Here is a 71,622-nt window from a genome sequence, read left to right as displayed (position 1 = left end):
AATTTCGTGTGTGAGGAGGACTCTGCACATTTCTGGGTTTTTGTCTTGACCTTCGTAAATGATCGCCTTAAAAAAGAATAAAAATCATTCTAAAGTGAGACAGGGGTGAAGTTATAAGCATCGCAACTCATAATAGGTTCATTAGTGTTGACTGGAACTGTACAGAAAACTGTAGCCATGCTCCTAACTCCTCAGAGAAATATAAACAGTCGTTTAGATTTGAACCGGAAGTGAAGCGTTTGCGTTTTACATTTTGCACATTCCACCATTTTGAACATTTTAAATAACAGTGGCACTGACGCGTGTTTAAATAAAGATATTCATGCTGCGTTTGCATTTATAACAACAACAGTATTCTTAATAATAATAATAATATTTTTGATAATTATTGCTGTAATTAATATAAGTGTTTAATCAATAAATAAAATGCAGCGGTGCATTGTACGTTGCGGTTAAAACTATACGTTTTCTACAACAACAGGAAATGTCCATGCGTTTGAAAACAGTGGAGGGGACCGTATTTCCGAGACTGCGCGAGGAGGATGCAGTGTGTGAGGTGAGCGCGAGCGCTTTGGCAGGTTGGTGTTGCTGATAAGTGGCATTAATAAGAGTTAGTGAATGAGAAGCCGCATATGCTGCAGTCTGTGTGTGTGTGTGTATGTGTGTGTGTGTGCATGGGGGGGTGTAGATGGCCTGCATGCAGATGGCCGCGCTGCACAAGACCCGAGAGCTCTAATGTGCACATATTTGAGGGGAAAGTGCTAATGGGCAATCTGCTGTTTATTTTAGAGCCGCTAACAATGATTTCTCTCTCTCTCTCTCTCTCTCTCTCTCTCTCTCTCTCTCTCTCTCTCTCTCTCTTTCTTCTTCCTCAGATAAAAAGCTGCACGCGCTGTACGGTTCACTAACTTTTGAGCATTGGCTTTAACAGATGGCGCAGAGCTGGAGGTGCGCTTCTCTCTCTCTCTCTCTCTCTCTCTCTCTCTCTCTCTCTCTGTTTATCTCTCTAGCGCGCGTGCACGAATGCACGTGGTTGTATGTGTTCTTATTAATCTAACCATAAAGGGGATTGATTTAAAACACAAAACAAAACAAACAAACAAAAAAAAAAACGCGCCAGTGGGTGCTTGGAGGAAAAAAAGATAAAAGTCCCAAAATTTAAAAAAATTATAATATTAAAGTAAATTATATTCAATAAAATGTAAATAAAATATTCATAAAATATTTGGGTTAAAAATAATAACAGTAATAATAAATTAAATTAATAGGCTAATGTGTATTATTATTATTATTATTATCATTAATTATCTAACAGTAATAATAATAATAATAATAATAATAATAATAATAATAATAATAATAATAATTCATAGCATTAATTTTAAAAATTAAAGCACACGTGACGGCCTTAAAAGTCCCTCTCAGATGTTTAAAGGCTTTAAATCAGAGCGTGAGCCGTGGGTGTGTATGCGCGAGCGCGCCTGCTCTTATCTGATCTGACTTCCTGTGCTTTTTACTCTGATTTATTTCCGCTCAAAAATAAATAAATAAATAAATAAATAAATATAATAAAAACCCCATAAAGCCAGTGATCGGCTTAATTGGCTGTTTGATCAGTTTCTCACTAATCACCCCGCGGCCCACACTCAACCCGCCCCTTGCTGGGACTTTTAATAAACATTATTATTTCACTCTTGTTCCTGTCGCCAACAAAATCCGAACAGAGTTCAAACTGGAACTGATCTGCTCTGGGTTCCTGAGCGAGACTTTTATTTTACACGATGTGGTTATTGTCTAAAGTACAGGACACGTCATATTCACTGACACTGAATGGAGGCCTAAAGCGATAAATCTGTCGTTTATCGTTAAACGCGACGTTTTAGAGGGGGACATTAATTATATAAAATTTCCCGGTTGTTAGCTCTGATGAGGAGACTATACACCTTCCTCTAAACAACAGCTAAATGCTCGCCCTGCTGTGGCCCACTGTGGATTATTCTACAATTATTAAATCACAAAAGTCAGGACAAATATGGACGTGGTAGTTCCTTGCACGCTTTTATTTTTTACATTTTTTATTTTCTTTTTTTGACGCTTGTGCTCTGGACTGATTAAGTCCATCCAGGATCACATCAGATAAATGACAGAGAGTGAGTGATAAAATGACACAGAGAGAGAGAGAGAGAGAGAGAGAGAGAGAGAGAGATGGTAATATGGAAGGAAGGCCACCGCTAATTTTCGCCCTCTACATCAAAGCTCCGGGTAATTTATTTCCGGGTCATTTTTCGAAAAGGCGCCATCGCGTTATTTTTCTCTTTCTCTTTTTCACGTGTCAAGTTCAAGTGGATACGAAATGAATTATCCAGCGTTAACACGCACTCAGTCAAAGCTGCCAGACCCCAACACACACATCTACACCTCACCACCAGCAGAACCACGCAGCGACACCACAGCCGAGCTGTTTCAGGAAGATGATACTGTAATCAACAATGTAATTAACCAAAGGGTTCTTACCTGTTTGGTCATGGAGTCGATTAACCGCACGTAAAGATCCTGTTCTGTTCGCACTCCTGAAATAAGAGAAGAAAAAAAAAACACATAAACATAGTTTGAACGGTTATAACAATATAATAACAACATTCTATAAAAATAACGTTCACTAATAAAAATGACTCGATTCCAAAATATTTTATTTCTAAACTACATTCATTAAAAGTAATAACCAAAAAACGCAAAGTTAATAACAACTTTATGATTTCATATTTCAACTTTTTAAATAACAGCGTCTAAAAATTCGAATCTGATTTTCAGTCCGCTTTTATTTAATCGCGTGTGAACGGAGCCGTGACTCACCGTTGCTGTATAAAAGTTGAAGTTTGTAGTGAATGCCATTGTTGGTTTTTTCACTGTTTGGTTCCTGGAAATGAGCAAGAATTAAAATCAGAATCCGGCTGATAACATTTTACAACTCGTAAAAAAATTAAACTGCTAATTTTATCTGTGATTTTTACATTTTATACGTTTAAGAATAATGGCGATTAAAAACACTACAACAAAAATAAAACAAACTAACGATTGAAGGTGCAGGCTGTGCTTTTGCACATTTGAGATTTTAATGTTCTTTATTTATAAACACGAGACAATAAAGCACTAAATATCACGTAAGAGAAGAAAGTGCTCATTTTTAACGCATAATATCGCGGGTTGGATTTTTTATTATTTTTTTGTCCCCCGCACATTTAATCACTTTCCAATTCATTATTCTGTATTTTCCAACGTGTACCACGTGCTCTAATGTTAAGAGACCTTAGCTTGTATGATCTGGGTGCACCGCACGAGCGGCAGAAAACCCCCGAACCCTGACTCACTTTCTCCTTCTCCACAAAGTCCACGAAGGCTGTCCGCTCGATCTCCACCGGCTGCCCCTGTCTGTCATACAGCGCGAGCACGAAGTGGAAGAAATTGGACTTTCTCAGGTTGGACGGAGGCTGTTTCTCATAGTGCGCTCGCGCCAGACCCACGCCACTAGAATTACACACACACATCAAAATATAATTTCAAAGATGTAAAAAATAATAGAGTAATCGAGGGAAAATAAGTGGGAATGAATGCCCTTGAAATTGAGGGAGAAATTCTCAGTGTATTTTTTTTTTTTTTTGTAATTTATTTTTTACGTATTCCTCATTTTACGTATTTTTTTTTCAGTGGGATTCTTTGGAGAATTCCTAAATTGCTCCTAAATGAAACGGTGGAGGTCCGTGCAGAGATGCATGTGGGAAACTGGAACTGCTACAAATATCCCTCCGCTAAAACGGTTCTTAAAAAAGATGCTCCTCGTATTGTTCTTTAGAACATTTTTTTTTGTCTTTTATTCTAAAGTGGTATTTTTCTGAAGTGAAGTTTATTTCAGAATATTTTAGAATCCTCAGGGCTCTGATGCAGCGCATACACTCAGTACACACTGTTTACAGTCATTTGTTCATTGGTTATTTTAAATAAAGCTGTACAAAAAATTTACTTTTAACTTATAAACAAAAGAGGCTCCCCTTTAACTGACACTTCCTTTAACTCTTCAGAAAAAGATTTACTTATATTTTGTAATATTTTTAAAAGTGTAGAAAGAGCATCTAAAAAATGACATGATTCTCTGAAGAACGTTTGGAATTTTTTATAAAACTTTCAGGTAAATTTTAAGGTGGATTTGAAGTCCATCGCCTTCGTTAAAGGCACCTTAAATAAAGGGTGTGTTGTGGGATTTGAGTAAAGCATTTCACTGGAGAAATAAACAAACAAACAAATAAAAGAGAACTGCAGAGGAGTCAAAGGCCGTGCGAGTGGAGGTACCTCTGAGCGGCCGTGTTCGCGTCCACCACGCCGGCCGTGTGCATCCAGGAGCGGACCGGGTTCATCCCGCTTCCCAGCGGCTCCTCCTTCATACTCGTCCCTCCTCTCGGGATGTTGTCCTGAATCCCGAACATGAGTGCAGTCGGTGCGCGGAGAATCGCGACAAAAACACACACTCGCACAAAAAAATTATAAAACCCCCCACACACACACACTCAAGCCGAGGATCCTCCGCACTCTGGAGGCGAGAGGGAAAAGAAGGAGCGAGGTGTGGAGAAAGTTTGGGTTCTGTTTTGTTCACAACGGACGTCAAGAAAGTAAAAAAAAAAAAAAAGAAAAAGAAAAGAAAAAAATAACCAGAAATAAAAAATACAAACAAATTCAATCACAGAATTAAAAGCCCAGCGCGTGAAGAGTCAGATCCTGGTTTCTGCGCAGCATCAACAAAACGATCCTCGTGCACACGCAGGAAAGTGGAGACTCGAGATCTCGCCGTTGTTGCTCGGTTGTTGTCGTTTGTTTGTAGGTGGGTTCCTTCTCTTTCCGCCTTCTTTCTCGTCTGGTCTCGACACTCAGCTCAACATCTCTCGCAACTTTTGCGCCGTGGCGATGCTCCCGCTCTCAGGCTCGCTCCATCACGCGCAAAACGCGACAGCGACAGCAGCATCCCCGTGCAGAAGAACGGCGTGGAGAAACAATCACGCGGAAGAAGAGACACAATTCAAAAGTAAAGTAAAAAAAAAGCTGTCGAAGCGAAAGAAAGCGGCGGATGGAGCTGCGGAGCTCGTGCAGGAACGGAGCACTTCTGGCTCCCCCCAGAAAACAAAAAAAAAAGACCAACAAGGGGCGCGTTGGAGGGATTTTTTTCGCCGCCGCTCGCGTTTTTTCGCCGGCTCACGCGGGGACAGAGAGAAGAGAGGATGAGGATGAGGATGATGATGATGAGGGGCCTTCAGCGTCTCGCGGACTGGATGGAGGCACACTAAACTCAGCCCTCTTTCCCTCAGGACTGCAACCTTTCCCGGGAGCCAAAACTCCAGACCCGCGGGAGCCTCGCTGTCAGAGGATGACGCGCAAAATAGGCGGGGCCTTTACCGTATAAGGGAAAGGGGAGGGGGGCCAAGAGGAGGGGGTGTGGGGGGTAGGTAGAGGAGTTTGAGGAAGGGGTGGGGGGAGGGAGGTGGAGGGGGGACAGAGAGAGAGAGAGAGAGAACAACTGTGATTGTAGCGTTCCTCTATAAACTGATAAAACCACACGTGGAGTTCAGAGATTATAATTATTATTACTATTATAATTATTATTATTATTTATAGCTGTAGTAATAGCACACATTAATATCAACAATAATAGTACTAATATTTCTTAGGTAGAAGAAAATGAAGAACACAAAACTTGGTAATAATCCGTATTATCTTTTGTTGTTGTTGTTGTTGTTGTTGTTTATTTGTTTGTTTTGTTTATCTGTTTTTTTAAAAGCTAAACTAAAACCTAAAATCAGAAAAATACCGGAGAGAGAGAGAGAGAGAGAGAGTGGATGATGGTGATAATGGTGATAATAGGTATATTATTTATGATAGAGACAATGATAATAATATTATTAATAATAATAAAGACAGTAGGAGCGAGCAGGCCTTAATGTAGTTTTTAATACGTGCAAATAACCGGAAAGGCGCCAAAACAAAAGCCAAATAAACAACAACTAAGTTTTCAAGGTGGTGCAGATTTTCGGGGCTAAATGTTTTAAGGTGGTACAACTTTTAAGGTGGTCCAGTGATCAGAGTATGGCAGTTGACCTAGTCTTTATTTTCCAAAACTATAAAGGAGGGCTCTAAAGTCACATTCTCGCGCGAGTCTCACGGTAAAAGTCAGAGTCAGATAATCACCGTCTCCGCCTCGCGCTGAGAGACGGAGCAGCGCGCGGCGGCGGCGGCAGCGGTGAACATGTGGATCAGCGTCTCACAGACCGTGCCTCACGTCTCCAAAAAACGCACGCTCCAGACTCCACCGCTGCACGCGCAAAGTTGAGAGTGTGGGGAGCGCGCTTACACTCTCTCACACACACACACAGACACATTGGCGCGCGGTCACTCACTAACTCACTCACACAAGCGCGCGAATCGTGATCTGAACACTGTATCTGGAGGAAAAAAAAAAGACAGAAAAGAAAACGGGAAAGAAAGGAAGAGAGAGAAAGTAGAAAAGGCTCGTGGGATGCAGTGCGTCCAGCTCAAAGCAAAGCAGTGTCTGATAATAAACAACAGCAGCTTTCTTAGAAAGGAGAGTGGCTATTTTATTTTGACATGGGGTAAGCTCTCTCTCTCTCTCTCTCTCTCTCTCTCTCTCTCTCTCTCTCTCTCTCTTTCGCCAGTTGTCAGGGTGTGTGTTCATGTTAATCTTTGAATTAATGGGCGAAAATTGAACTCCGGTGTGGGTTATCCAGGGACCCGGATGGAGGGATGGAGGATTGGAGGGATGGAAGGATGGAGGGAGGAGGAGGAGGTGGTGAGGGGTGGTGGGGGGGGGGGGGGGGGGACGGAGAAGATGTGAGAAGAGAGATGTGTTTTAGAGAGCAATCTGTTTGGCTGGTGTTGGGGGTTAATGACTATTGCCAAAGATAAAGTGAATTAGCAAAGCTGTTGCTCCTGCCTCGCCTCCTGAAAGCCATTACTCTGCCGCCTGGCCGCCTAATTAAATACGTAAGTAATAAAATTATTACGTTTTATGACCATTTCAATCGGAATCGGGTTATTGATCTTTGACGCGAATTTGACGCAACTTTAGAAACGCTCTCATTTTTTATTTATTTATTTTTTAATTTTAAAAAATAGGGTATTTTTCAGGCTCGTGCCTCTGATGGCGGTGATTTTGTTTGGTGACTTTTCGGGGTTGTGATTTATCGCTTTCAAAAAAAAATATTTAGAATCAGCCGCGGATTATTAACCGGAAAACGAGCGAATTATAATCTGTAACCGGAAATGTACAAATTCACTTTTTTTTTATTGAGAAATTAAACTCGTATTAAAATGTAACTTCAAGAAGGAAAAAAGAGTGTCGGTTTAGCGCGCGCTGAGTGTAATCTACAGTATCTTTAATACAGATTACACACACCAAAGCGATTTCAATCTGATTCCCAAATTAGGGTTTTAGCGTAAATCCCTTTAAAGCTGATACTGTTGACTAGAGATGGAGAGATGGAGGGATGGAGGGATGGATCACGGAAGCAGGAAAGAGGGTGGGAGGGAGGGAGGGATGGATGGATGGAGGGAGGGAGGGAAGAGGGGGGTACGGAGAGAAAGAGAGAGAGAGTGAGAGAGAAACACACAGAGAGAAAAAGTTCAACAATCCCATCGCGTAGGTAACGATCCCCGTCCTAAAAGGGGGGACTTTTAAACCTTATTTGACAACAAATGCAGCTGCCCCTCTATTTTGGAAGATATTAGGCGAAAATGAATGCAAATCTGTGCTGAGGAGCCATCTGGCCGCGGAGAGAGAATCAGCTGCTGCCGCTGCGCCTGAATCCATCTCAGCTCATTTTGCAGCCTCATCTGGCCCCGCAGCCAAAGCGGCGCAAACAAAACGCGACGGATTTTTTTTTGTTTTTGTTTTTTTTTTAATTCGACAACTTTCACCTTTTATTTTAAATAAATAAATAAATAAATAAATAAATAAATGGACATTTTGGGAAAGATATAAAAACATTACATTTGCGTTGTGTCTGTGTTGAATTATTTTGATTTCTGTAAAAATAAATAACGTTGTGTTTTTTTATTTGCGTTTTTTTTAATATAAATATTTGTCAAATATTGAGAGTTTATTAAATTTGATTTGAATGTATTTATTGAATGTTATTGTGGATTAGAATAAAAACAAATAAGAGAGAGATAAAGCTCTTGAGCCCATATTGATCACGACTCTAATAATAATAATAATAATAATAATAATAATAATAATAATAATAAAACCGTGCAACAACGAGCATATTAAAGTTCAAATTAATACGTGGTAATATTTACCATTATCAGATTAGTAATGCTACAGTTACTAACCGTTAATAACGATAATAATAACAATGGTAATAACACTAATGGCGTCTGCTACTGGTGGCAGTTGTGGCCTGGTTCTGGAGGCTGTGGATTTTCGTGTCCAGTGTTAGATCCTCTGTGTAAAGTGTGCTAACAGCGAGCAGTGGACAAAGGCGAAGTTAGTCATGCAGAAGGTGTGTGTTACTGTGTGTGTGTGTTGCTATGTGTGTGTGTGGCTTTGAATAAGATTTGCTTGGTGTTTGTCCGAGACCTCCCGAAGAAGCTCGCGCCTCCTCCTCCTCCTCCTCCTCCTCCTTCATTGTGCACGAAGTGTTTCCTTTTGTGTGAATGTATACGGGCCGAGGCTCCAATGATCCCCTGGAAAAAAAAAAAAAAAAAAACATTTGCATTTAAATAGCGACATCAGCTCATTCGCGTGCCGCACACCGGCGGCTTTCCCACATGTCAGAGGCGAGGTCAGTGAGATGGCCAGTGCCCAGCTGTCCTCCTCCTTCTTCTTCTCCTCCTCCTCCTCCTTCTCCTCTTCTTCTTTTCCTCCTTCTTCTTCTTTTTCTTCGACCTCGTGCATGGTTTACCCGCGTTACAAAAAAGACACAAGGTCCTCCCCAGCTCCTTTTCTACTCACGAGCCTCGGGTCTCCCTCAGCGGACCCAGAGCGAGCGGCACCGAGGGAGAGAAAACTCCTCAGAACGGAGCTTTAACTTCCTACCGTTCACGACCAACAACGTCTTCCTTCCCTGGTCTCATCTGCACGGTCCCCTCTCAGAACAAGGGCTTCTTTGGTAAATAACTATGAAAATGCGGTGTGTATCAGTAAATACTGCTTCCACCAATGTTGCAAACCGCAGAGCCACTAACTCAGGATGTAACCCCTGAAATCCCGCGTGCACCAACCATCTTAGATCATTACCATATACCCAAAAAGGCTTAAGCTGTAAGTACAGGTCAGTTTCGAGAAAATAAAAAAAAAAACCCTGGTTTGGTCAAAAGTCAGTTTCGTAATTATGGATTTCCACTTAAATATTTCCCCTGGAGGAAATGTGATCAGTGCCATTTGAAAGCACCAAAAAACCTCGGAAAGACAACCGCTCCTTCAGCTTCAATCAGTGAACCTCCTCCATTTGGGGGTTTCGAGGGTCTCCATCTTTAAAAAGAGATATAACTAGAACCGCCATGACACGGTTTCTCCGTCCTTTTTGTCTCAGTGTGGGTCTGTGACAGACAAGAGTCCAACACGAAACAGGGACTCGGCCGCCCTTGGACTAATGATGTTTTGTTGATTTTCTGAGTGAGAATAAAGGAAGCCCACCTCTGTTAGTCTGCGCTTTTTCATTCACAAAGACGCTTATCGTAGAAAAGTGTGCAAAGTGTCTGGGGTGTTTTACACACTTTACACCGTGGCCTCTATTTTTTTTTTAGTAGAAATTAAAAGATATTTTTTTCTCATGTTGAATGTTTCTTGAACCGAAACAGCGTGCACTTCCCACAGAAAATCTACGTGGAATTTGAGCTGAACTTCTGCTCAAACGGTTGGATGCGGAGTTTTAGCTCGTGGGCAAACACACTTGAGACACCCCCCCCCTCCCCCCAACACCACCCCACTGTGGAAGAAAATGGTGAGGGACGTAAATGCAGGGCGTTCAAGTTTGGGTTCAGGTTTGTTTGAGGGTGGATGGATGGACCAGCCTCCTGACCCCGTGTGGACGCACATTCATCAGCCGCACGAGCTGCCAAACATCAAAGGCTGGGAGGGGAAAAAGACACAGTGGAAATAACACCAGAATTTGAAGATTGCGCTGGACATTAAAATACAACTGTAGAGGAAATATGCGTTTTTTAAAGCGAAATTTTGGCGCCGACCGCGTGTGTGTGAGAAAAAGAGAGCGTGCGTGTGCTTCTACTGAGTGTGTAGAGCGGTTATTAAGGGCGCTGTGAAGCGCGCGGTGTCTCTGACAGATAAAGATCAGATGCTGAGCTCCAGCACATGCAGGGGATCAATCAATCACTCAACACTGCGTTTGGAAACTGTTGCATGTTGCATTCAGTCTGTCTACCGCCGGATAATGGATAATGACACCTAATATATATATATGTGTGTGTGTGTGTGTGTGTGTGAGCAATGTAGCTTGGGTTTAAAATATGTTTTAAAAAAAATAATACATGCAATAAAGAAAATATTATGTGCAAAATTAGAGCGTTATATATTTTACCTTATTTTGATCCATTTGGGAATTTATAAAATATCTATAACAAAAAATATATAGCTAAATAAAACAAATAAAATAAAATAAAAAAACTAACCAAAGGAAGTGAAAACAGAAACGCCGCCAAAAATTCACAAGCAAAAGGAAATTAATATTGTATGTTATAACTATGTTATAACCATGTTACAAACCCGTTTTAATGTATACAATAATTAAGACGTTGTGTGTCGCGTTTATGCGCGTGTCTGCGAGTGAAAAGAGGGCAAAAACTACAAGGGCATATATCCGCGTGCTTTTCTTTTTACCCCCCAAACTCTCCACCCCAACGGTCCCTCTCTGAAGTTTGTTAAACAGCGCCTCCTGTTGCTCAGCTTTGGAAGTGCACCTTGAGAATCACAGCGCTTTTCTTCACTCGTCATTGTGATTACGGGAGGACTAAGATGTTTGTCTTTATTCATGGACAACTTGTGTTCAACCGATTTGCGTCTGTGGCGTACTTCACGATGTAGGCCGTTTTTACCGAGCGTTGGACGTGCGAAATAAAGAAAGAAATACACGTATTTACAAGTAACAGCGCGATAAAACCAATAGAAAGTTGAGGAGAGGAAAAATATAATGGTGATCCGTGTGCTCACGCTTCCCTTTCAGAGTCCAGCGGATAAACACGGAGTCTGTTTAAGTCCTGCAGTGGAAACAGAACAAATTACAGCCAACGATAAACATGAATGAATAAGAACAGAGTGAATACTGGATGAATACAGTAGCCTATGGCGCTGAGACGTGGATCAAATATCGCACGTTAAATCGAGCTAAATAAACGCCGCGTGGAGCCTGAAAACCTGAAAAGAATATCAAATATCAGACTGTGTCTTAAGTACTGTATCCATTGCACTTAGCCCCCACTGAACAGCAGGAGCCGAGGGCACCTTCACTGAAAAAAAAAAACAGGTTTCGATTAGGTCATTTCAGATATTGTAATTGGCTTTAATTAAACATGCATCGCGCTAATTAACTCCGATTTTTCCCCCCAGCCACTGGGACTCCAGCATTGCCATCTCTGATACTCTCAGTCCAGATGTCCCAACACAATTCAGGAGGCAATAAGTTCAGCTACACAGTCGCTGGAAATAAGTTCGAGGTCTTCAGCGGTGTAGTGTGAACAGATGTTACTTTCAATGTCGAAATTACATCTGGAGAAAAAAGAAGTGTCTGGGCTTCTCACTAAACTACAGCCTGATGTAAACTGACAGTCCAGTAATAAGACTAAACAAAAACACGACCCTTATAAAGGACAGAAACACAGGGACAAGGTCCAGTAATAGCTTTGTGTCAATTATTATTATTATTATTATTATTATTATTATTAATATTGCTGTGGTATCACTGTTAAAGAAGCATATTAATTTGTATTTTATTGTTTGTTATTGAGTAATCATAGTTCAGTGTTTATTAAACCTTTGATACTAATACTGCTATTAATAATAACAATAATAACAGCTATAACAACTATAATAACACTAAGAATAAAGAAGAAGAAGAAGAAGCAACGACAAAAACCCAAACAACGACAACAATGACGTATTATGTGACAGTACTGTTATTTTTGTTGTTTTTTGTTTGTTTTTTGTTGTTAATTAGAACATGCATCACAATAATTACGCTAAAGTGTTTGTTGCCATGGAGAAAAAATATTTATATAAATGTAATAACAGATGTAATCACTCATTATCTTTAAACGTAAAATAACTGTTATTTTACAGTTAATTTTACTACGACTACTACAACAAGTAATAATAGTAATAATAATAATAATAATAATAACAGCTATAACAACTGTAATAACACTAAGAATAAAGAAGAAGAAGAAGAAGCAACAACAAAAACCCAAACAACGACAACAATGATGTATTTTGTGACATAGTACTGTTATTTTTGTTGTTTTTTTTATTTGTTTGTTTGTTTTTCTTGTTAATTAGAACATGCATCAAAACAATTATGCTAAAGTGTTTGTTGCCATGGAGAAAAAAATATTTATATAATTGTAATGACAGATGTTATCACTCATTATCTTTAAACGTAAATAACTGTTATTTTACGTTTAATTTTACTACGACTACAACAACAAGTAATAATAGTAATAACAATTATTATAATACATTATTATTATTATTGTTAATTACACTACCACAGTTATCAAGTTAAGCTCTTGATCGTATATAATACTCAGGTTATTGTCGTAATCAAAGTGTGTTAAAGCCCTAATCTATTGGAGAGAGTTGAGGAGTGTGAGGAGTGAGGTGTGAAGAGTGCTGTGGAGTGAGAGTGGGAGAACATGTGAGAGTGGAGAGTTGTGTGTGAAGGGCCTCTGCTGCCGTGTAATTAGCATTTTCATTCTGCTGCTTAAATGAAGAGAGGAGCCGAGGCCCGAGGGCCAGCCCGGGGCTACAGCACACAGAGAAAGAGGAGGAGAGAGAGAGGAAAAAAAACATGAATAAAGAAACCGAGAGCCATTCCAGACAATTAACATGTAAAATATCCGCTGGAAATGGAGAGTGAACGGAGAGCGGTGGGGTCAGCTCCACCTCACTGCGGATATGTGGAATAAAGACTGGGATTAGGAAGTTTTTAGCCCTGTAATTACAGGATCGCACACACAAACGGACATAATCTGGTCTCACTGCACTTATGAGGACTTCCAAAGACTCCTGTGTTACACTGAGTAACTCTACACCTCCCCTTAAAGCTTGACCCAGCATTAATCTCAGAAAAGTAGCGGCCGTCCTTCTGCTCTCTGCAATATCATATACATGTAGTGGTCAAGACCACTATCCTATCATTGTGAGGACATTTAGTGCTCACAGAGATAGCAAAACAAGTACACACACTCAAACTGGTCTCTCTGTATTTGTGAGGACACCTATTGATCTTTATAATAATGTAACCAAGTAATATTACACTTAACCTCAGTAGCCAAGGAGCCACCTCCTTCACCTTCAAGAAGACACTACACACACACACACACACACACACACACACACACACACACCTCAGAGTCTGATAAGTTTGGTCACCATCCTGTCCTTGATGAGATGCTGTTGACCCACTTTCCCTCGGCTTGATTCACTAATCACACACAGAAGCCACGACTAACAAGAAGTGCCTTTACTGTGTGTGTGTGTGTGTGTGTGTCTCCTGGCCTGTAGGTGAGCAGTGTGAGAGCCTTGTGTGGTGACAGTGCCCCACCTACAGGCAACAAGGGGAGAAAGAGCCTGAGTTAAATCGCACACACACACACACACACACACACACACACACACACACACACACACACACACACACACACTCTTTCTTTATCCCTATCTAATACTGCCCTAATCTAAGTTTAAACCTAATCTTTAAACTTAAACCTAACCCTACACTTACACTAACTTTAAAATGTCTTCAAAATATTGATATATTCTCCATGTGAGTGTGTACGAGGCTTCACACCCCCCCCCCCACACACATACATATACCTATCAGATTATATTAGTAATCATTAAGTTCATATTATTAATTAATAATAATATAATCATATGATTTAACATCAATCTAAAAGTGCTCACATAAAATTCATAAGCATTATTTAACAGTTATTAAACAGTTATAAACAATTACAAACTCCAAACATCTTTTTTAAAGCAAATGTATTTGCATATGTTTACATTTTCCAAACATTTAATTGAAACAATTATAAGAGTCTTAGAGATTTGACAGAAATACACAGTCCTTTAATTCAAATTAAATTTTACTAAATGTTTCACTTCCAAAGTGTGAATGTCCATTGTGGAAGGAGAAGCATGCTCCGTTACAGTGGGCTGGATTCTCTCTTAGAACACCCCCCCCCCCCCCTCAAAGAAATCTACACCTCAACACACAGTGAGAAACTGTGAAAGGCACAAAGACGTTTAGGTTCAGAGCAGTGTTGATGTGTCTAGTTCTGGACCGAAAACGTAAGAGAAGCCCCGATATCATTTAAAAGAATAGGAATGTATTAAAAGGTCTTTACGTTTCTGAATAGCCTCCCACTGTACAGCAGAACACTGCAGGAGACAACGGCGTAGTGCATCGCGGAGCACTGCTCAGGACGGTAAAGAAGAATACCAGCTTACAGAAGCGTCAAGTCAGTACCGTGGTAAACTTGTACAACACACAGTAGTTCCCCATTAAATACAAAACAAACCTCAACCATAGACACCACTCTAACCTTAACTCTATATCATACGGCTAGGGTTAGCAGCAACATGTGCAGGTCACATTTTAAGTGACCGAAAAAATGACATGTGTGTATTCCACAGTTTAGATGTAATACAATCAGCATGTTACACAGTCCTATATTTTATAACTAACAGCGAATCACTGTAGTTTAGACTGTAATTCTCACAACAGCCTTAAAACCAGGACACACAGTGTCATTAATGTGATGCACTGACGATCACACCCTGTGAAATACATTGTTAAATGTGAGTGAGTATACGAGTGAGGTACGAGTCAGTTCCTTGAGGTGAAATCAGGTCAAACGATGTGTAATGAGTTTAAAACCAGCGAATCTGAGTATCTCAGACACCTGGCTCATTTCATACCGAACACCAGCTCAGAGGCACGTTAGACCATTTATACTTTGTAAGAAACACACATCATGGTCAACGTAACACAGCTAGTTTCAGCAAACATTAAACTTTTCACTGTGTATTAAACACACGTTGACTCTTTGTACAGGTCCCTCGTAGTCACTCTCAGTAACGGTGTGTAAACCTTACGAATTCTGCTCACAGATCACTTCTGTTTTTGAGTCTGACGAGGCTTGTCCAGACCAACTTCTGTTAGCCCTTAGGTGCGGCACTAACCGTTTACCTCTAGAGTTGCTAACTCGGCAAATCAGGCACAAGATACGGAGTCTGAATTCAGAGCTGAACCTAATGAGTCAGGGTATCCTCACATAGCTAAACACACTAGACAATCATTCCCACGTCAAAAAGAAACAATGTGGATGTCTGTCATTGGATGAGGAATAAAGACACTGAGCTCCCTGTATGATGTCTTCTTAGTCTTTGTTCTGACGAACCGTACAGTGGAAGTCTTCATTGAAATGAATCAAGGACATGTTAAAGTCATCGTTGTAAAAGAGTGAATTCCTATAAATTTGCTCAAGCACAGACAAGAAGCTCAGACATCTGCGGCAATAAGGAAAGATTATTATTATTTTTCTTCCACAGATTTTATTGAATTTGCCTCATAGCTGCAAAATTAAAACAGAAACCTAAGACATCAAACATCATATATATATTGGAATGGTCTACTTCATAGGATTTGAGTAAGAATATAAAGAAATGTAATCATTCAGTCAACCGTTCCTTAAAATAAGTTAATTCTGTTAAAAATATGAGGTTAATGCTATTTCCTGACATTCGATATTCCTCGTGACTAAGCCTCACATCACAGTTTCAGTGTATCACGCCGTATTCTGTGTCCATTTCTCTTTTCTTCCTCCAGGACGCTCAGACTTTCCTGAAGGTGCCAAAAAAGAAAAAAGGTCAAAATGAAAATATACGGAAGCGAGATTGGAATTGTGAGAAATGACAATTACGAAGGAGGTGTGATAGCGTCTGTCCTTCTGCATCTGAATGAAATTCCCAGGCTGCACTATGGGGAGTGTTTGGGGGGGAATTGGGGTTAAAGTTCACCCATCCCTCTATTGCAATATTATGTCGGAGTTCATATCCCACCGGCTCCGACACGGGGGCAAAGGGGCTGAAATCACTTAGAGACCTGTATTACATGACCATTATATCACGGGCTGGACGTAATGGCGTAGGTTACAGAGCTATAAACGATTCGTTCGTTTACCTTAACGCATGCATCATGTCATTATAATCACAGTAATTATTTAGTGAATGCATTAATTGCATGGTGTGCCTCGATTGGTTGGGCAGAGTTGCTTTGATTTACATCATTCCCCAATCAAAAGGGTTTGACGTTGGTCTTCATTTTCACAAGTGGATTACAGTGGGCTTTTAGAGTCTATCAGAGGGGAGTGGAGTGAATGGCTTGTGGAATGGGCTGCTGGGGTGGAGACTGGCTGGGAAATGCCTGCTGGACTGCCAGGTCCCTTAGCTGTAGTAAAGAAGGAGGTTTGCTGATGGAGGTGAGGGTTACACCATGCGTGTGCTCTCATAGGGGGATTCCTCTGTGTTCGGACCGGTACGGCTCCGACAGCACGACAACAAAAATGCATTAAAGGATGCGCAGCATGTGAGTATCGGGTTCTGACGGTGGTTGGTGCGGTCGTGTTCAGGGGTTTCCTTTTGTTTTAAGCTTTGAAAGGTATCAAAACAGTTAAAGTTTTTTAAAAAAAATGAAATAAAACCTTGGTTTGTTCTTAGATTTGAAACATTCGATTTTATTCACATACTTCTTTTTATTTCCTCATTTACTCACTCCATCATTTATTCACTCACATTCACTCGCTCATTTACACGTTCACTTATTTCTCAATCTTGTGCTCACTCATTCACCCATCCACTGACTGGCTAATGGCCTTTTCCCTGGAGTGGCGCTACACCTCGGTGAAACTGTGTGGTCCAGTGGCGCATAAACACTTTGGAATTCAAAGTATCATTTTCAAATGTGTACTTTCGAATAAAACCGAATTCTAAAAGCTTCACGTGTCGTTGGACTGATTAAATACATGCTTATCTTTGCAGAATTGTTTCCTGTGTGTAACCCGAGGCTGTTGAATTCTCTCTGACACGTACAGGTGTATTTATTGTGTATCTTTTTTTGAGACGCGCCCCTCGTCTGTCGCCTGAGCATCTTCCTCAGTTCAAGGCAAACCTCCACTTGAGTATTTGAACAATGGAAAACTAATTCTGATGTGTGAATCCTACATTATTAACACACAGAGAGGGGAAGAGAGTTTGCTGTGAAAAAAAAGCCAAGCAAAAGCTAAAAATAATCACTGCCAGCTTTGCACAGCGGCGTGGAGAGTGGCTTGGGACCTCGGAGGTGGCAAAGCAGTGAGGAAGAGGGGGAAAAAAGCTGGGAGAATGTTTAAATTAAACAGTGAAATTCAACATCTGCGTTCCAAAGCCTTTACCCTCAATTTCGCATCTATTGTTGTCTTGGGCGTGTGTGTGAATGTGTATGTGTGTGTGTGTGTGTGAGAGAGTGTTTGTGAGCATGTGTTATCTGAGAGATTTTAGGCACTCATTCGCACTAATCTCCATTTACTCTGATTTCAGCGTCACAGAGATGAACTGCGGTAGGAGATCGGTGCTGAACGCTTCACCCGTGCACCGTGCCGTCCCACTTTCAGACTTGGAGGGAGGTAGTGTGTTGGAAAAAAACATATGGACGGCATATTCATTAGTGCGCTGCTGATAAATAGATTAATTGGCTAGATTAGGCAACCAAAGCTTTGATCACAGGGGCCGAGCCAAGAATGTGTTTGTTGTTTATTGTGATTTTGTTCGTTCAGAGGAGAGAAACACGGCGTGGAAAAAAAACAAAAAAAAACACTCACTGCGCAGGCGTTTATGGGATTTATTTCCAGTTTGTGTTAAAGGGAGACCATAAACACATAAACAACAGAACAGCAATGTATGTGTCTAATGAGAGTGGGTGAGTACATACGTAAATAAAAACAACAACAACAACAACAACAACAAAAGCTAATGAGTTATAAACTGAGTCGACTGATTTTGACTAAACCCTCCCAATGACTGTTCTACACAGGATGCAGTTTCACTGGATTTCATCATCTGTGTCCTTCTGTCACAATGTCACTCCATTAGAGTGTAGTAAAAAACAATGGATAAATAAATAATAAATAAAATCTCTCTACATCCGACAGGTCACTTTTGTTGAGGCTACAACCACACTTTCAAATGACAACAATTCCAGTCGTCGTCCTCATCCTCAAGTTTTCATTAGTTCATAATGAGCTCTGAACATTGCTTTCGTCTGATAACGATCAGAAAATGTCCCTGTCCCTGTAATTATTGCTATCTCATGTAATAACAATGTAATAACAACATTACAGTGTTTATAGAGACCTTTGTTCTTAAAACTCGGTACAGCAACATGTAGCGTATATACCACATATAAATAAATGCAAATACACATCAATTAAGTGAAATCCTTTGGGTTTGTTTGTTTTAAAATGTTGTTTATATGTTTTATATTCATTCAATTTAGTGAAGGAATGAAAAAATGAACTGCATTGAAGAGTGTCTGTAAATGCTCAGTCTAACCTACTCACTTACGTTAAATAAGAATGCACTGTGTAACTGGAACCATTTGTATTTATTCATGAATTCATAGAAGCTCAGAATCACATTCACAAAACTCTAATGTTTAAACCGTAAATAAATAAATTAATAAATAAATAACTAATATACTTCAGATTTTCAAGATAGCACTTTTTTTGCAGTGTTGGTTATATATATTTATATTTAAATGTTTTGTAAACCTGCTGTGGCTCTGAAGCTCTCGTGGACACCACAAGTGAGTCGCGTGGTTGAGCAGCCTTCTCTAAACGAAGCCGATAAAGTGGGAGACGCCTTTATAAAATGACAGCTGCATTGAAGTTTCCTCTGCGTCTGGAAGAGGACACGTCTTAATTCTCTTTGTCCTTAGCCCTTTCCCTGGAGACCCCCCTTTAACTGGGGTTTGATTTAACCTTTAAAAAAAAGCAAGGTGTGCCCCGTCTTCTTGGTAAACACATCCAAACACCTTGTACAGCGGGGAGAAAAAAAAAGAAAGACAGTCTGCCAGATACAAACAAGTCACAAGATCACGCGTGAAGGCTGGCAGCATTATTAATTCATAATATGCTTAGTGTTCTTTAAGGTGGAAGTTGGGGATGGTGGTGGATGTGTGGGGAGGGGGGGGGGGTGAAAGGAGATGAAACATGTGGAAGAGCTTTCTTTAAACCTGGCTGTTCCTCTGACACACACCCTGCCATTAAACAGTTTCAGGAGACGGCCTTGTGTGTGTGTGTGTGTGTGTTTGTACATTTCCAGGCTTTTGTAAATGGAGGAAGCGTGCATACATAAACATTTAATTGCATACATTATTACATAGTTATTACATTGTAATAACAGAATAATAACTGATACTTAAAATTTATATTATATGATAACAATTCAATACACTTGTTTTAATACGTTTCTATTCAAAAAGTAATAAATACAAATCTTCCCCTATTTTCTTATGATAATAAAGTGCATTAAACATATATTAGGAAAATAATGGAAATTACACGTGTAATATTGACATATAAAAAAAAAAAACTGTGTGTGTGTGTGCCCCAACACTTTCAACAGTGCAGCCATTAGCGCAGGCCTGCTGCTGACTGACAGTTGCAGACGGCAGGGCTGCTTTCATGGCTTCATGTATGTTGCTCAGGTCTGTGGGGATTGCTTTGAGCGTCAGGAGAGCTCGGAGCACTGTCAGGGCTCAGGGAGAGAGCCAGAGAGGTGATCCCGCTAAGTAAATAACCTTAAAATATACCAGCACCAGGCCTCGCTCCTGCCATTGTCTCCCAGAGAGGAATACAATAAAATAAACTATGGGAAAAAAAGAGAAAAGGTCTCGCTGAAGTCTCGCTGAGCTCCCAGGAGAAAGAGGGATACAGAGAAGAACTGGTGTTAGAAAATACAGGGCGTGATTTGATGTCTGCTTCACTTTCAAATGTAGAACAAAGATGTTCTCAGACAGGGCCTTGGACTGTGATTTGTTTGCGTTGATGAATAATGCGCTGCAACTTAAACATGAAAACGTGAGGTTCACTTGGACACAAATGAGCACTGGAGGAGGTAATGCAACACCACATGCTGAAAAATGTATCGATTCAAGTGTGGATGTCATTTCCACATGAATAAAACACACTGGAACAACACTGTAAAAACACTAGTGGCAGCTCAGTTAGCTGTAAATATACAGAAGTGTACTGTAACACATTTCACACTCGCGTACTGCAATTCTATACCATTAAAATCACAGTATGTGTCAGCAGTGATGTTTATCAAAGACCAGGACCCAGTTGAACCCAGCCAGAGTGACCCAGCGTGTCTATACTGTAGCTATAGCTCAACTCGACAACAATCACACTGAAATACTGCCTCCACCTCTTATCTACACACTATCAGAGACACACTCATCTCTGTGGGGACTTTAACTAGAACACCACACCATCTTACTGCTTCACACATTCCCCCTCTTATTTAAACAACATCAGAGATATGTTCATCTACCTCCTGGTCACGCTCTCACTTTCTATCCATTCATCTCCAGTTTGTTTTGGTGAAATCCTGCATGTCGACTTTAAAACAGTGCTCTTAGTTTCTCCACATTTGATTACTGCATTAAACTACAGATCGTTTTCAGTCCAAACTGCATTTAGGTACAAACTACTCATCACTCATTCGGACAATGACGGAAGCCTCCACAAATGAATCTAATATTAAATGTGTCCACACTTTCCCTTCATTTCAGAGAAGAGTGAATGAAATTTGAGTTCATGTGCTTTTTCCTCCTTCTCCACGTAGTTCCACACACATTCAGCGATGTTGAAATCTGGGATCTGGAGTGTGGCCGGTCCATTTTTGGAGAACTTGAGTTGCATGCTCAGAGTAAAAGGAAGGACAGATCGGTTCAGACGTGAAGAGACAGTGGAGACAGACTGAAAGCTCGAAGTTGTTAGGAGCCCTGTTTTTCTAGGTTATTTTTGATAGTAATTTTGGAATCACCTGTTATTTTCATTCAGAAAACAATAATAAATACATAAATTACACTTAATGCTCAGTATGAACAGAAACTAAATGAATATGATTGTTTTTATTAAAATAAATCATAACACTGCGTTAATATTTATTTGTAAACCCTGCTACCAATGTCATGAAAAACTGATGAAATAAACAAAGAGCTGTTTGACACAGTTGCGAGTTATGTCTACCTTGTCTTTATTGTCTGTGTATTACATTAATTCATGTTTTAAATATTTGCTCAAAACGTGGCAGTGTATTCTTCTGTAAATAAATTTTTAACTCCAGCACGGTGCGGTTTACAGGCTCCGCTTTCGGCCATTTACAAACCCAACTTCAGAGGATCCTTAATGAAGTGGCACACACTTAATATCAAAGAGCTACAGCACTGAAAATAGGTCAAAGGGCTTTGAACACGACCGACTGAGCATAACGTATCACTAAATCACTTTCAGGACTTCTCTTTAACAAACACAAAGCCTACACACCTCTGGTCACAATACAAAGACACTCGGGTGGATGAGACATCCTATGGTGTGTGGGGTGATACATGGTAAAGGGTCACTCACAATAGACACCCATTCATAACGAAGAGAGCGGAGAATAACACGGACGACGGCGGTTTTGTCGAGTACATCAGCAGCTCTCGTGGGATCCATAGGAAGGTTTGTGGGGAATGATCGGGAATCAATCGATTGCTCGGATTTGGGAGGATTCCGCCAGCCCTTGGTCACAAGGTGAAATCTGCTAATGTAACTTTAAGTGAGCGCAGGGGCCAGGTCTGAAAGGGAGAGCAAATTTGACTCATTAAAGGAGCATAAAATTGTGTCTTTGTGCGTGACCTTTTGTTCAGCATCTTTGGAGAATTCTGTTACTAAAGAGACTAGTTTTTTTGAGTGGAGAGAGGGAAGGCTCCACGGGTATTGGGTTCCTATAGGGAACAATGCCGATAGGTTCACCTTGCAGAGCATGGGTGTAACTTAGCCTGGAATATTGTGGATCAAAGCCTCATAAACAAAGTAGGTGGAAACGCTGTAAGAGTATATGGGACCCGGCAAAGGACACAGGCATGAAAGAAGCAGGCCGGACTTTAGGAATCGGACGAGGCAAAAACTGATTTTGTCACTCTGCCGTGTTTTCTTCTCTCTCTTTCTCTCTTTGTCTCTCTCTCTCTCTTTCACTGAGAACTTTTAAACCTGTAAGAGAGGGTTCACCAAACTGAGCGGAGCGTAGCGAGCTGCAGCGGGAGCTATAGGAGAATTATGAATGTGTATAGGCATGGCAAAAGTCAAAAGGTTGGGCACACCCGGTCGATTAAAGGTGTTCCCTGTTCTCGCTGCTTACCAACGTTATCAGCTTTAATTTCTTAATTCATTCATTATCCGTAACCACTTCGTCCTGTTCAGGTTACAGTGAGTCTGGACCCTGAGTCGTTGAGCGCAGGGCCAGAACACACCCAGTCCAGGACAGAGTTACAGGCAGTTATGCATAAACTTTAAAAGGAAAAACACTTTAAGGCTGTGATCTGTGATTATTTTTTAATGTATGGGTAAATGTAAGTACGCCGTAATAATGTAGAGATTAAAGCAAAAAGTAGGACATGGCAAATGGGAAATTCTGAATTCAAAGAAGGAATACAAACTGAAATGACAATGTTGAAACGCTCCTGATTTTTCTGCGTGATTACGTAATGGGGTGAGCTCTGAACTCTTGTCAAGTTGATTACGACTGGTGGAAAAACACAAGAGTGGAAATGTTGCCTTTGTGTGTGCCTCGCGCTCTGTGACCTGCTGATCTTCACAATATAGCCATAATAGCCCCTCACCTCCCTGAGGAGGACCCCGGCAACCTGGCGCTCTTATGGAAGCAGCAGGTCACAGAGAGGAAGAGAGGGAGAGAAAATGCTGATGCGTCTTCATGAGGCCAAAGACCTACAAGAAAATAAACAGATGTGCACCTGTCATAAAGCTTCAGAGGGGATTGACGCCAAGCCCCTCATTCATATCCAGCGTGTCAAATGGCGATTGTCAGGCTTGACCAGTGCGAGAATCTCCGGCTCTGCCTCGGGAACCCACTCAACATCTCATCACTGTCCTTATGAAGTGTTCTTGTGGGCCGCAGCCGAGCCTGATCTCCAAATATGAGTTTGGAAGATGAGGTTTTTTTTTTGCCTCCTCGTGCTCACTGGCTCCTTTATTAGTAGCTAAGCTCTTTACACTTGTAGCATATTGCAGCAGGTTAGGGGCCTAAGCCTTATTGTCCCACATTATTGAAAATCTAGGCTGTGAGAGCCGGCCCCTGGAGGTCAAGCTTTGTCTGAGCGCTCTCTCGCTCTCATTTCTCAGGCGACGAGAGGCAACACTGGGGGAGGACAGACAAGATTGAGCTGGTAATACACTTAAATCCATCTTGGTTGACTTGCCACAAACTTCTACCTATCCCCACGGCTTCTCGCCAGCCCGAAATAATTCCTTTATAACTTACAAGACCAGAAACTATGACTTATGAATTCACGGCCGCATTAGGAGTCGGCGGAAGGCGAGGCCTGTTTTATGAGGCGGCGTGAATAGGCCGCCGCTTGTCAGAGTCGACGGAGGGAAGACGCTCATGTAAGATTGAGTAGCTCCGCTGAGGATTTAGATACAGATAATCAGACTTGTAATTAGCAGTGCATTTAGGCATGCTACTGGAAGACTAAAGCATAGCTTACGCTCTGTGTTTATGAACTGAATTCATAATTAAAAAGTTTATTTCATAACGGTTATAACTCATCTATAAACCTGCACCTCGTTTCATAATATGTGAAAGTTTGCAGTTATGCATGGAGGCATTATAATGCTCTGAGAGCAATGTGTGGATGAACTGTGCAAGAACAAGTAGTTTGGAGTGGCACAGCACCACCTGCTGTTGTTTATGGAAAGTACTACAGTGAAACTGCATGCGGATTTAGATTTAAAAAGGTCCAAAAGCTAAATAATTAAAGCACTAACGACAGTTTTACACAAATTAGGGTTTATGTAAATTGTTACATAATTATATTGGGTTAGAAAATATAGGTTAATTACAAGAGGACTGACACAACTGTCCCATTTAAATCTTCACATCTTAGAAAATAAAAAAGGGGGGAAAAAAATAACAGGAAGTGATTCAGTCACAGTCATTGTTTGTGTAAAAAAAAATGAAAAAGGGTCCTTGTTCAAACAGAATAATTGTACACGGTCTTATAAAGATATCAGTGTTAACCACAGGAGTGATTTTAGAGGGAAACAAATCTTTGAACACGTACAAAACTATAGAGCAAGTCAAGAAATGTCTTCAGTTAAAAAATTACCAACACTTGAAATGGCAAAGAAACATTAGCCCAAAATATATCCATTTTCACAAAAGAAATCAGCTACAAACTTATGAAAATAAAAAAAAATCAATGCATGGTAAACCCCCAAAAAGTGCATTTGTACTAATTCCATAATAAATTCCCTTAGTTACAGTGATAATGTAATATAATATGGCTTTATGTTAATCATGATGAGTTCATTTCCCTTAAACTACACTGTAGTAGTATCCAAATGACCATTCAGATTGAATGTATGAATATGAAATTAGCATCTGTTCCGTGGTCAGCCCTTCCATTAACACAGCAGTCATTTGGGTGGCTACTATACACTACAGGTGACGTTACTGTAGAGTAATACAGTACTTCAGAGTAATAAAACAAGGATAAACAAGGCACGAGGTGTGCTGTGATATGAGCTGGACAAAGTGCAGGCTGCTCCTCCTCCTCCTCTCGCTGTGCTGCCCGTTCCCTTCAGTCTCCTTCCTTATTCATCGTCTGGAAGACCCAGCTGACCTCCTGATCAATACCTCTGCATGATATGATTTATATGGCCCTGAGAGACACACATGGAGAAAACATTGATGTGACACGGGTCACCTTTCCCGCAGCAGCGGCGTCATTTCCCACATAATGTTCATTAACCCTTTGCAAATTGATATTCATATATGCTGACTTCTGCTAAGGTGGATCTGAGGGGGCTGGCTCTGAGAAAGGCCGCTGGCTGCCCCCGCCTCCAGGTAAACAGCTCGAAAACGTGTACTCCTTTATCATCGGGAGCACGTATCGATCAGCCGAAAGGGAGACATTTCCAAAGGCAATCTCACTGCGGTCAATAAAGCTGTGGGGCATGTGGATGAGCGGGTTGGAGAGCGTACGGATCCCAAATAAAGTGTAAACTTTGCAGCGAGTATGTTAGGGCTATAGTCGCACAGCGGACAGGCCGTGGAGCCTCTGACCTTGTAAATGAGTCAAGAGACATGAAGGAGGAACTGCAAGAAAGACAGCTTTACACAGTCCCTCAAATGACGTTTGTAGGTTTCTGTGACAGAGTCTGTGAGGGACTGAGTGAGGGTTAAGACCTTATATATATATGATTAGACCTCTCACCGACTCTCCTGCCATGCATCTTGGGCAACACTGTTGGGCACCGCCATTCTGAGCTGCCAGCCCCTGTAAGAAAGACAAGATTCAACGTCAAATACAATTAAATGTTAGTTTAAACACGTGAAGTGAGGCTTGGCCTGAGGTTTTCATTAAAACAGAAAGCATCATTGTAATCTCAGCTCTTCAGTTGAAGATTTGTCATTCTAGATGTAATTTCACATGTAGAACTTCAAAAGTAATTTAAACTCCGGCTCCAGTCATTCATTAAAACCCTAAAAACCCATCTCTGTTCATCAGGATGATAGATGAGATCTTATTTTTAAAATCCTCTACACATCTGAATTCACTGAGTGTGACTGGGACTATGAATATGTAATTAGACCTACACTCTGTCCACCCACACATCCTGTACTTATCTGCTACTTCAAAGGCTTGACCCACAAGTTGATGGGATTGGGTCCTCAAGTTTGTGATGTAAGAAACCATAGCTGTCTGAATCTGCTTTTTGAGACACTGCAGATGAGCTCAGCCTAGGAAATGATGGTTTATTTTATTCACTGTATGTTTTCTAGTGTATAAACACCACCACGTGGACATGTTACAATGATTGTTATTGTATTTTAGATAATAACTTCAGCTGTTTTGTGTATGTGACTGATATTTAACAAAATTCATGCATTCATTCATTGTCTCTAGGCGCTTATCCAGTTCAGGGTCGCAGTGGGTCCGGAACACACCCTGGAGGGGTCGCCAGGGCAACACAGACACACCACACTCCTCATAGACAGTCACCCGGAGGAAACCCACGCAGACACAGAGAGAACACACCACACTCCTCACAAACAGTCACCCGGAGGAAACCCACGCAGACACAGAGAACACACCACACTCCTCACAGACAGTCACCCGGAGGAAACCCACGCAGACACAGGGAGAACACATCACACTCCTCACAGACAGTCACCCGGAAGAAACCCACGCAGACACAGGGAGAACACACCACACTCCTCACAGACAGTCACCCGGAGGAAACCCACGCAGACACAGAGAACACACCACACTCCTCACAGACAGTCTCCCGGAGGAAACCCACGCAGACACAGGGAGAACACACCACACTCCTCACAGACAGTCACCCGGAGGAAACCCATGCAGACACAGGGAGAACACACCACACTTACATGCATATTTATTTCTGCATCTGCATCCTGTTTGTATAAAGCTGTGATCCGGTTTAGAAGGTACATGGCAGACTAGGGTCTGATTCCCTGCTTGTGTAACCACACCATACCTATAGGTCTCCCTTAATGCTACATTCTCCTACATCGGTAACATGATTAAAACTCTTAAGAAAGAAAAATAAACACAGACCAGAGTGTCTGCAACATGCTGTAACTTATTTTTCCAAAAGGAGAAAACTGAAGGGAGAGTGGCTGTGCAATTTTGCCAGTGTTTAACCATTTCACAGTTTCTGAGAGTCTCTGTTTACACTAAAAAAAACACACCCAACTAAATCTCCACCACAACTTTGATGACACCTGTGTATCGTACGATGTATTACACCACAAAGAAACAAGAAAAGCCTTGGTAGCACACTTAATGTCCGTTGTTTAAGTAATGCCCCAATCATCAGGCCGCACCAGACGTAGTAGTTTCTACACTCTACTTAAAAACGTAATAACAGACCGTCTTTCCTTGTAGATTTAATTCAGGTGCTCAGTCCAGCCAGTCTACCCCTAAAACTTACATAAGCATCTTTAGGAAAAGTTGTGAGCATCAGTGTGAACACCTGCCCCTAAAGTATTTAACTGAAATCTCTTCTTCTTATGATGCTCTTTTAAAACAAAAACAGCTAAATAAACTCAGTGGGGAGCTACTGTGTTACGGCGATTGGAACGCACCCTCTGTAACTCGTGTACGTTGAGTGCACTTTGTGCCAGTGACTCACAGCTTCTGGAGTGCACTCTGATCACTGAAAAACAGGTGGAAAGAAAACAAGCCAACGTCAAGAATCCTACCTTACTGGAGGCATGCTGGCTGATGTTGTTGTCCTTTAGAAGGCTGACCTGCTGGGTCTCCCATGTGTCCATTGGGCTCGCAGTCAAAGCACCACATTCAATCTGGACACAGCTTTCCAGTCCATTGCACACTCTTTTCTGACAAATCCACAGAAAGAAAAAATTGTGTGTTTATGTGGTATGGAAAACAAGCAAAATACGAACAGCACAAACAAAGCTCCTCGCATGGACTACAGCACTATTAGCCCACACACTCTGATGTAGCTTATTTCTGCTAAGAATAGTTTTGTCAGAGAGCCATTGCCTTTAAGGTCAGTGCAGTATCTGGGCAGATGGGGACCAACCAGAATAAATGACCTCTAACAACTGTGGTTGTTAAAAGGGCCTATTGCCGCGGTGGGTCCAGAGCCTACCTGGAATCATTGGGCGCAAGGCGGGAAATCACCCTGGAGGGGGTGCCAGTCCTTCACAGGGCAACACACACACTCACACCTACGGACACTTTTGAGTCGCCAATCCACCTACCAACGTGTGTTTTTGGACTGTGGGAGGAAACCGGAGCACCCGGAGGAAACCCACGCGGACACTGGGAGAACACACCATACAGTCCTGCTCAATAACTGCTTGTTTTGTATTGTAATGTCCCATAAAAACAATGCCTTTGCATAAACCTGTGTTTACAAGCCTACAGCTGTGTTGATCTGGCCATTCATGATGAAGTTATAAGGAGTGTTTCTGCCTAGAGTGCGTCTTAGATCAACCACAATACAGGGCAACTTAGAAGAACAGAGGTCAATGTTTAAAAACACACTTTAATCCACAGTTTACTTACTTGTGTTTATTAGAAAATGTTTATCTAGTTAGTACAGTGTTACGGCACATTTAATATTCATTTTATTTGTTCAAATATGTGAAAATGTCTGGATAAAGGTGAGTCATCTTATATAGAGGTAACATGACTGGTTTGGTACCCAAGGTTAGCCACATATCAGTGATGGACCTCAAGGAAAGTGGAACTACCAATCTTGTAGGACATGGCCAGAGATGTTAAGCCAATGAAAGGTTTCAAATGGTTAAGTAAAAGCTTGTATTTACCGGTTGGTAGTCCCACGCTTCGTGGTCTCCCTCTCGGCCTCTTTTATTATGCAGAAGTGCACTTACATAATCCATGGACATGATGAATGAGTGGATTCCCGGAGGCGCCCTAGGTCTTATCAAGGACAGATTATTTCTTCCATAAACAAAAAAACAGCAACGTTAACCCCCTGGAAAACCTTATAAATCCCTCTAACAATGACAAGACACGTTAGAAAACCCCCGTCATTAATTTAACCTAAAATAACTAGACCACAAAATGTATTAAACCAGCATTTATCTCATAAGAAATCCTTAAAATATTCTGTATGAAAAAAAGGCACCTATATCCAATACAAAACGCCCAAAATAAACGGTTAATTCAGCTCTGTATAAAAGCAACGTCCACCCGCCTTCCGCCGTCGTGAAGTTTTCTCCTTTTCAATTTTTCCTGTTGTGCTCGTGTTTCGTGACAGACAGCCCGGTCAGCCAATCAGGTGCGAGTAGCGACCGTTAAAGGCGGGATCACCATGTCTATATCGCATTTTCATTGGTTGAGTTGATTTTTTGCGCCAAATCCGGGTTAAGTTTAACAGCGATATTATAATACCGTATTTACACAGGAATTCAGTGTCTCTGATAATAATATGAGCTCGGATATATGACTTAGTAATTATTAAATATTATGTTGATATATACATAACGTCCGTTATTTTCAAATACTTTAAATCATACCATTGGCACGTTTCTTATCATACTGGCATAACATTTTGAAGTTACTGTAACATTGGTAATATATACATTTATTATATAAAATATTAATGAGGATATAAGAAATTAAGCAGTGTTTCCCAAGCCCGAGGTACAGTGCCCTGCATGTTGTTTTTTCCCATATTTTACTGGGTTTGGCTTCACAAAAAACATCAATATATCTGTTATGGAGCAAGCATCACAATAATCTCTCACACTATCGTCTGTCTGTCTCTACTACGATGCTTTTGGGAAAATTCCAATGGCCTTTGTGTAATTAGAGCAGTGAAAATAGTATGAAGAATATTAAAAGCACTCGAATTTTAACGTTAAAAACTAGCATACAATGAGAGTCGCTATTTTCATTAGTTTATGAACGAAACATCTCGACGATTGATTAGTAATGCTTTCACAACACGATCGAAGTTCGGTGAATAGGCTTTCGATTTAATTTGTCTGTAATAATGGCGAACCTCTCAGATGCGGCGAGTCGGCAGCAGTTCGAGGAGCTGATAAAGAAGTGAGTGGGGCTGGGTTCCTGAGCTTTATTTCAGTAAATATCGAGTGTTAGAGGATCCAGAGACCTCAGACAACTTTTACGTCGTCGGGCACAGCGATAGAAATGACTGTAATAGCGCATCTAGAGTAAAGTAAAGTGTGTTAGCATTTAGCTTCTGCATGGGAAATCAGCGGTGTGTTAGCCGTTAGCTTTCGGTTAGTATCAGCGTAAAGCAGGGAATAAATGTTTGTCCAACCCTTCATACAACAATCCATATACATATATGGATATAATCTTTATCTTCATATATAATATTTATATATACAGCCTCCATCCTCTATACATTCACAGAAATTATCAACAGCGTTTAATCCACTACCCTTCCTTTCACTTTTCTTTTTTCTGTAAGGGTTTCCATTCTAAATAAATAACACTTATTCCTGCATACACGTTCAGACACTGCATTTGTTTATAAAGAACAGAGCCTATTCTACAGATGTTACATTATGTTCAGGTCAAAAATGTGACAGGGATGTGGTGAGGGTGTGTGGATCAGACACAGCAGTGCTGCTGGAGGTTTTAAACATTGTGTCCACTGTTAGACACACCTCCCTCGCCCCTTGTAGGTATACAGTCAGACACAGTAGCTCATCTGTTGCTGCACACTTTGTATCAGTCGTCTTCTAGTCCTTCATCAGTAGATACAGGACGCTGTTGGATGCATGTCTTTGGTCGGTGGACTATTCTCCATCCAGCAGTGATACTAAGGGCTTTAAAAACTCCAGCAGCACTGCTGTGTCTGATCCACTCTACACCAGCACAACACACACTAACACACCACCACCATCACGTCAGTGTCACTGCAGCATTGACAATGATCCAGCACCCAACTCAGTCCTGCTCTGTGGAGGTCCTGACCATTGAAGAACAGGGTGAAACGGAGCAAACAATGTGTACAGAACAACAGATGGACTTCAGTAGACTGTAGAACTACAAAGTACATATTTCCCAAATCCTTTCCCTAGTGTTGTTATTCAGGCGAGAATAATGCGCAGTGTATTCTCTCCCATTCAGATCAATTGCTCATTCTGTTCAGGGTGTGTTCCTGCCTTGTGCTCAGGCTCTACACACAGCATGATCCTGAACAGGATGAAGATGAATAAACAGAATGAATGAATGCATGTGCAGTACATTACTAAAAGTAACTTCCATGGTATCAGTGCATTTGTAAGACATGTAATTAAAGTGTAACCAGCTTTTTCTCTCTGGTCAGTCCTCTCACAGTTGTCCATTTCCATGCACCATGGGCTCCACAGTGCTCTCAGATGAACGATGTCATGGAGGAGTTAGCAAAGCAACACAAAAACATAATGTTTGTCAAGGTTTGTTCACTGCTGTCTTCTATTCAGTAGTTTTTTCTTTGTTTTTTTGTCACACATCTGGTGCATTTTGAAGGTAGATTTGGGGGAAAATGAAACAGTAATGAGTCGTTATTAGGGTTCCATTAAATGAAATGAAAACTAAACCCCTCCTTTTCTTAAGGATCTATACCTTACACCTTTGCTAATACATAATGCCCACCATTTTGAAAACCTATGTTTAAAAATTCTTAACCTGAGCGGAGTCGATCCAATAAGGTAGTCATGTTTTGTACAGAGCAAATGGACCATTTAAAACACTTATTACATGTATTTATTTGACTCACTGAAGTGTGCTGACTCTATTTTTCTATTTTAGCTCACAGCCACTGTCCTGGAGATCCTCACCAGTGCCATTCCATAATTCGCCCTCTGTTATTGAATAAGTTATTTAGAGTTTCTGAATTGTAGAAGTCTGTATTTAATGAGCGTCAATCAATGAGTGCATTTACAGGCACTTAATAATTCATTCTTAATCAGAATTCTGAAGTTATCTGATTATTTGAGCAGTCGTGTAAGAGTAAGGGGTGGCACGGTGGCTCAGCAGGTAGGTGTCGCAGTCACACAGCTCCAAGGGCCTGGAGGTTGTGGGTTCGATTCCCACTCTGGAATCTGTGAGGAGTGTGGTGTGTTCTCTCTGTGTCCGCGTGGGTTTCCTCCGGGGGCTCCGGTTTCTTCCCACAGTCCAAAAACACACGTTGGTAGGTGGATTGGCGACTCAAAAGTGTCCGTAGGTGTGAGTGTGTCTGTGTCACCCTGTGAAGGACTGGCGCCCCCTCCAGGGTGTATTCCAGCCTTGTGCCCAATGATTCCAGGTAGGCTCTGGACCCACCGCGACCCTGAACTGGATAAGGGTTACAGATAATGAATGAATGAATGAATGTTTCTAGACTTTACTCTTACTCTTACATTCATTCATTATCTGTAACCCTTATCCAGCTCAGGGTCGCGGTGGGTCCAGAGCTTACCTGAAATCATTGGGCGCAAGGCGGGAACACACCCTGGAGGGGGCGCCAGTCCTTCACAGGGTGACACAGACACACTCACACATTCACTCACACACACACACCTACGGACACTTTTGAGTCGCCAATCCACCTACCAACGTGTGTTTTTGGACTGTGGGAGGAAACCGGAGCACCCGGAGGAAACCCACCGTGCCGCCAGTCTAGAAACAGATTAAGAAAAAAAAGAGAGTTGGATGAGTTCTCAGATCCTGTAAACTCATACCGCGACTTCTTTCGGATTTCTCTGTGTGTGCAGCGGTAACTATACAGAGTACCAACACATTTTCTGAAGTTCCCTCATCATTCTGTATCTGATTAATCAGCTACCTCCCTCTCTCACCAGTCCTTACAAGCATTCAGAAGCTCGGGTCTCTGTCCTTAATGGAGGAGGACATGCTGCGTCCAAGAACAGATTTAAAAAAAAACGTTTAGGCATCAGTGTAGACAAAGCTGTGAGAAGAGAGCAGCACTGTGCAATATTATAATTATATAAAAAGGAGCAGGTAAATTGGGTCCCTGTTTACAAAGAAACCCCAGCATGTCTTTATGTGATATCATTGGCTGTTACAAAGCGGAAATCAGATGTAAATTACTCACAAAATCAGATTTTCTGCAGTTATCACACACTATTCCGGGTAGACTCCAGACCCACCCTGGATTAGACGAGCGGTTTTAAACGATGAATGAATGAATGTAAACACACTCAATAGTTGGTTTATTTAATGACATAAATATTAACACTTCAGGTCGTTAAATAAACGACCCACATTTACCACAGTTAATCTGAACACTGCAAATGAATCATTCATGTGCTGTTTTTATTATTATTATTATTATTATTATTATTATTATTGTTGAGCCAAATTGGATTTGTAATAAACACTTTTTTACTGTTTTAATTTGGAACTCACACACCTTGTGTACAGATTTCTAATAGTTACAGCAGGGCAGAGACTGTGTAATCGCCCAAGGCTTGGTATGACCTCGTTTGCCTTGTGTTCTCAAGACCACTAGAGGGCGATCTTCTCATCTGAGGTCAATATTACCTTTGTTTCAGGGAGAACAGAACAGAACAGCTGGTGATGATTCCATTCAGAATTCACATTTAACTTGGCTTCTTTTAGATTGTGATCTGTGTTGTAGAATTCTTCAGTTTTCAATAGTTTGTCTCAAATTAATTACTACTGTTATTTACATTCGCACAGTTTATATGGCTCTTGTTGGAATGTAAGCGCACACACATTCTTTCACTGGGACCAAACAGTGCTGCTGTGGAGTAGTGGCCCTATTTATGTCCTAATTTACCCAGCCGTTTCCTAGTCAAGGATTGTCAGTTATGGTCCTGCAGCTCATAGCTCTTGTCAGAAACCCAAACTGCAGCATTAGCCTGGGGTAGAGGGTAACTACTGCAACCGTGACATAACCTGGGTCAGTGATTTATGGATTTCAATATCAGGTGGCTAAATATGACTGGAAATTTACCAGGTCAGTAGTGTGCCAAGATTTTCTCTTGTTCACTGCCTCCTCTCTCTCTCTCTCTCTCTCTCTCTCTCTCTCTCTCTCTCTCTCTCTCTCTCTCTCTCTCTCTCTCTCTCTTACACACACACAGCTGGAGGCTGAAGCAGTCCCTGAGGTGTCTGAGAAATATGAGATCAGCTCAGTTCCTACTTTCCTCTTTTTCAAGGTATGATTTCACACCTATTGAACACTTCTATTCCAATAAATGCTTTTCAAATTTATAAGCGATTATAAATCATTGCTATCAAAACTTTCAGGAAAATATTGCTCACGACGACTTGTCCCGCATTTCTTTCACCTCACACGAAAGTGGAAAACCCTTTAAATATATAACATTCAAACATTGAGATGTGCTGTCAGTGCACATGAGCCATTTTGTTTAATAGCACACTTTCAGCAGGTGCTTCATCACCAGCTTCATAATCCCAGCAAGGTGTAGCTTTAAACGGGTTTGAGTCCCGTTCCAGGTGACTGTCTGTGAGGAGTGTGGTGTGTTCTCCCTGTGTCTGCGTGGGTTTCCTCCGGGTGACTGTTTGTGAGGAGTGTGGTGTGTTCTCCCTGTGTCTGCGTGGGTTTCCTCCTGGTGAATGTCTGTGAGGAGTGTGGTGTGTTCTCCCTGTGTCTGTGTGGGTTTCCTCTGGGTGACTGTCTGTGAGGAGTGTGGTGTGTTCTCCCTTTGTCTGCGTGGGTTTCCTCAGGGTGACTGTCTGTGAGGAGTGTGGTGTGTTCTCTCTGTGTCTGCGTGGGTTTCCTCCGGGTGACTGTCTGTGAGGAGTGTGGTGTGTTCTCCCTGTGTCTGTGTGGGTTTCCTCTGGGTGACTGTCTGTGAGGAGTGTGGTGTGTTCTCCCTGTGTCTGCATGGGTTTCCTCCGGGTGACTGTCTGTGAGGAGTGTGGTGTGTTCTCCCTGTGTCTGCATGGGTTTTCTCCGGGTGACTGTCTGTGAGGAGTGTGGTGTGTTCTCTCTGTGTCTGCGTGGGTTTTCTCCGGGTGACTGTTTGTGAGAAGTGTGGTGTGTTCTCTCTGTGTCTGCGTGGGTTTTCTCCGGGTGACTGTTTGTGAGAAGTGTGGTGTGTTCTCTCTGTGTCTGCGTGGGTTTTCTCCGGGTGACTGTTTGTGAGAAGTGTGGTGTGTTCTCCCTGTGTCTGCGTGGGTTTCCTCCAGGTGCTCCAGTTCCCTCCCACAGTCCAAAAAACACACGTTGGTAGGTGGATTGGTGACTCAAAACTGTCCATAGGTGTGAGTGTGTGTTGCCCTGTGAAGGACTGGCGCCCCCTCCAGGGTGTGTTCCCGCCTTGCACCTAGAGATTTCGGGTAGGCTCCGGACCCACCGCGACCCTGAACTAGATAAGCCCTTACTAACAACGAATGAAATGTGATATCCAGATGAATGTGTTTGAACTTGTTTAATCAGGGACTGTAATTTCAACAGTGGTTCTTTAAAATTTTGTCTTGTGGGTTCCACGTATCTTGGAGCCTGTCCTACATGAAAACATCATATTAAAAGCTGCATATGTGAACTAACAACTTCAACACCTCAAACATTAGTGGATGTTAATGTAAAGAAGCAAAATAAATGTATAGTAAATAAGTCTTCTATACGCCGTTTCATCAAACCCTGTTAAATATGAACATGCATGTGACACATTAAAGCAGCGTTTACCAAACGTTTCTGAGGTACCTCCATTTTGTACACACACACACACACACAAAGCGTTTGCTTCCAAACTCCACTGGAATTTATTTAAATATTGTAATTCACACAAAACTGCAACTACTTATTGAACAAACAAAATAATTCATATAATGTGCTGCGCCCACGAAGCTCCGCCCCTACTTTGGGAACCACTGCATTAAAAAAGGAAGCGAACATGTTCTAAGTTAATGGATATTTATTGTATTTAGAAGCTAGCCTTAGGTTTAGTTGTTATTCCCAAATATTTAAAGCTTGATTTCTGCCGTGTTTATTGTTACGCCTCTGTGGTGCCGTTATGAAAAAGGCCCAGAGTACAGCCCGTAGAGCCCCGTGAATGGATTTAACGATCAAGCTTTTAGAGGTAAAGACCAACACGATGTCAGGATCAATCAACTGAGAAATAATCAGAGGTTAACCCCCACATCACACTGCTCAGCTTGCCTTTCACTCACAGCTTAACATGCCAAAGAGCCAGAGGTGCCTGGAGGCCCCCACCTCTCTCTCTCTCTCTCTCTCTCTCTCTCACTCTCTCGTTCTCTCACTCCGCTCTTTTTCTCCCTCCCTGCACTTTCCATTCACCTCCCCTCCTCCTTTTTTCCCTCCAAACAATCTAAACTAACAAACAGTCTAGCACTCTGAAAAATTAATGGTGTAGCGCACCCCTCTCCCCAAACTCCCCCACCCCCCCCCCAGCCTTGCACTTATGGTGTGTTGCTATTTATTTATTTATTTTTTTGGATGGGCCTTAGGGCGGCCAGAAGATTGACAAGCTGGATGGCGCGCATGCCCCTGAGCTGACCAATAAGGTGCAGCGGCTGGCGTCCAGTGGGGGCGGGCCTGTTGGGGTGGGGGACGTCCCAAAAGAGGAGCTTAACGAGAGACTGAAGAAACTCATCAACGCTGCGCCCTGCATGCTGTTCATGAAGGGATCGCCCCGGGAGCCGCGCTGCGGTAAACACACACACACAAACAAAAAACAAACAAGCCACAAGGAAGGCTCAGGTAGAAATTGGGAATGTGTACTGTGTGGGTGTGTGATGGATTTACAGTCATATGCAAAAGTTTGGATGCTCCTTGTCAACTTGCTTGTTCTCTTGATTTCTCTAACAGCAGATGAGAGTACATTTTAATGCACTATCACAGTTTATTTGCTGAGTTTAACGTGCGGTCCAAAACAAAGGGCAGTAAATGCTATTTTCTAAAAAGGTTGTATGCTGTACACAATGTAAATATTTAAAAAATAGGCCCGGGTTCCTCTTTAAACGTGTTTTAACTTGCATTTTTATTATTTTCTGTAGCATTTTATTATTTATTTATTTTTAAATTATTATTTATATTTTGCACAGAGTCCCAACGTCTTTGGAAAATGCTGTTCACTCCTTAGGAAGCGTGCAGTGCTACTGTGACTGAAAATACGAGCTGTAGAATAACACAACTGAATGAGCATGACGCAGACAGCAGCAGTAGAACAAGAACAGAGGAAGTGCCCAGAGACACTGTGTGGTGTAGTGTGTGTGTGTGTGTGTGTGTGTGAGTGTGATGGATCCAGCACTACGGGGTGCTAATCTGTGTATTGATGTATAACAGCACTTTAGCCCCAAGCTCTCTGAGGTGTGCTTTCACACTTTGTGTGAGTGATTCTTTCTCGTTTTGACACAAGTGACCACTTTAATCAAACTGGATGTAAACGATTAGCGAGACCCAGGTGTGAAGTTCAGACAGATGTTGAAACTCTGATTGTTTTCTAACGAATTGAGGTTCAGGTCTGTTTTTTGGAGGGGGAAGAAGAACACCATCGTATCAAGATGTTTGGGATTGAGGCATCAATGCTAAATCTAATGTATGAGACTGCCAGTTAGTTTGTGTGTTATTATTTACACAGCTCGTTATTGACACACTGATGAGGACATGGAGGTTGTAGGTTCGATTCCCGCTCCGGGTGACTGTCTGTGAGGAGTGTGGTGTGTTCTCCCTGTGTCCGCGTGGGTTTCCTCCGGGTGACTGTGAGGAGTGTGGTGTGTTCTCCGTGTCTGCGTTGGTTTCCTCCGGGTGACTGTGAGGAGTGTGGTGTGTTCTCCCTGTGTCTGCATTGGTTTCCTCCGGGTGACTGTCTGTGAGGAGTGTGGTGTGTTCTCCCTGTGTCTGCATTGGTTTCCTCCGGGTGACTGTCTGTGAGGAGTGTGGTGTGTTCTCCCTGTGTCTGCATTGGTTTCCTCCGGGTGACTGTCTGTGAGGAGTGTGGTGTGTTCTCCCTGTGTCTACGTGGGTTTCCTCCGGGTGCTCCGGTTTCCTCCCACAGTCCAAAAACACACGTTGGTAGGTTGATTGGCGACTCCAAAGTGTCCGTAGGTGTGAGTGTGTGTTGCCCTGTGAAGGACTGGCGCCCCCTCCAGGGTGTATTCCCGCCTTGCGCCCAATGATTCCAGGTAGGCTCTGGACCCACTGTGACCCTGAATGGATGGATGATGATAATAAGGCTGTGTTTTACATAGTGAATTGATTTTGCGTGACATGGGATATGTTTATTTTCTATAGTTTTGACAGAATTCTGTTGGGATTTTAATAAAAGAAAATAACACAGTAAATGTAATGAACAGAGACATGCGTAGGGAACAAACATAGCTACATTCCATACATATTCATAGAGCTCCCACAAAACTGTACACCTCTCTTGGGAATGTTTTACACAGAATAGTAACCATAAACGCTTAATATGAAATTCCTGCCCTCTTGGATGACCAGGGCTGCCCTGTTAGTTTACATCATGCTATAATATGTATGTAATGTTAGCCACAACATCTGCACATCCTTGTGTGCCTCTACGTACACAGTTCAAAGTGTCAAAGCATGTTTATTTGTGTTTTCTGCATCCACTAAAGTTCAAGATGCATATTTCATAAAGGACCGAGGCAGACTGAAGAATTACCATATGGACTCTGGATGGAGTCAAGCGAAGAAGGTGCAGGTCTCCTGTAGACGTTCTCCTTCTCCGAGCCGATCACGGAAGCCCCGGTTCGTGGGTCTCGCAGCCGCGGACTCGCCGTTTCATGTGCTGCCAGTTCCTCTAGCCCTGTTTTATATGAAAAGGATCTGCTGCATTTATTCATTTGTGACATCCAAGCCAGAACCTGTTGCTAAGTGCAGCCGTGTTATTTAAAGCTGGACCAGGTGTCAGTAGGTGGGTCGGAGTCGGAGGAATTTTTAATGTTGCCAGTGATTGAAGTTCCCACTCGCTTGGCTTATATCCAAATCAGCGAGATTTCACAGCGACCGCAAGCCAGTCCTGTTGAGGCTAAAGTGTGGTGTTTAAGCTTTAGAGGCAGATATAACACACACACACACACACACACCCCTTCCCTGTATGTACGGCCAGCTAACCGCCAAAGCTCTCAGCAAACACACTTGAAATGTGCCTCCCCATCTCAAATTAAAAGGTTACCTGCTCCTGTGTCGAGCTCATCTTTATAAACACTCTCTCTCTCTCTCCGTGTGCATACTAACACAGCTCTCCTCCCAGGGAGAAAGTGAGACTTTAATGTTGCCGGGCTCCTGGAGCAGAGTCGGGCCTAGCAAGCTCTTGTCTGTCCCTACAGGGAGGAATAAAAGTGGGGGAAAGACCTCAGCAATCAATCCAGCGTGTCTGGTGGAGGTAGCCTGGAGCCAGAGAAGGCAGCTGGACCGCGTGTTTGCCTGCTCTAATAGAAACAAGTTAATATAGTGCCAACTGCATGAGCATTAGTGAGCCGCCTCCAGCTGTTTTATAATGAATTCCCACGTGAGTGGGGAAAAATCAGAATGGGTATTTTACTGCAGGGGGTTACACCAACCCAGCACATCACCTTATACACATCTCTCTCTCTCTCCTTTTTTTTTGCTTTCTCTCACTTTTTCTTTCTTTCTTGCTTGTATCCAATCTGCCTCTCTCTCTCTCAGCACGGTTCTCCTCTCTCATCCCTGCATTTCTCCTCATGAATCTTTTTAACCCCGGTCCAACAAACACACATTGATATTTGAAGATTGAAAGGAAGGCATTGGTTGTGATTATTTCAGTTTAGTTGGTGTGTTCTCTCTGTGTCTGCGTGGGTTTCCTCCGGGTGACTGTCTGTGAGGACTGTGGTGTGTTCTCTCTGTGTCTGGGTGAGTTTCCTCTGGGTGACTGTCTGTGAGGAGTGTGGTGTGTTCTTCCTGTGTCTGTGTGGGTTTCCTCTGGGTGACTGTCTGTGAGGAGTGTGGTGTGTTCTCCCTGTGTCTGCGTGGGTTTCCTCCGGGTGCTCTGGTTCCCTCCCACAGTCCAAAAAACACACGTTGGTAGGTGGATTGGTGACTCAAAAGTGTGTGTGTGTGTCTGTGTTGCCCTGTAAAGGACTGGCGCCCCCTCCAGGGTGTATTCCCGCCTTGCGCCCAATGATTCCAGGTAGGCTCTGGACCCACCGCGACCCTGAACTGGATAAGGGTTACAGATAATGAATGAATGTTTACAACTCTATACACTCTGGCAGGGAGGAATGGGGTTGCCATGTATTTTCCGTATCAGAATCTTGCTACAGGAAATGTTCCACATGGTTTAGGCTTTGGGAGGTGCTTGTGTAGCGTGTGCAGGAGGCAAGGCATGAATTCACCGTGAATTCCCTGGAACATTACCCGCTCTATTCACACACAGGCTCGCTCAAACATTACCTGGGTTTGTACTAGGGGGGCTGGCAGGATAAAATCCAGGTTTGCATTCAACACACACTGCTCCTCGGGGTAATGTCTGGAAAACCGTGAATGTGTGAAAGTGACTTTGCTGGACATTGCATTTAAAAAACAACACCTGGTAATATTAGGTTAGGTGCTAGAGTCTAGAACATGGCTGGGCGTACTTCAGTGCTAGACACTCGCTCTGCTCTGGGAGGGCAGGAAGTAAACTGAGTTTTTGGAAAGGTGGCTTCCCATGATTCTAGTGCTGCGCTGTACGTCGTTATGATGCTCAGTGTGTGACTCATTCCACGGTCAAGGGCTCTTACGTCATCTATCGTTTAGACACAACTGAGTATGTTGACATCTGCTAAGTAGCTAACATCCCACCTCTGAGTTAACAAAGTGCTGGGGGCTTGTCCAATTGAATATAGACTGGGAAAGGGCATGATCAGTGAGCTCAGCTGCTTTTAAAACGGTAAAACTGACTTGGTGCAGGTTTCCGTCTGCTGGAACCCAGCCAGCTCACTGTAATTTAGTTATTTGACCACTTTTTGTTGCCTGAATAAATACCCCTTCCAGAGGTTCAGCAAATTAATTTTCATTGTGATTAGCGACTGAATAATAATGGACCTGTGGTGCAGACCTATAATAGCTGTGCTCTGTTTGTGTTGCAGGCTTCAGCCGACAGATTGTACAGATTCTGAAGGACCACAACATCCAGTACAGCAGCTTTGATATCTTGTCTGATGAGGAGGTTCGGCAGGGGCTGAAAGTCTACTCCAACTGGCCCACCTACCCTCAGGTGTATGTTAACGGAGAGCTGGTGGGGGGCTTGGACATTGTCAAGGTGAGAAGAGAGAATTAGATTTGTGTGTATTGACTGCACTAACCTGGTGTATCTTGTGATTCAAAAGCACAGACAGTCACCCGGAGGAAACCCACACAGACACAGAGAGAACACACCACACTCCTCACAGACAGTCACCCGGAGGAAACCCACGCAGACACAGGGAGAACACACCACACTCCTCACAGACAGTCACCCGGAGGAAACCCACGCAGACACAGAGAGAACACACCACACTCCTCACAGACAGTCACCCGGAGGAAACCCACACAGACACAGAGAGAACACACCACACTCCTCACAGACAGTCTCCCGGAGGAAACCCACGCAGACACAGGGAGAACACACCACAATCCTCACAGACAGTGACCCGGAGGAAACCCACGCAGACACAGGGAGAACACACCACACTCCTCTGAAGCAGTTCAGAAAATGAATAAATAAATGAATGAATGTGTTTACTGGCATCCATTTCAACATTATCATATTTCACATAATTTATTTATTATTGCCCATTTGCGCATTGCAATACACAATAATAAACACTTGAAATGTTCATGCAAACTTGAACATTCGGTTGTTTGTAATGGAGCAGGGGCTTTGTTAGAAACAATCTTAACTCTCGAACCTGTTCCACAGGCCTGGGGTGAGAGCTGGGAAGCTTTCTCAACTTTTCCAGAAGTTTGACTGGACTTTGACCCAGGCTTGTGGAAGAAAGCTCAAATTACAGGTCCCTCTGTGTGCGCAGGCTATGGTATTGAGGATGAACAGAGAACGGTGCGCGCTCATTGATGGTCTGAGGCTGCGTGTGTGTGTTGTTGTTTAGATCCAGTGTGGTGATTTTTACAGTCCCTTCGAGCTCATTCTGCTTAAAGCGAGCACAGCGCCCCTGCTGAGAGAGGAGATATAGATTAGCCAACAACAGACCTGTTCGTTTATTCAGTCCCTCTCTCTTTCTCCTGCTGTTGGAGAAATACCACTCCCTCATTAAGAGAGTCAGTTCACCTGCGCCGAGCGGTAAAGGAGCTCTGCAGGGTGCCGCTTAGCTGGGGTAGAGTGTATGTGTGTGCTTTCAGCTACAGAGGGATGAAAGAGTGTGTGATTGTTCAGTGTGTGAGCTGCTGTTTCAGAGGCATCTCTGTATCTGCTTCTGTAGGAGCTGGTCGGATCTGGTGAGATTGAGAATACCTTCCCCAAGACTGTCACACTGGAGCATAGGTAACACGCCTAAGAATATAATGCACTTAAATAAGGATCATTTTTGGGTCCAGAAAGTTAACAAATCATCTTCCAACAGGTTGAAATCCCTCATAAACAAAAGTCCGGTCATGCTCTTTATGAAAGGAAACAAAGAGGTGAGTGAGGTTGCATTCTTATTCAGCTCTCTCTCTCTCGCTCTCTCTCTCACTTTCTCTTTCTCTCTCTCGTGATCTCTCTCGCTCTCTCACTCTCTTTCTCTCTCGCTCTCTCACTCTCTCTCTCTCGCTCTCTCGTGCTCTCTCTCTTTCTCTCTCTTGCTCTCCCACTCTCTCTCTTTCTCTCTCTCATTCTCTCTCTCGCTCTCTTTCTCTCTCGCTCTCTCTCTCACTCTCTCTTTCTCTCTCTTGCTCTCCCACTCTCTTTCTCTCTCTCATTCTCTCTCTCTCTCGCTCTTTCTCTTGCTCTCTCTTTCTCTCTCTCGCTCTCTCTCTCTCTCTCTCTCTCTTGCTCTCCCACTCTCTCTCTTTCTCTCTCTCTCTCACTCTCTCTTTCTCTCTCTTGCTCTCCCACTCTCTCTCTCTTTCTCTCTTGCTCTCTCTCTTTCTCTCTCTCTGTCTGTCTCTCTCTCTCGCTCTCTCTCTCGTGCTCTCTCTTTCTCTCTCTCTTGCGCTCTCTCTCTCGCTCTCATTCTCTGTCTCTCTCTCTCTCGCTCTCTTTCTATAGAAATTTCACAAATGTCATACACAGTAAAGAAGAGGAAGAGGACAGTTGGGGGTGTGTGTGTTTAGAAGTCTGTAGTTGTGCAGTGTGTATGAACCAGTTGAAATGTCATGGTTTGTTCGCAAAGCCACTTTTCATTAGTTTTATTTTATTTATTTAATGAATTAATTAATTTATTTGCAATTCCACAGTCCAACATTCTAAAACTACTTTTTGCAGTGTTTGGGCGGGGTTTTTATTTATTTATTTATTTATTTATTTATTTATTTAGGGCATTTTCCCCTCAGGGTTATTTTATGTGCATTTTCATCATTTGCAAAAAAAATCAGTGAATGCAAAACCCACTCCTCTCTCTCTTTAACTTCCTCTGTCCCTCTTTTATTCACCATCCATTACTATTTTCCCTAGTCATTCTTCTTCAGTTTAAAATCGTATTGTTTTAACGACAGTTACTGGTTTTCATTGAGCGCTGCCAGCGTTTGCTTCATCATCTTTAAGATGTTTAGATCCCACATGTAGACCCAGTACGCCGAGCACTGAGCACACAGGATGACACTCTCAACGTCGGGGCTCTTATTCTCACTCCTTAAAGATAATTAAAAGCAAAGACAGAGAGAGAGACGTTACCGTACATTTAGAGAAGCCGCCCAGAAACCGCGCCTTACAGGAAATCAATGCTGTGTGCCTGGAAGAGTGGAGAGAGCTGGAGTTCTCCATCTTTAATGGGGGAGAAAGACCCCTCACCTCTCTCTTCATATCACTATTGATTTCTACAGCTCACACATGAAAGCATTTCTTTGGAGTAGTTTTAAACCTGTTCTCCTGAGATCTCTTTCTCTCCCTCTCACACACACACACACACACACACGTCTATTCCTTGTTGATAAGGATCTTATTTCTCGGGCAGTGGAGACAGTTCTAAAGTGTAGACTTTCCAGACGGGAGCGGTTGCACGTTGCTAAATGAAAGCCTGGTTTGGTAGCAGCCTGTGGTCTGAAGAGTTAGCGACGGCTGGCTGTGAAAATCCACAGTTCCCTTTGAGCTTCCAACAGACTGAGAGAGTGGAGTGCCTCTTCAGGGAGAGTTTTGAAGACTAAATCCATGCTTCCTCTGATTGCACTCATTCCTCTCTCCGTGTTCCACCTTCCCTAATGTGTGTTTGTGGATTTAGGTCGCCAAGTGCGGATTCAGCCGTCAGATACTCGAAATAATGAACAGCACCGGGTAAACCCTTTTACATCTTCACCTTGTCTCGTTTAGCTCACGTGTCTACTCTTAATTATGCACGATTCATTAGCATTTAATTTGAATAATTTATAATATTTAATAGCATTATGTATGAATTGTTTGTTTTTTTCCTTTTCTTTTGCAGCGTTGAATATGACACCTTTGATATTCTCGGAGACGAGGAGGTAGGCTGAATTTCCTCATCTCACACGTACTGTAGTTTCTTACAGAGTCTCTGTTGACACTATTACACTTGCTGTGAGTTAGCCTCCGTATATAAAGATTGATAATTTGCATGTTCTAATGAGGATCTCATGACGTTTGTGTGATTAGAACTGTACCTAATGTTAACGCTGTATAAAAACGATAATCCTGTGCATACGGAACTTGTTAATTCTATATTTTCCTAACGCCGCCTACGCCTTGTTTTAATGAAATGTGAATTAATGCTGTACTCAGTTCAGTCTTGCATCTTTTCCCTCAGGTAAGGCAGGGCCTAAAGGCGTATTCCAACTGGCCCACATATCCACAGCTTTATGTGAAAGGAGAGCTCATCGGAGGCCTGGATATCATCAAGGTAGCAGTATCAAACTCTTTTGACTCTTTTGTCAATCTCCCAAAACCTGGTCCTACAGATCAGCTCATTAATCCATTCCTGAGGTGAAGTGGGACTGTGTCAGAGAGATGAAGGTGTGGAGGACTCCAGGGCGAGGGCTGGGAACCACTGACCTTTATCAGTGCTGTTCACTGTGCCTTAGATCAGCTACCTGCCCCAACACACCTGGCCGTTATGTAGTGCTTCATGAGCTGGTTTCGAAGGTTTTCTCTCTCGCATGCTCTCTCTCCCACGCTTTCTCTCTTTCTCTCTCTCTCTCTCTCTCTCTCTTTCACTCTCTCTCTCTTTCTCTCTGTCTCGCACTTGCTCTCCCACTCTCTCGCTCTCTCTCTCTCTCTTTCTCTCTCTCACTCTCGCTCTCTCTCTCTTTGTCTCTGTCTCGCACTTGCTCTCTCGCGCTCACTCACTCTCACTCTCTCTTTCTCTCTCTCTCTCTCGCACTCTCTCTCTTTCTCTGTCTCGCTCTCTCACTGTCTCACTCTCCCACTCTCTCGCTCTCTTTCTCTCTCTCTCTCTCTCGCTCTCTCTGCTGAGGTCAGGAAGGCATTAAATAATAGATATAGATCTAGATATCTGTCACAGGAGGTCCTCGGGTTACGTCAGTCTCGAGTTACGATGTTTCGTGGTTATGACACATCTCCCATTTACTGTATAAAGCCTTGTTTCGACTGAAGTCGTAAACGTCATCGTAAACGTCGTAACGTGAACTTCCTGTTTGGTGTGCGCGGCGCGGCGGAAGAATACACGGTTACGTGGCTCGGGACCGAGGAGGATTGGCGTTAGGATCGGATAAGTGCTTACAGTACGTTATTTACGTACAGATTTTACGTAAAATCGGTTTACGACGCGACGTAGGAACGGATCAACGTCGTAAGTCGAGGACCCCCTGTATTCTAATATCTGATATAACACTATTATAATATTATACCCATGAATACCACTTTAAAATCAGCTGCAGTGACCTTGATTTACCGAGGAGCTGAGTCAGGTGTATTTTAACGAGTGATTTGCTGTGGCGTTATCCTCTAAAGAACCATTGCGATTGTGGTGTGTGTTATAAGTGAATCCCACAGGCGTTTGGTTCATGATGTCACTCCTTATTTCATTGTCGTGGTTATAGTCCTGTTTACTGTAAATCTGCTTCTGTACCCAGATGTCCTTCTTGCAGTATCAGTGTTTGTCCAGAAGAGGGCATTAAAAGGCCACATACATTCACAGAGTAATAAAAAGCCACCCTTTCCCTGGTTAGTCAGTGTTGCTCTCTGTAAAGTTCCCCCTATGTTCAGAGGCATGAATAATACATTGAGACTAAATTGGAAATGCACAATGGAGCAAGCTCCTAGCTTCAAACATGGAGTAAATACACACAGACCTGTTTTATCAGATACTCCTACTCTATTATATCTACTTACTGACCACAGCATGAGCTCCACAGACCTCCACAGCACAGGAAACACTTTAACATGCACTGTGCTGCCCAGTCAAACATGGCACTTGGGTCGTTGATGAAGGACTAGAGAATAGACACATGGGCTAGAGTCTTTTCGCTGTGCAGCAGCCGGATGGAGCTCAAGGACAGGGTTTTCTTACACAGTGGGTGGTAAATGTAGCTTGTATTTAAAGCAAACACTTATGCAAATTGCATGCAAAACCAGAAAAGGCTGTGGACTCTTTTATTCCCACATAACAGAGCTGTGCTTTGCTTCACCAGGAGCTGAAGGAGAGCGGCGAGCTGCAGTCAGTGCTCAAAGGAGAGAAGTAGGAGGAGAAACGGGAACAAAGTTACGCTGAAGTCTCTGCTGCTGTCATTGGAGACAACTCTAGAGGTCACAGGGGGACGATCCGCAATATTCCAGCCAGTGTGTTTCTTTATGGGGCTGTGTTATTGAGCAAAATCCGTCTTCAAATGGTGAAACCATTACTGCAAGTCCAATAAAGCCATTGCATCTGTTTAAATGTGTGTTAAAACATTGATAGGAGTTTCTTCTGTAATGTTTATTTCTGTTGGTTGTGTGTGTGTTACGGTATAAAGGGTGTGTGTGTGTGTGTGTGTGTGGGCTCACAAAGATGTTACATGCCCCTCAGTGTTCGCTGGCGCATACACCCACACACACACACACACCATCAGATGTGACCGCCACACACTCCTCACCTGCTCAGACTGCAGCCGGCTTCAGCATGTGCTGGAAAAGGATGCACCCCCAGTTACTGCGAATAAACAAATCATAAATATTTATCAGCTGGCAGTTGCAAGGTCGGATCTCACCTCGTCTGGCTCTGAGCCGAGAGCACAGAGCAGCCATTAGGCCCGTCCTTACTCACACACACACACCTGTAGCTCTATGGGTAATTACTGCACTCCCTGCGATGCCCCAGTTGTGCAGAGAAACTGTTTGAACGCCGCAGTACACACCGCATGCTGCACACTCAGATATTCACTCATTATTGCCTTTGTGCACAGACGTACACTTGCTTATCATGCACTGTAACACTCCACCAAGGCAGTTCTCTCATGCACACACACACACACATACAGTTGGTTTGTCATAAACATGCTTTAGTGTATCACCTAAAGTATCAGGTATACTTCACATTCACATTCATTCAGATGTGTTCCTCGTGCATTAGAGCGGTCTCATAAGGGCGCCTTCCTGATTACACTGGCCATCATTTTTACATTTGGATGCTACCCTTGATGAGTTGGGCCATCATTTTAATCTGAAGGGCATTTCATACTTCATAGAGAAAGCGTAAAACAGTCCAAACACACGTTGGTAGGTGGATTGGCGACTCAAAAGTGTCCGTAGGTGTGAGTGAATGTGTGTGTCTGTGTTGCCCTGTGAAGGACTGGCGCCCCCTCCAGGGTGTATTCCCGCCTTGCGCCCAATGATTCCAGGTAGGCTCTGGACCCACCACGACCCTGAACTGGATAATTCTGATTATACATTCTGATCCTGAAAAGCTTTACAAAAGCATGCTTTAATTCTTCAGTCCTGGCACCATCACCATGTTCATCTACAGCTCATAGGATAGTGAAGTCAGTTCCAGAAATATTATCCAGAGATACATTTAGATTGTTTTGATGTGAAACGGGGTGGTGTGTTCTCCCTGTGTGTGCGTGGGTTTCCTCTGGGTGACTGTCTGTGAGGAGTTGGTGTTTTCTCCCTGTGTCTGCGTGGGTTTCCTCCGGGTGACTGTCTGTGAGGAGTGTGGTGTGTTCTCTCTGTGTCTGCGTGGGTTTCCTCCGGGTGACTGTCTGTGAGGAGTGTGGTGTGTTCTCCCTGTGTCTGTGTGAGTTTCCTCCGGGTGCTCCGGTTTCCTCCCACAGTCCAAAAACACACGTTGGTAGGTGGATTGGTGACTCAAAAGTGTCTGTAGGTGTGAGTGAATGTGTGTGTCTGCGTTGCCCTGTGAAGGACTGGCGCCCCCTCCAGGGTGTATTCCTGCCTTGCACCCAATGATTCCAGGTAGGCTCTGGACCCACCGCGACCCTGAACTGGATAAGCGCTTACAGATAATGAATGAATGATGTGAAACGAGGTATTGCAGAGAAAATGGCTGACCTGGATTTAGTTTAAAATGGTTGTGATAAGAAGCCGACGTTGTGATGTCTTCAACAGCAACATTACGTTTAATGTTGATAATGGCTGAAATAGCAGTACATTACTTTGGATTATATTCCACAATCGAAAGCCTTGTGTGTGTGTGAAAAATGCATTTAGAGCTTCCACCTTTACCTTAAGCTATTGTTAAGCAGTGCGACGTGTCTGGCAGCACATTCACAACCACTGGAAGTAACAGCTTTCGTTGAAGTAGCTTTTAGAGGCTATTAATGCCTCAGACGTCTGGTTCCTAACAGCACAAATATGAACACTTTCGACTCTAGATCGGAGCACAGCATATTAAAGATTTCAATGACTTTGTTTACATCTTAACTTATAAACGATAAAGTTTCTTCTGATCCTGAGTTTATAGCTCGCCAAACATCTGTTAACATGGGAGTCTTCTACACAGTGCTGCTGTCCACTCGGTTAGACACACCTACCTCGTTAGGCCACCTTGTAGATGTGAAGTCTGGGACAATTTGTGTTGGTCGTCTGCTAATCCTTCGTCAGTGCACAGGGGACCCCACCCGTAGGCTGGTTATATTTGGTTAGTGGTTTAAACTCTAGAAGCCCTGCTGTGTCTGATCCACTCGGACAGGCGTAACACACATTAGCACCACGTCAATATCACTTCAGCGCTGAGAACGACCCACCATCCAAATCATACCTTCTTTGCAGTGGCAGATGCTGGTCTTTCAAGGAGGGGAAGCTCAATTTCGGCCTACGTCATAAAATGTGTCGGTTTATTTATACGTAAATTCTACCCTCCGTTCCTTTTCAAGAAAATGATCTGTGACCCTGTCGTACCAACAAGGCGTCTTTTCCAGGGACTTGACTAGTGTCCTCTCAATGACCAGCAGAGCTAGGCTGCTTAAACGGCCTTGGCCCATGTGAAGTGTGTCCGCCTGTGAGTGCTTTGTGACGGTGGAGGGGCTCAGCAGCACCCGCTGGACAGAAACTGCGATAGAAGTCAGAAAGAGTGAGAGAAGTCAGTCTCCAAACACAAGCAGCTACAAAAAACCCACCAGAAATAGAAGCTCGATTTGTCGCTAGTCGTTTTTAACAAAGAAAATGCCGCTAAGAAGATTAAGAAAGTCTGGTTCAACTCAGAACAGAATGAAAATGTAATGCTCCCACGGATCTTTACACCAAAGGATCGCTGATTCGCTCATTTCGCTGTCAATCAAAAAGGGATTCGGCCTCAGACAGATCATCCAATCATCATGCAGAAGCTGAGCGTCCGATGGGTGGGACAAAGCCCAGCATTTATCCAATGACTCGTCTCGTTTCGCTGCTAAACTCTGTGGACGCTCAGCATCCTCACTGTTTAAAGCACTGTGAAGCTGCGGGAATGATTGAGAGGAAAGCCGCGTCTTTACCAGTGATAAGAAGCTGATTCTGAACAAAAGTTGAGCGCGTTGTAGTGCATATTTATTCAATGACACGTACACACAACAGTATATATTTGATCACTTATTTTTTGACATATTAGGGGAAGCTGTGCTTCCCTTGCAGTCTTAGACCAATCGCCTCTGCTGCTTTGTGGTGGTCCTGACCAATGACCAGAAGGGTGGAATTGGGGTAAGTTTGTGTGCTGAGAAACAGGTGGACCACTGTAACCTCCTGTATGGTCAGGGCTGCAGAACCAAGGTACGTGATCCTAATCCAATGATAAATCAGTGTAGATTCTGCTCTCCCCTCTATAATCATATTTCATCATGATTTATTATAGAATCTAGCATCAAACTGTCTTCAAACTCACTGTTCTTAATGAGGAATTGTTATAACACTGCTCACAAGTGCAGGAAATCGTCAAGGCTGTTCCCTTATTAGCTATTCGCCAAATTTAAGGCATTTGTTCTTTGTGTTACACATATACTTTCCACCCCTCCACCACATCCGGCATTTGATCTGATCCTTTCTTCCTCTGAGTAACACACACAAGCACAGACCTTTGCTAACGAGGGCCGGTTTCGGTTTGCTGTATGTGTACACAGCCCTGCTCTCTCAGAGCTCGAGCTCTCTGCTTGATATGCGTTCACCTCCCCGGCGCTAAAAGCCCAGTGTCAATCTATTCCACTTCCCTCTAGCGTTTTAGCATTCCACATCGAGACAACTTTCCCCATGCCTTTTTTTTTTCCTCCGTTCCCCTCGTCTTCTTCCTTTCATTCTCTCTCACCCTCTCGACTCGAGGGCTGGAGGATTATTAAGATGCATTGCAAATAATCACAGCTCCGGCCTTTTGAAGTGAGTGTGTCTCATGCTTGCCGAGGCCAGATCCGAGGGACACGGGCCTTGTTTTTTTGGGAAAAGCCATGGAGGGCCGAGAGCATGTTGCTGTAACCTTGCTCCAGCTTTGCTCTCCACTCCTCGTTAAAGCGGATGCGAGATGAAATGCGGTTTAATATTCTTCGGTCGGAGAAGCCATAAGCAGCCGGTTGATGGTGCACATCAAGGCGCACCACTTCTCCAAGCTCCACATCTATTTTCTTTCAGTTCTCTCTCATTCTTTCTCTGTCATCCATCACTCAGAGCTCTTGATCGCAGCTTTGGAACTGACAGTTACACATGCATATTTGATGGCAGTCCTTTCTCCCTCTCTTCTCTATCTTCTTCTGCTTCTCTTCTCCCTCGGCAGCAGTAGTTGACCTTGGTCAGAGGGAGACCCGGTCATATGTGTGTGAAAGAGTGGAAGGAAGTGGGAGGGAGAAATCACCAGAGACAGAGCAGATCAATACATAACTCCTCTTGGTTTAAAAGGAAGGAAAAGAAGTCTCGCTTTGGTGTTTTGTCTCTTCTGAAGCAGTCCCTGCAACTTTCATTTCTCACAGGATAATAGAACCTTTTGAACAGGGTGTAATCATCATTAGATCTAATTCAGAGGTCAGAAATGTGTCGTTACATTTACTCAAGTACGTTATTTCACAGACGGATATGTTTTCGTTGTATGGATATAGCCTTGCAAGGCTCACCCTCTTCAGATCTGTCCTATGGTGTAATTCAGTAGTGAACTGGCACTGTGAGGCAGTAAAGAAGCTTCAAGTGATCTTCATGAGAGAATGCAGAGGTGCAGAGGTCAGGAGGCTGTCCTGTGGAATAGTGCTGGTGTAGCTGGCCGTGTAATGAGAGCTCAGAGCGGCGGTCAGAAGTGCAGCAGCTTTGATGTTGAAAGGCCGGAGAAGCAGGAGGATCCAAGCGGAACGTGCAGTGGTTCGCTGGCTGTAATGATACCTGACTCAGAGAAGACCCTTTTATGTCCCTGACGCACAGCAGAGCCAAGAGGGAACGACTGCAAAGGGGTTTGTTCTTCATTTGTACTAGTATTGGTCCACTTTGTAACAGATTTCTTGAATTTCAGAATTCCATGGCCTAGACTCCAGATTCTACCAACAACCTGAAGCCTGTCTGTGTTTGGTTGGTGTGCGGTATCTGTGTGTTGGTTTTTGGGGGAACTCTAGAGCAGCAGATCTCATAGCGTTCGGCAGGGACCCCCAAAAAGTTCTTCTTTCTTCTCCAGTGCACCACAAGTAGGGGACTAAACAAAGATGTGGAATGTCTTTGGGGCAGCTTTCCTGTTCAGTGTGTAATATTCTCTCTGTATCAAAGGGTCACTGCACTGACCAAAGAGACACAAACAATCCTGTCCTTAAAACCGTTTTGGATATGGATTGATGTAAATCGATAAATTAAAGTCATTTATAGTGCCCTCTTGTGGATAATCTTTAGGCTGCTAAAGATGAGTGAGTGCACATGTTTGAAGCCATTCATTCATTATCTGTAACCCTTATCCAGTTCAGGGTCGCGGTGGGTCCAGAGCCTACCTGGAATCATTGGGCGCAAGGCAGGAATACACCCTGGAGGGGGCACCAGTCCTTCACAGGGCAACACAGACACACCTACGGACACTTTTGAGTCGTCAATCCACCTACCAACGTGTGATTTTGGACTGTGGGAGGAAACCGGAGCACCGGGAGGAAACTCACGCAGACACAGGGAGAACACACCACACTCCTCACAAACAGTCACCCGGAGGAAACCCACGCAGACACAGGGAGAACACACCAACTCCTCACAGACAGTCACCCGGAGGAAACCCACTCAGACACAGGGAGAACACACCAACTCCTCACAGATAGTCACCCGGAGTGGGAATCGAACCCACAACCTCCCAGTCCCTGACTACGACACTACCTGCTGCGCCACCGTGCCGCCATGTTTGAAGCCATTTTAATCCAAATACTTTCAATCCAAAGTGATAATTCATGGCTGCACCAGAAGCTGTAACAACTTCCTTTGGCCCTCTGTGTTTGGTATTCTGAATGGATTATCTCACTAAAAGCACTGAGATAGCCTCAATTGAATCTCCTTTCTTTTTGCCACACTTGCTTGTTTCTCAGAGGATATTGGAATTGCTTTGCAAACAGGGGAGGGAGGGTCTAAATTGAACATGTAGCCCATTTCTTAACACCTGTTTTGTGGTAATGAAACTGGCTGTGTCAGAAGTGAGAGCTTAAATGCAGATCGAGGGCTGTTTCCTTTCTCCTCACTCAAATTGAACTGGCGTGGAGCCCATAATCTCTTCTTTGTTTTCGTTTTTCCTTCTCGTTTTCTCAGCACTAGCTGTGACTGGATGATGCTTCCTCAGCTCCACTGTGTGGCGCCAGAGTCTAGAGTATATTTTGAACTGTAGTACCACGTTGAACCTCCGGGGGGCAGTGGAATGCAGAACAAACAACTACTTTAAACTAAAGTGGGATATTTACAGTTATATCCAATGTGCTGAATATTACCTCTGAGGTGGAAGGGTTGGAGCTAATGCATCTTATTAAATAATAATAATAATAAAAAACCCTTTATATATAAATTGCATTTCGATTTCTTGAATAAACATCTGGACTAAAAGTAATTAGATGATGATGAGGAAAAATAGATGCATTAAATAAAACAACAGCTTCTGTCTGGAACAGAAAATCAATCACTCGATTAGTTAACCTGTCGGCCCATGTGGCCAGAAGTTTGTAAACACCGCTTTTAGTGAGTGGTGTGAGTTGTATAACTGTCCGGAACAGCTACACGTGAGCCCAACTTTTCCATGCCCAGTGCTAGGTGTTAGCTGCAGGGCTGTAAAGCACCCCCAGCGTTGGACTTTAAAGGAGTGCAACTGCTATGTCTTGTATTATTCAGTAGCACACAACAGCTCAAAGGAAAAGGCTGTATCACATTTTATAAATTAACAAAATAATGTGTCTAAGAAGTTGATGACAACATAGCATTTTAGGCTAATCACTGTTCACCGTGTGGTGCCAGAGACTGGTGTTCAGTGGTGCTCTGTAAAACCCCCACCTCTTACACCGACACAAAAGCAGTCCATTACACCACACACTTAAAAACACTGTCTTTATACACAAAACAGCCGCAAAATCACAACCACAACACTCCATCAGCACCACCACAACAACAATAAACAAAGCAACATATCCTCTTACCTGGTCTTACCTTCAGGGAATGCCAGGAGACACTTTGCATGGCCCCGCTCCCTTAATGCCCCAGCTTTAAATGATGTCATACAATTTTGGCTAACCCTAGGGTGACCAGATCTCAGAAGGTGAAAAAGAGGGCACGTCTCGGGAGGGGGAGGGGGGGGGGCTTATGGAGTGATGAGGTCACGCCCCTCGCTGCCGTTGTATGCTTAGCTGAACCTGTGTGTGCTTTTAGGTCCTACACAAAACATGAGAATTTCTTTCTTAATTCATCCGAGAACTTACATTTATGTTTCGTCATAGCTGCTCGAGATGAGGGTGGGTACATGAGCTTTGCCTGACGTAAACAAGGACTACTGACGTGCAGACTGACCAATTAAATGTTTACAGAGAAGGTTATCGACCAATAACGGTAGCTCTACAGTCAGACCGTCCACTCAGAAGATTTTAGGCTACTTCACCACGCCCCCTTCTCACTCAAGCGAACCAATCGGAGTAGGGGAGGGCGGGACTAGTTTGTGAACGAAACTTCTCGCAGTTCTATGTAAGCTCTAGAAAAACAAAATCCCGGACGTTTGTGAAATTCCGGCGGACATTTATTTAAGTCTAAAAAAAGAGGACATGTCCGTGTAAAAGAGGACGTCTGGTCACCCTAGCAAAACCTGGAAACTTCTTAAAACTTCTTCAGTGTAGAATAAGCCCAGAGTCATCGGCCGTCAGGGATGCAAAAAAGTTCCAAATATTAGATTGAAAAGTCGGATGAATCAATGAAACAGGAACGAAATGAAAAAAAAAAAAAAAAAAAAAAAAAAAAAAACATGACAACAGCTTGAAAGAGTACACAATAAAAAACAAAGCCCAACTCCAATTTACAAAGCTATCTCCAGATGACAAACCTCAAACACAACCTCAGGAATTACACTCCCCACTTTGTGTACATACGTAAACAATCTACCAACACATATGACAGAGACTTTTGGGTAAATTTTCCAGTTTTCACACACCACTAACAGTGCTCACTCCATTCTCAAATAAAGATGAAACACATTTAAACACAATGAAAGAAGCAGAGTCATGGATGACTTGGCCTGCACTCGCTATTAGAGTTCAGGCCAATAAGTGATTATATAAGTGATAACAAAGAAAATACTAACCATTTTTAAACCTCTTGTAAGTCATTTGTTGCGGTGTAAGCAAAGTGAGAGTGGGTTGATGTGAAATAGTTCATTGTAAAGGAGCGTATTGTCTCTGTTTTCTTTACAGTGCAGGGGATAGGAGCCAAGAATCACAATGTCTACAACAACACTGTGATTTTATTTACTGTTCAAAATGTCCTGACAGGGTACTATCACGACTTCTTCTTCTTTCGGCTGCTCCCATCCGGGGTTGCCACAGCGGATCAACTGCGATCCGCACAGTCGATCTGGCACTGTTTTTACAGAGTTGTTTCCTGATGCAACCCTCCCTATATATTGGGGCTTTGGGACTGGCACTACAACGTGATGATTTTCTGTGCCTATGTACACACACACACACACATTATATATGTACTATTGTGTGTAGCTTGTGTAATATGTTCTTCTCTGATACAAACAGAAGTCGTAACTTTTTTTAACTCTTTGGAGGTCTAGATCCTTTCACCACTACTGTGAGGAGGTGTGACTCTGAAGAAATCTGTTAAATTGAGATTTTTAATACCAAACATCTGTATCTGAATGAGGGAGTGTCGCAGTCACACAGCTCCAGGGGCCTGGAGGTTGTGGGTTCGATTCCCGCTCCGGGTGACTGTCTGTGAGGAGTGGGGTGTGTTCTCTCTGTGTCTGCGTGGGTTTCCTCCTGGTGACTGTCTGTGAGGAGTGTGGTGTGTTCTCCCTCTGTCTGCGCGGGTTTCCTCCGGGTGACTGTCTGTGAGGAGTGTGGTGTGTTCTCCCTGTGTCTGCGTGGGTTTCCTCCGGGTGACTGTCTTTGAAGAGTGTGGTGTGTTCTCCCTGTGTCTGCGTGGGTTTCCTCCAGGTGACTATCTGTGAGGAGTGTGGTGCCTCCTCCTTAATGCCTTTACCTGATACTATTGCCGACTTGTGAAGTGCCACACCTTTCTGACAGAGACATTAGACGATAAAAAGCAAGATTTTGCCATTTGTGGTTGATGTGACATTTTGGTGATTGTCCTTAATGTCTATGTTGCATAGCTTGAATTATACGAGCCATTTTGTTTCACTGACCTATTTGCACACATTCATACAGTGCTCTGTGATTTGTACAGCCTGCATGATTGTGTTGTGCACCCCTTTGTTATGCCTTGGAGAAAAATGGCAACACAAACAGATTTCATCGTTGAGATTACAGATATTACAGTTTTTAAATGGAAAACCCTTTTCATTGTTGAAGAATGCCACTATCCAATCTCAGCTGACAAAATTAGTTCTTGTTCAACGACAACAAAAAATGCGAGTCACTCCAGTGAAGCTGCTGTAAAGGTTGTTTTCTAGTTGCCAAATGCACATGAAGCAACAAGACATTTGCCTGTACTGACACATGCTGAGACCTGCAGAGAGAACACTGATGGCAGTAAATAAATAAGAATCACAGACTCTAGATAATACTAGATTATTAGGAAAAACAAAAAATATCTGAAGGCGGCTACACTTTTGCAGTTGTTCTCTTTCATCGACGCATATCGAAAACAAGGCGGAGAAAATACTCACACAACTTTGTGAACTTTTAACTGGACTTAATTAGCTCTTTATTTCCCCCAGCTATAACTCCCAGGCTGAACTTTGATGAGAGTTATTGACTGACCAGAGCAGACTGATGGCTTTCTTGCCCACAACACCGAGAGGCTGGCCTGAAAGAATTCGGGATGAATAGCCAAGCACTCAAAGTTAAAAGCACTGAAATAATTAGCTTTAATTTTATGGTCGCTTGCAGATTTTCTGAAAGTGATAAAACCTTTAAAACTTCCAGCACTTAGAAACGTTTCTAAGTGTTAATGCTTCTTTCAGTTATACAACCTTCTCCACATTTCCAGTGAAAACATAGGCTTTCTAACTACATCTAGAGAAAAAGTGATTTGTGAAGAGCAGCTTAGCACTGTCTGTCACTAACGAGCAGAGCCTATCACTGTTCAATATGATAAACCAGAGGTTAGAAGTTAGCTAAACTAGATAAATGATCTTTTTTAAGAGTATTAAAAGGTGTCAAAGTATTATTTCACAGGTAACATAGGATAAGCACGGTCACATATGTCCTAGTTTGAAAAAAAAAACAAAAAACAAATCTGATCTGGAGGTTGTGGATTTGATTCCTGCTCCGGGTGACTGTCTGTGAGGAGTGTGGTGTGTTCTCTCTGAATCTGCGTGGGTTTCCTCCGGGTGACTGTCTGTGAGGAGTGTGGTGTGTTCTCCGTGTCTGCGTGGGTTTCCTCCGGGTGACTGTCTGTGAGGAGTGTGGTGTGTTCTCCCTGTGTCTGTGAGGGTTTCTTCCGGGTGACTGTCTGTGAGGAGTGTGGTGTGTTCTCTCTGAATCTGCGTGGGTTTCCTCCGGGTGACTGTCTGTGAGGAGTGTGGTGTGTTCTCCGTGTCTGCGTGGGTTTCCTCCGGGTGACTGTCTGTGAGGAGTGTGGTGTGTTCTCTCTGTGTCTGCGTGGGTTTCCTCCTGGGGACTGTGTGAGGAGTGTGGTGTGTTCTCCCTGTGTCTGCGTGGGTTTCCTCCGGGTGACTGTCTGTGAGGAGTGTGGTGTGTTCTCCCTGTGTCTGCGTGGGTTTCCTCTGGGTGCTCCGGTTTCCTCCCACAGTCCAAAAACACACGTTGGTAGGTGGATTGGCAACTCAAAAGTGTCTGTAGGTGTGTGAGTGTGTGTTTGTGTCTGTGTTGCCCTGTGAAGGACTGGCGCCCCCTCCAGGGTGTATTCCCTCCTTGCGCCCAATGATTCCAGGTAGGCTCTGGACCCACCACGACCCTGAACTGGATAAGGGTTACAGATAATGAATGGTACTCTTAGCTTTGCAAGCAGGCCTTCACATACCACAACACAGGTTTGATTTCACTTCACAAAAACTGCATTTATGCATGTTTATAGAATAAAGACTTATTGCCACATTTCTTGTGGAGGCCAAGAAAGTAGCTTTAGAACTGTTGATTTTACCCCTATTTAGTGTAATCAGGAAACTCCCATAGCTCTGCTGATGACAGTCATACAATTCAGCTCCTTCTCAAAATCAACATTTAACAGGTTTAGCAGCATCTCTGTGTATTTAGCAACTTCCTTTAACACTGTATCAAGAAAAAACTGAAAGATTTTTATTCAAATCTAAAGCACAACGCTTTGGTGTAATATTAGATTCTGAGTTGCTCCTTGTGTAAACACAGTCACTAAAGTAGCTTTTTATCACTTGAAAAATGTTACTATTCCAGCATCACACAGAGAAACATGTACATGCATTCGTTACCAGCGGCAGCACTTATTGTAATACGCGGGGCTTGCTAAATAAAAACTACACATACTTTACAACTCAAACACAACACAGCAGCCTGGATCCTAACACAAACAAAGCTCAACTGAGCTCAGATCAGTCCTGACTTTAAACACTACTGGCTGCCTGTGTCTTTTAAGAGCGACTATATTCCCTTTGGTCCTTTACATTGTGTCAACATTTCATAGCGGATTTGCAAATAGAAGTTCTCCAAAATTACTTTTGATAAAGTCAAAATATTGTGTCAAATGATTTTTCTTTCTTTTGGTAAGTGGCTATTGACGTGACAAAGAAGAGATGGTTCTTTCCGGAATAAACCAAAAGAAAACGATCAACGTAACTGTAGCTGAAGAATTGATGTAGTACATTTCTTCTGCTTTTATTGATTTTCCCAGATCTGTAGCCCATGGTCTCAGTGAATATCCTGGTGATGTTCACTAGCATGTGGATCTGTAGCAACCAGATCAGGGAAAATCAAGGAAAGCAGAAAGAAAGGTCTAGACACATGCAGCTGATATCCATGAGAGTGTAGCAGCAGTGATGTTATCGCAGGTTTGGTGAAATATATGATCGATAAATCTCAACTCTTGCCATAAATTGCACACATACACAAAAGAAAAAATGGACAATTGTTGCTAAACTTTATCATATGAGGGGGCACCAGTCCTTCACAGGGCAACACACACACTCACACCTACGGACACTTTTGAGTCGCCAATCCACCTACCAACGTGTGTTTTTGGACTGTGGGAGGAAACCGGAGCACCCGGAAGAAACCCACACAGACACAGGGAGAACACACCACACTCCTCACAGACAGTCACCCAGAGGAAACCCACGCAGACACAGGGAGAACACACCACACTCCTCACAGACAGTCACCCGGAGGAAACCCACGTAGACACAGAGAGAACACACCACACTAATCACAGACAGTCACCCTGAGGAAACCCACGCAGACACAGAGAGAACACACCACACTCCTCACAGACAGTCACCCGGAGGAAACCCACGCAGACACAGGGAGAACACACCACACTATTCACAGACAGTCACCCTGAGGAAACCCACGCAGACACAGAGAGAACACACCACACTCCTCACAGACAGTCACCCGGAGGAAACCCACGCAGACACAGGGAGAACACACCACACTCCTCACAGACAGTCATCCGGAGGAAACCCACGCAGACACAGGGAGAACACACCACACTCCTCACAGACAGTCACCCGGAGGAAACCCACGCAGACACAGGGAGAACACACCACACTCCTCACAGACAGTCATCCGGAGGAAACCCACGCAGACACAGGGAGAACACACCACACTCCTCACAGACAGTCACCCGGAGGAAACCCACGCAGACACAGGGAGAACACACCACACTCCTCACAGACAGTCATCCGGAGGAAACCCACGCAGACACAGGGAGAACACACCACACTCCTCACAGACAGTCACCCGGAGGAAACCCACGCAGACACAGGGAGAACACACCACACTCCTCACAGACAGTCATCCGGAGGAAACCCACGCAGACACAGGGAGAACACACCACACTCCTCACAGACAGTCACCCGGAGGAAACCCACGCAGACACAGGGAGAACACACCACACTCCTCACAGACAGTCACCCGGAGGAAACCCACACAGACACTGGGAGAACACACCACACTCCTCACAGACAGTCACCCGGAGGAAACCCACACAGACACAGGGAGAACACACCACACTCCTCACAGACAGTCACCCGGAGCGGGAATCGAACCCACAACCTCCAGATCCCTAGAGCTGTGTGACTCTGACACCTACCTGCTGCGCCACCGTTTGTTGAAAATATATATTTATTTAAATATATATATTTTCCGACTTGCTACTCTTACTTTTATTGAGTCTTTTACTATTATTTTTATTCACTATTACTTTTCCATAACACTCACGAATGTAAATATAAAATGTTCTTTCTCTCTGCAGGAGGTCATTTAATGTCCTGACCTTTTTTTCTGGCCTGGGTCAGTCCACAATCACCTCGTGTTTTATTCCACATATCAAACCTCTGTTCACCCTTATTTGACTAAAAGCAAAGTAATGTACCTGCCTCTCAGCGCTGCCCCCTCTGTATAATGTATATGAAGTTTAGAGTCAGAAAGGGAGGAGTACCTCCGTGCACTCAGTAAAGGGATAATAGATCTTAAGTAATATTTAGAGCATGTCCTGAATAATCCTGCCCGGCGTGTCCTGACTGGGCGTACTTACCTTTCCACGTTCGGCTGCCTGGACTGTAAACATCTGAGATGGAAGGGTCTATTTCGGTCTTGTGTTCCCATATTCCATAAATTTATGTACATATATTACTGCCTTTGCTTTAAAAATCAACTTGTAGGTCTCCTCTTTAGTCTGTCACACAGTCACGTCCACTCAACAGCACAGAAAAACAGAGATGCAGTCAGCCAAAGTTCATTGCATAAAGTGCATTCATGAAGAGAATAAATCATTTTAAAAATTGACACTGACTATGTTTTCACTGACTCTCTGCACAAACCAAGCATTTAAAAATGTGCTTTTAATTTATTTGTTTTAAGAAAAGTCTTAAACATGTTTCCAGTGGTAATTTTATGAGTTGCTCATCAATCACATTGACTTCCACAAGACTCCATTTTATCATACTGAGTTGTTTGAACACATCATGGTTGTGTAATGCCATCCATACACCAAGCAACACTGTTGAAGTAAAATCATGGCAGTGGTAGAGTGGTGTTGCACTGCTGTCTTCTTGATCGTTTGGTGTAGGGGTGGTCTGCCTTGATGCTAACCGTTTACTAGACATCTTTGTAAAGACTGGGGGTCACTATGCCGGTTCAAGACTAGAAACTCATGATTAAATTAAATATGGTTCATTTTACTGGGAGCGGCACGGTGGCTCAACAGGTGTGTTCTCCCTGTGTCCGCGTGGGTTTCCTCCAGGTGACTGTCTGTGAGGAGTGTGGTGTGTTCTCCCTGTGTCCGCATGGGTTTCCTCCAGGTGACTGTCTGTGAGGAGTTGGTGTGTTCTCCCTGTGTCCGCATGGGTTTCCTCCAGGTGACTGTCTGTGAGGAGTGTGGTGTGTTCTCCCTGTGTCCGCATGGGTTTCCTCCAGGTGACTGTCTGTGAGGAGTGTGGTGTGTTCTCTCTGTGTCTGCGTGGGTTTCCTCCGGGTGACTATCTGTGAGGAGTTGGTGTGTTCTCTCTGTGTCTGCGTGGGTTTCCTCTGGGTGACTGTCTGTGAGGAGTGTGGTGTGTTCTCCCTGTGTCCGCATGGGTTTCCTCCAGGTGACTGTCTGTGAGGAGTTGGTGTGTTCTCCCTGTGTCCGCATGGGTTTCCTCCAGGTGACTGTCTGTGAGGAGTTGGTGTGTTCTCCCTGTGTCCGCATGGGTTTCCTCCAGGTGACTGTCTGTGAGGAGTTGGTGTGTTCTCCCTGTGTCCGCATGGGTTTCCTCCAGGTGACTGTCTGTGAGGAGTGTGGTGTGTTCTCCCTGTGTCCGCATGGGTTTCCTCCAGGTGACTGTCTGTGAGGAGTGTGGTGTGTTCTCCCTGTGTCCGCATGGGTTTCCTCCAGGTGACTGTCTGTGAGGAGTGTGGTGTGTTCTCCCTGTGTCCGCATGGGTTTCCTCCGGGTGACTGTCTGTGAGGAGTTGGTGTGTTCTCTCTGTGTCTGCGTGGGTTTCCTCTGGGTGACTGTCTGTGAGGAGTGTGGTGTGTTCTCCCTGTGTCTGCATGAAACTGGAGCACCCGGAGGAAACCCACGCGGACACAGGGAGAACACACCACACTCCTCACAGACAGTCACCCAGAGGAAACCCACGCAGACACAGAGAGAACACACCAACTCCTCACAGATAGTCACCCGGAGGAAACCCACGCAGACACAGAGAGAACACACCACACTCCTCACAGACAGTCACCCAGAGGAAACCCACGCAGACACAGGGAGAACACACCACACTCCTCACAGACAGTCACCCAGAGGAAACCCACGCAGACACAGGGAGAACACACCACACTCCTCACAGACAGTCACCCGGAGGAAACCCACGCAGACACTGGGAGAACACACCACACTCCTCACAGACAGTCACCCGGAGGAAACCCACGCAGACACAGGGAGAACACACCACACTCCTCACAGACAGTCACCCAGAGGAAACCCACACGGACATGGGGAACATATTGTAGTTTTACACAAAATGACTTAACTAGCAGTTTCCCACTCACAGATATATTTCCAATGCCGGAATACACCCTTGACAGTTTTGTTGCACCCCCATCTTCAATTGTTCTTTAAAGTATTTTCTGAATTTGTTCTAAGTCTAGAGTATGGTTAGCGTTAAACAAGGTACAGAGAGGAAGGCTTTCTTTGCTTTCCCTTGAACCATTTTTTCCCCCAGTGATGGGGCGGAGCCTCGCTGGCAGAGCTGCTCTTATTAGATTGAACTCAGCTGGTGTGAATTAGGCAGCTTTCAAAAAGAAGCTATTTCTCACAGTAAGGTTGGCAAAAAGGCCCAACGCTGTCAGTTTGGCTTGTTCTGCTTAGGAAACACAGCTTTGTGTACGGAAATGAAGTATATAAAAGCTACAATGTCCATGTAGGGAGACAAATGCACTACACAACAAGAAAGGGAGGGTAAAATGAGAGCATAAGTGTTTAAAATGGGAGCCACAAGATGAAAGTGGGAGAAAATGGAAATACAAGCCAGATGTACTTCTTTGTCTGCGCATTCATCTCAACCAATTTATTTTTGGGAGCCTGGACAAAGCCTTTTCCTTTTCAAATGTAGTGGATTTCTTTCTTTGATTGCTTGTTTCCTTACTATTTATTGTTTATTGTGAGTGTGTAGACTGCCTCAGGCTTTTTCAGTCTGTAGCCCTGGGGTGTATTTCAGTTTCTTTACACTCCTGCCTGGGTGCTCAAACTGTTTAATCACTCGTGGCATAGACAAGTGATGTGTTCTAACCGACTGACGGAGAGGACTTTGAATAAAGGTTTGCTAGAGAGACTTTTCACAAAAACGTGTCTTAAGCCAAAATATAGAGTGCCTAATTGTGCTCACAATCCCAGCCTAAGCCCTACTCCTTTTGGCATTAGCATGTTCTATTCAGGGCGGCACGGTGGTGCAGCAGGTTAGTGTCGCAGTCAAACGGCTCCAGGGGTCTGGAGGTTGTGGGTTCGATTCCCGCTCCGGGTGACTGTCTGTGAGGAGTGTGGTGTGTTCTCTCTGTGTCTGCGTGGGTTTCCTCCAGGTGACTGTCTGTGAGGAGTTGGTGTGTTCTCCCTGTGTCCGCGTGGGTTTCCTCTGGGTCCTCCCACAGTCCAAAAACACACGTTGGTAGTTGGATTGGGGACTCAAAAGTGTCCGTAGGTGTGAGTGAATGTGTGTGTGTCTGTGTTGCCTTGTGAAGGACTGGCGCCCCCTCCAGGGTGTATTCCCACCTTGCGCCCAATGATTCCAGGTAGGCTCTGGACCCACCGCGACCCTGAACTGGATAAGGGTTACAGATAATGAATGAATGTTCTAGGAGCTATCTCCATGTGGAGTGGGATGTAAGTTCCTCCAGGAGTAAGTTAGTATCAATACAGACTTGATCACAGCATCCACAGAAGTGGACTAGTTGTTCTTCAGAATCATATTCAAGTCAGGATTAATGAGTTAATTAGAGTAACTTACACCCTCATAACTTCACAACCATGATTTACTGAACACTCGGTGCAATATGGTCAGCATTTAGTACGTGGTGGTCTTCATGGCAAAAATAACCTGGGGCTATTCTACAAATCAGGATTTATTGAAGGAGTTAACCCTTTAAGCTGAGAGCTTGGCCCTGTAGGAACATTTCTCAGCTCCATTCAAATTGGACATATTTGACCTGAGGCGTAAGTTATCTGGCTAACCTGAGAAATCATGCTTTCTGGAATACCACCTTGAGTTTGCTTATAAATGCTTTTATGTCATTTATTCTGTGACTGCTGCATCCTGTTCAGAGTTGCGGGACACAAACGTAAACACACCCTGTACAGCAGTGGCCATTCCTGCCCAATCTCTCAGGGGTGCGGTAGTTGTGATAACTGCTAAAGGTGACTTGTTCACTGAATAAATAAAGAGCTAGCCATCTAGACAATTGGCACATGGCACTTGTACACATTAATCGGGAATCTAACGTTGAGGAGTTTTATTTTTGTGGTCACCTCATATAGATACTTTACAGTATTTGTGGAGATTGCTCTCTCTCTACATGGCTCTGGCTCTTCTGTGTATCCATACAGGTTTGTGCCCAAAATTAATCAGTGCCATATTCACCATAAACAATATACATACCATATGCAAACTGTCTGGCAGAGCTTGGTTAATACTGAGCCGTGGGTTTTTACTGTAGTAGAATGAAAGGGAAAAAAATCCTCTCCTTTCCCTTTTGGTGGTGTGTTACCCCTTCGCCCTATGGAACAAACCGTCCCATACGGGGGCACCTAAACTAGTGCGGGGAACACACTAAACTCCTCACAGACAGTGACCCAACGTGGGTTTGAGCCCACAACCCCAGGACCATTGAGCTGTGCAACAGCAACACCACCTACTTCACCAATGTGCTGCCCATTGAAATTTGTAATGACTGCACTATAAAATGACAACACATTGCATTTATTTACTTGAGGACAGTGGCTCAGTGAGGACTTCAGCTGTCACCTTGTGTGCTGAGGGGTGCTGGGGGGGTGGTCTTCCAGTGCTGGCTGTTGTAATAAACTCCCGGTGTTAAGAACTCCAGAAGGAGTGACTAAGTGTATGTGTGTGTGTGGTTGTGTGTTGGGGAGGGTGGGGGGGGGCGACTGTAGGTGTTGATTAGTGAAGCTCATTAGCCGTGGCCTTTTTCCAGCCTCGCCTGTCACACCATTGCGTTTTCAGAACGCCTGGCTTCCAAACACGTGTGATTACACTGACAGAGTGGCAGCTGATCGCAGAGGAGCTTAATGATGCATAATTATAGAACTGTCAGCTCTTGCGTCATCATCATCATCACGGAGAATATGGACTGAGAAATAGCCACCACGTCCAAGCTGTGAACAATGTGAATAATGGCCAATTTCATCTCACATTCGGCTGTAGATTTACTTGCTTGTTTGTAGGGGGAGGAGACATCTCAGCCAGGCTCACCTGCGTTACATCCGTGGGCTAATGAAAGGCTTACAATCAGGCAGTGTCATCTTTTACTTTAAGATTTGGAGCAGAAAGAAAAGGAGGGGCCACTTCAATCATGTTAAATTGCATTACATCCGTGGGCTAATGAATGCTGGGGACAAGAAATCTAACGGAAAGGAGAGTCATTTCTATCTTATTGGTGTTTAAAAATGGCAAGCGGTATCAGTGCTATTTCTGATTCTGATCATTTGTGTAAAACAACAGATCATTTTTGAACAGCTGGAGAGGAAACACAGCACAGAGATGCTCCATGGGCAGCGTTAATTTAAATGCAATCCCTGCTCATATTAATCAATATCAGATGTCAGTTTACCACATACATCCATATGGTCTTAGTGCTGTTTCACACATATTTTGTACAGGGATCTACTGGAAGATGTAGAAAAATGGAGAGGACAAAATCAGTCATTTCACAAAGTGATGGGACATGTCCCCAATGTTCCCAGCGTAATTTAGGCCTGGGGACTCGTAGTCAATCAGGTCCCATCACCTCCCACTTCAAGCTCTGCCTTCACAAGACTTTGGATTAGTTTCTACTCTAATAAGTATTTTTTTTCACCCACATTTTAGCTCATTTTTTATAATTAGGCCCAGGTTTTTCTTATTTGAGATCCCATCTGGTCTTATAAGACTTAAACTTGAATTATTAATGGCTATAATACCATTGTTAATGCACTAAATTTACAACAATATTGCTCAATGTACAGCCAAATCAATCTCATCCCATATTTGGTTGTTTTTGCTTGTGGTCTGTGCACTTTTTTAAAAAGTCCAGGTTCCTTCAAAATATATTAAACCAATCATGAATTACAAAAGGGCGGCACGGTGGCACAGCAGGTTAGTGTCACAGTCACACAGCTCCAGGGATCTGGAGGTTGTGGGTTCGATTCCTGCTCAGGGTGACTGTCTGTGAGGAGTGTGGTGTGTTCTCCCTGTGTCTGCGTGGGTTTCCTCCGTGTGACTGTCCGTGAGGAGTGTGGTGTGTTCTCTCTGTGTCTGCGTGGGTTTCCTCCGGGTGACTGTCTGTGAGGAGTGTGGTGTGTACTCCCTGTGTCTGCGTGGGTTTCCTCCGGGTGACTATCTGTGAGGAGTGTGGTGTGTTCTCTCTGTGTCTGCGTGGGTTTCCTCCGGGTGACTGACTGTGAGGAGTGTGGTGTGTTCTCCCTGTGTCTGCGTGGGTTTCCTCCGGGTGACTGTCTGTGAGGAGTGTGGTGTGTTCTCCCTGTGTCTGCGTGGGTTTCCTCCGGGTGACTGTCTGTGAGGAGTGTGGTGTGTTCTCCCTGTGTCTGCGTGGGTTTCCTCCGGGTGACTATCTGTGAGGAGTGTGGTGTGTTCTCTGTGTGTCTGCGTGGGTTTCCTCCGGGTGACTGTCTGTGAGGAGTGTGGTGTGTTCTCTCTGTGTCTGTGTGGGTTTCCTCCAGGTGACTGTCTGTGAGGAGTGTGGTGTGTTCTCCCTGTGTCTGCGTGGGTTTCCTCCGGGTGACTATCTGTGAGGAGTGTGGTGTGTTCTCTGTGTGTCTGCGTGGGTTTCCTCCGGGTGATTGTCTGTGAGGAGTGTGGTGTGTTCTCCCTGTGTCTGCGCGGGTTTCCTCCGGGTGCTCCGGTTTCCTCCCACAGTCCAAAAACACACGTTGGTAGACGGATTGGCGACTCAAAATTGTCCATAGGTGTGAGTGTGTGAGTGAATGTGTGAGTGTGTGTTGCCCTGTGAAGGACTGGTGCCCCCTCCAGGGTGTAGTCCCACCTTGCGCCCAATGATTCCAGGTAGGCTCTGGACCCACCGCGACCCTGAACTGGATAAGGGTTACAGATAATGAATGGATGAATGAATAAATTACAAAATAGAAGTTGGAAAAACATCTTGCTTTTTTAAACTTCCATTATTGAAATAGAATGTAGGTGTCTTTTATAACCTCACCACATTACCTTGTATGTTTTGGACTAAACAGGCAATGAATAAAACTGTCATTTTGGGGAAGGACACAAGAAACAAACAGACTTGTTTTCTGTATTTGCTGTAGACTCTAGCCTGTTGCTATAATGGAGAAATCCAGCTGTGCTGAAGTGAGGAAAAAGAACCTAGTACTCATTTCCACTTCCAATAAGAACGTAATCAATCCAACACTTCTCGTGCTGATTGCTTTTAAATGTTTTATTGGCTTTTGCTGTTTTTTTTTTTCATTCTTTTGACCTCCCAAGTCCCTTTTGGCCTTTTAAAACAAACATTCTTATTACGTTTCTGATTAACAGAGTCTAATTGCTTTATTTATGTGCTGAGGGAAGAAGGGCTAGTGAACTGGAGTCTTCTGAGACGGACTCCCCGGCGTTCCTTCTGCTGCTGCCTCGTCTGCTCGTGTAATTTGAGGGGCTTGTTATCAATTTCATCATTTCACTGCAAGCAGTTTTGGAGCGTGGGCTTTTAGCAAACTGTGCACGTCTGGAGGATGTTCTGCGTTAAAGGGCCCGGTATTCCAAATGCATTGCGTTTAGTGTAGGCCTGTGTATCCTAAATATACGCCAATGGTTCTCTGACATTTCTCATTTTTACACAGTGGAAAATTTAAAGACCTGCCACACGAATGGATAGTTTTTGTTTCTGCTTCACAGCCTGTGTTGTTGCGTTTAGGTTTTGGCTGACGTGAAAACAATACGATGCTGTTCAGGGGAGATAAGCGCTTTGTGGCTTTTTTTTTCCAAAAACTCCGATATGAAAGCTGGGTCTTTTCAGCCCTGCCAGGCCCATGTTTTCCCAGACAATAGCAGGCCGTGGGCCGATTGGCTCTGACATTATTTGGCCTGTCTTTGCTAGATTTGAGGAGATGGGAACGCTTGTCCTTTTTATTATTTATCCTGTGCTTTCAGGGATTGTTGGACAAACGATGCTTGTGTCAAGTTATGATCCCTAGAACTTTTTTAAAGAAGGGGATGTGGACATTAAAAAAGAAACCTTTGAAGGATTAGTTCCCTGCTTCTGAAAAGAAGTGGATAGATTTATATTTGAATAGTTAATGCCAGGCTAATAACGTTTATGGTTTATTATGTCAGTCACCTGATCCTGGTACAAGTAGTTTGACCCCAATCAAGTCAGTCTCTGTTTCAGTTGGTGCATTAGGAGGACGTCTGTATAAATCCGAAGGAAAGTTAATCCAATATGTAGTCAGTCCATTTGCTTATTACAGCAGCCAAGACTGATGACTCATTTTCAGAAACATTTGATACTTCTTTTTATAATTCTGAAACATTAGAGGAGATTCCTCTTGAGAAAATGTAGCGAGAACCACTCGGTTCTTGGGTATCTACTGCCAGACCATCATCAACATTTCCTGTAGCCAGAATGCATCTGATATTGAACATACTGTGAGGAGTGTGGTGTGTTCTCCCTGTGTCTGCGTGGGTTTCCTCCGGGTGACTGTCTGTGAGGAGTGTGGTGTGTTCTCTCTGTGTCTGCGTGGGTTTCCTCCGGGTGACTGTCTGTGAGGAGTGTGGTGTGTTCTCCCTGTGTCTGTGTGGGTTTCCTCCGGGTGACACACTGTGAGAATTGTGGTGTGGTCTCCCTGTGTCTGTGTGGGTTTCCTCCGGGTGACTGTCTGTGAGGAGTGTGGTGTGTTCTCCCTGTGTCTGCGTGGGTTTCCTCCGGGTGACACTCTGTGAGAAGTGTGGTGTGTTCTCCCTGTGTCTGCGTGGGTTTCCTCCAGGTGACTGTCTTTGAGGAGTGTGGTGTGTTCGCCCCGTGTCTGCGTGGGTTTCCTCCGGGTGCTCCGGTTTCCTCCCACAGTCCAAAAACACACGTTAGTAGGTGGATTGGCGTCTCAAAAGTGTCCGTAGGTGTGGGTGAATGTGTGTGTGTGTTGCCCTGTGAAGGACTGGCGTCCCCTCCAGGGTGTATTCCCGCCTTGCGCCCAATGATTCCAGGTAGGCTGTGGACCCACCACGACCCTGAACTGGATAAGGGTTACAGACAATGAATGAATGAATGAATGGTCTGGATCAAGGGACCCTAACTACAAATGACACCCTTAAACATGTCAAAAACCATGTAGGGTACCTTCATGAAACATGAAATCCAGTGACAAATAGCAGTTTGATTCCTTTTCCTCATGAAAATTGTAATTTATCATGTTTAAACGTCTATATACACGTTTGATAAATAAATAAATGAATTATTGATATTTTTAATCAAATCCTGGTTATGTTTATCAGTGTTACTTTAAGCTCATGAACTTTGCCGTCCTATTCTTCCATAACTTTGGAATAATCATTATAAGTGGTATTCAGTGAAAATCTGTTCATTTGCGCCAAGTTGTAATAAGTGTTAAGCCAATGACACTGGAACAACTTGAACTCCTCCTGAAATGGGTCGTGAAAGTGTGTCAGAGAAAACTTCAGCCCGACAAGTATTAAGGTTCTTTTAAAAAACGGTTCCGTGTCTAGGTTAGCATAGCAGCAGATGGCAACAGGTCAGAGGGCACGGAGTGCTTAATTACTTCATTCATTTGTCCGTGGTGAATGTGCCTGGGAAATGAGTAATAAAAGACCAGTCCTCCACATGTCGGTTTGGAGGTAAATTTAGCTTGACTGATTTGAGGCGGATCGTTAAAAAGCATATGGCAGTCCTTCCTCAACTGCACAGCTTGCCTTTACTCAAGAGACTCTAAAAACGGAAGAAAAGGAACAGCCCCCCTCCCCGTCCCACCAACACCCCATCTCCTAAATCCCATAATACAGTGTTTTTCCCCTTTTCCTTGCAGCAGCACCAAAATAGCATCACTGCTACATTAATACTGAGTGCATAGAGGCTCTGCTTTCATGCGCCCTGCAGAGAATCCAGCATCCACCGGATAATAATCTGGCAGATAAATGGCATCTTCCGCAAAGAAATGTGAACTGGGAGCAGTCAGTGTGTAGCTCAGATCCTGTCCAGACACTGTCCTGGGAAGTTTGAAATACAACTCTCAGGATGCCTGAGGGTGTGCTGAAACCGGGAAATCACATCCATTAACATCATAATCATTATTAGTGTCAAATATTCATGTATATTGTAGCTGGCGGATTAGAACTTGCCACTGAGATCCTGGAGGTTGTGGGTTGGATCCCCACTTCTAGTTACTGTCTGTGAGGAGTGCTGTATTATCTCATTGTGTCTGCGTGCATTGCCTCCAGGTGCTCAGGTTTCTTCCCACAGTCCAAACACACACATTGGTAGGTGGACTGTATAATTTTTTCCACAGGGGTGTGTGGGTGTTCTACCCCTTTGATGGACTTGTGCCCTGTCCAGGGAGTGTTCTTGTCTTGCACCCATGATTCCAAATAGGCTCCAGGCTTTAACCATGGCACTGAGCAGGATGAAGAAGGAACAGAAAATAAATGAATGAACGAATGAATAACCATAAATTTAGCTCTTCTTCCCAATTTATTTAGAATCAGTTGGATTTAAAGGAGCTCTTGTCATTTTTCTAGTTTCTAAACTTTAGTAGTTCATAAGTATTAGTAATAAGATTAATTTTTCATTCATTCATTGTCTGAACACGCTTATCCAGTTCAGGGTCGCGGTGGGTCCAGAGCCTACCCGGAATCACTGGCCACAAGGTGGGATCACACCCAGGAGGGGGCGCCAATCCTTCGCAGGGTGACACACACACACACATTCATTCACACACTCACACCTACGTCAATCCACCTACCAACATGTGTTTTTGGACTGTGGGAGGAAACCCACGCAGACACAGGGAGA

General features: G+C 43.5%; 3 protein-coding genes and 1 long non-coding RNA gene across 15 annotated transcripts in view; 1 reads left to right on the top strand and 3 right to left on the bottom strand.

Annotated features, from left to right (window-relative positions):
* The window catches only part of ebf3a (EBF transcription factor 3a), a 111,962-nt gene extending 106,663 nt beyond the window's left edge, over nt 1-5,299 (bottom strand). For all 12 annotated transcript variants that reach the window (XM_066664295.1, XM_066664302.1, XM_066664296.1 and 9 more), the window contains exons 1-5: nt 4,345-5,299; nt 3,369-3,525; nt 2,854-2,917; nt 2,515-2,570; nt 1-66 (exon numbers count right to left, since the gene is read on the bottom strand). The exon at nt 1-66 is cut by the window's left edge and continues 8 nt beyond it. In XM_066664295.1, the coding sequence (XP_066520392.1) occupies nt 1-66; nt 2,515-2,570; nt 2,854-2,917; nt 3,369-3,525; nt 4,345-4,478 (477 nt within the window). In that variant the 5' untranslated portion in view covers nt 4,479-5,299. The remainder of the gene's footprint in view (nt 67-2,514; nt 2,571-2,853; nt 2,918-3,368; nt 3,526-4,344) is intronic.
* Nucleotides 5,300-24,412: 19,113 nt separating this feature from the next.
* Nucleotides 24,413-29,379, bottom strand: si:ch211-221j21.3 (uncharacterized). The gene is made up of 5 exons (XM_066666508.1): nt 29,272-29,379; nt 28,949-29,084; nt 27,854-27,991; nt 25,839-25,901; nt 24,413-25,284 (listed from the first exon to the last, which is right to left on the bottom strand). Exons 2-5 carry the CDS (start codon nt 29,027-29,029, stop codon nt 25,252-25,254), a joined length of 315 nt encoding a protein of 104 aa, XP_066522605.1. The 5' UTR covers nt 29,030-29,084; nt 29,272-29,379; the 3' UTR covers nt 24,413-25,251.
* Nucleotides 29,380-30,062: 683 nt separating this feature from the next.
* glrx3 (glutaredoxin 3) lies at nt 30,063-46,953 on the top strand. The gene is made up of 11 exons (XM_066665888.1): nt 30,063-30,197; nt 31,450-31,558; nt 34,211-34,285; nt 36,564-36,765; nt 41,169-41,341; nt 42,498-42,559; nt 42,639-42,696; nt 44,433-44,485; nt 44,634-44,673; nt 44,973-45,065; nt 46,816-46,953. The coding sequence occupies exons 1-11, from the start codon at nt 30,142-30,144 to the stop codon at nt 46,864-46,866; spliced, it is 972 nt and encodes a 323-aa protein (XP_066521985.1). The 5' UTR covers nt 30,063-30,141; the 3' UTR covers nt 46,867-46,953.
* Nucleotides 46,890-49,200, bottom strand: LOC136692463 (uncharacterized). The gene is made up of 3 exons (XR_010801947.1): nt 49,150-49,200; nt 47,257-47,312; nt 46,890-47,025 (listed from the first exon to the last, which is right to left on the bottom strand). It is a non-coding gene; the product is annotated as an uncharacterized lncRNA (long non-coding RNA).
* Between the last annotated feature and the right edge of the window lie 22,422 nt (nt 49,201-71,622).

This window comes from Hoplias malabaricus, chromosome 3 (genome assembly GCF_029633855.1).
Source record: "Hoplias malabaricus isolate fHopMal1 chromosome 3, fHopMal1.hap1, whole genome shotgun sequence".
In the NCBI taxonomy this organism is placed as follows: domain Eukaryota; kingdom Metazoa; phylum Chordata; class Actinopteri; order Characiformes; family Erythrinidae; genus Hoplias; species Hoplias malabaricus.
Note: the sequence above shows the minus strand (reverse complement) of the source record. Positions and strands in the feature narration are given on the sequence as shown.

Bases quoted from the DNA above. Each gene is read 5' to 3' on its own strand.
- si:ch211-221j21.3 (XM_066666508.1), bottom strand. From the start codon at position 29,029: ATGTCCATGGATTATGTAAGTGCACTTCTGCATAATAAAAGAGGCCGA. The intron at 27,992-28,948 runs GTAAATACAAGC...TGGATTTGTCAG, and splicing joins AAGCGTGGGACTACCAACCG to AAAAGAGTGTGCAATGGACT. The intron at 25,902-27,853 runs GTAGGATTCTTG...TCTTTCTTACAG, and splicing joins GCCAGCATGCCTCCAGTAAG to GGGCTGGCAGCTCAGAATGG.
- glrx3 (XM_066665888.1), top strand. From the start codon at position 30,142: ATGGCGAACCTCTCAGATGCGGCGAGTCGGCAGCAGTTCGAGGAGCTG. The intron at 31,559-34,210 runs GTTTGTTCACTG...ACACACACACAG, and splicing joins AAAACATAATGTTTGTCAAG to CTGGAGGCTGAAGCAGTCCC. The intron at 42,560-42,638 runs GTAACACGCCTA...ATCTTCCAACAG, and splicing joins ACTGTCACACTGGAGCATAG to GTTGAAATCCCTCATAAACA.